The 66,734-nt window shown below is 41.9% G+C and overlaps 2 protein-coding genes and 6 long non-coding RNA genes across 11 annotated transcripts; 2 read left to right on the forward strand and 6 right to left on the reverse strand.

Moving 5' to 3' along the window:
• The first annotated feature begins 649 nt into the window (after positions 1-649).
• On the forward strand, positions 650-4,279 carry LOC143501930 (uncharacterized). Its single transcript, XR_013127022.1, has 3 exons — positions 650-2,992; positions 3,080-3,156; positions 3,314-4,279. It is a non-coding gene; the product is annotated as an uncharacterized LOC143501930 (long non-coding RNA).
• Positions 4,280-4,863: 584 nt separating this feature from the next.
• LOC143501931 (uncharacterized) lies at positions 4,864-12,044 on the reverse strand. Its single transcript, XR_013127023.1, has 4 exons — positions 11,955-12,044; positions 5,579-5,724; positions 5,238-5,487; positions 4,864-5,132 (listed from the first exon to the last, which is right to left on the reverse strand). It is a non-coding gene; the product is annotated as an uncharacterized LOC143501931 (long non-coding RNA).
• A 10,055-nt stretch (positions 12,045-22,099) lies between these two features.
• LOC143501912 (uncharacterized) lies at positions 22,100-30,552 on the forward strand. 3 transcript variants are annotated; one of them, XR_013126992.1, is made up of 4 exons: positions 22,100-22,283; positions 22,633-22,729; positions 26,318-28,283; positions 28,441-30,552. It is a non-coding gene; the product is annotated as an uncharacterized LOC143501912 (long non-coding RNA). The 3 variants fall into 3 exon arrangements; XR_013126993.1 differs by lacking the exon at positions 22,633-22,729 and having other exon boundaries at positions 22,265-22,283; positions 28,441-29,269; XR_013126994.1 differs by lacking the exons at positions 22,100-22,283; positions 22,633-22,729 and having other exon boundaries at positions 24,215-28,283; positions 28,441-29,061; positions 29,563-30,546.
• A 7,070-nt stretch (positions 30,553-37,622) lies between these two features.
• LOC143501926 (uncharacterized) lies at positions 37,623-40,230 on the reverse strand. 2 transcript variants are annotated; one of them, XR_013127020.1, is made up of 5 exons: positions 40,104-40,230; positions 39,535-40,000; positions 39,317-39,455; positions 39,121-39,224; positions 37,623-38,404 (listed from the first exon to the last, which is right to left on the reverse strand). It is a non-coding gene; the product is annotated as an uncharacterized LOC143501926 (long non-coding RNA). The 2 variants fall into 2 exon arrangements; XR_013127019.1 differs by having other exon boundaries at positions 39,532-40,000.
• Positions 40,231-40,940: 710 nt separating this feature from the next.
• LOC143501922 (ubiquitin carboxyl-terminal hydrolase 37-like) lies at positions 40,941-42,161 on the reverse strand. Its single transcript, XM_076995082.1, has 5 exons — positions 42,038-42,161; positions 41,684-41,848; positions 41,311-41,442; positions 41,063-41,189; positions 40,941-40,946 (listed from the first exon to the last, which is right to left on the reverse strand). Exons 1-5 carry the CDS (start codon positions 42,043-42,045, stop codon positions 40,941-40,943), a joined length of 438 nt encoding a protein of 145 aa, XP_076851197.1. The 5' UTR covers positions 42,046-42,161.
• On the reverse strand, positions 42,162-43,096 carry LOC143501932 (uncharacterized). Its single transcript, XR_013127024.1, has 3 exons — positions 42,683-43,096; positions 42,335-42,501; positions 42,162-42,216 (listed from the first exon to the last, which is right to left on the reverse strand). It is a non-coding gene; the product is annotated as an uncharacterized LOC143501932 (long non-coding RNA).
• Positions 43,097-47,046: 3,950 nt separating this feature from the next.
• On the reverse strand, positions 47,047-50,880 carry LOC143501928 (uncharacterized). Its single transcript, XM_076995088.1, has 9 exons — positions 50,504-50,880; positions 50,254-50,321; positions 49,916-50,005; positions 49,705-49,803; positions 49,566-49,613; positions 49,399-49,479; positions 48,873-49,300; positions 47,929-48,742; positions 47,047-47,486 (listed from the first exon to the last, which is right to left on the reverse strand). The coding sequence occupies exons 1-7, from the start codon at positions 50,655-50,657 to the stop codon at positions 49,130-49,132; spliced, it is 711 nt and encodes a 236-aa protein (XP_076851203.1). The 5' UTR covers positions 50,658-50,880; the 3' UTR covers positions 47,047-47,486; positions 47,929-48,742; positions 48,873-49,129.
• Positions 50,881-52,095: 1,215 nt separating this feature from the next.
• LOC143501929 (uncharacterized) lies at positions 52,096-55,912 on the reverse strand. The gene is made up of 3 exons (XR_013127021.1): positions 55,822-55,912; positions 54,123-54,997; positions 52,096-52,434 (listed from the first exon to the last, which is right to left on the reverse strand). It is a non-coding gene; the product is annotated as an uncharacterized LOC143501929 (long non-coding RNA).
• Positions 55,913-66,734: the final 10,822 nt, after the last annotated feature.

Below are 66,734 nucleotides of genomic sequence, written 5' to 3' on the forward strand. Positions count from 1 at the left end.
TACCATCTACTTAAAGGCAAAAACACATGAAACATTTTTTCATATACAGCTACATAAATTCAGGCTTTAAGGGGTTAATTAGCTAAATAGGTCAATCAGGTTTTAGAAAAGGTAAAACACAACGTGTGATACAGAATCCCCAGGACTGGTATACGGAAACCTTGAATTAAACAAAGTCATTACTAATTTTGCTTACCCTCTTACAGATTGGACTTTCTGATTAATCTCCTGTTGTGCTGACACACACATGCTGTTCACATGTCGCAGACACTGCCCTATGCAAACGTATAGTGGCTTTGCTTTTTCAAACTGCACATTTTTCTCAGCTCAGTGTGCCAGTTGTTCCCCCTGTGCACAGCTGTACTGAAACTGAACAGTGCTGGCACAAACCTTGGACAATCGTAAGTTTATAATAATCACACTAGATGAATGATCTAATTTAATGCACTTCTTCTTCTTCTTCTTCTTCTTCTTCTTTCAGCTATTCCCTTTCAGGGGTCGCCACAGCGGATCAGACTCCTCCATCTGGCCCTGTCCTGAGTGTCCTCCACTGACACCCCAGCCACTCTGATGTCCTCTACCACTGCATCCATAAACCTCCTCTTAGGTCTACCTCTCCTCCTCTTGCCTGGAAGTTCCATCCTCAAGACCCTCCTACCAATATACCTCTCCTCCCTCCTCTGTACATGTCCAAACCATCTCAATCTCACCTCTCTAACTTTATCTCCAAAACATGCTACATGTGCTGATCCTCTAATAAACTCCTTTCTGATCCTATCCTTCCTCATCACTCCAAATGAGAATCTCAACATCTTCATCTCAGACACCTCTGTCTCCCTCATCTGTCTCTTTCTCAGTGCCACTGTCTCCAGTCCATACAACATAGCAGGTCTCACTACTGTCCTATAGATCTTTCCTTTCATTCTAGCCGACACCCTTCTATCACAGATCACCCCAAACACTTTATGCCATCCACACCACCCTGCCTGCACTCTCTTCATTACCTCTCTTTCATTTCCTCCATTACTCTGTACCCTCGACCCTAAGTAGGTAAACTCGTCAACCTTCACCAAATCAACTCCTTGTAACGGGACCTGTCCACTGTCTACCTCTCCTCTAAGCCTAGCTTCCACTACTCTTTTCCAGATAGATTTTGAGGCTGTGACTGATCAACTTTATTCCCCTCTAATTACTACAGCTCTGAACGTCACCCTTATTCTTGAAAATCGGCACCATTATGCTTCGTCTTCACTCCTCATGCATCTTCTGACCTTCCAAGATTCTGTTAAATAACCCAGTCAAGAACTCCACTGCTGTCTCTCCCAAACATTTCCATGCCTCCACTGGAATATCATCAGGTCCAACTGCCTTACCACACTTCATTCTCTGAATTGCAGCCCTTACTTCCTCCTTGCTCACCTGAGGCACTTCCTGATTCACAACCTCTACCTCTTCTAACCTTCTTTCCCTTTCATTCTCTTGATTCATCAGCTCCTCAAAATACTCCTTTCACCTTCCCAAGACACTCTCCTCACCAGACAACACATTTCCATCTTTATCCTTTATCATCCTAACCTGCTGCACATCCTGCCCATCACAGTTTCTCTGTCTGGCCAATCTGTACAGATCCTTTTCCCCTTCCTTAGTGTCCAACTTCTCATACAGCTTGCTATATGCCTTCTCTTTAGCTTCTGCCACTGCTCTCTTTGCCTTGCGACACATCTCCTTGTACCTCTGTCTACTTTCTTCATCTCGCTGAAAATCCCAATTCTTTTTAGCCAACCGCTTTCCTCTCAAACTTTCCTGAACTTCCTCATTCCACCACCACGACTCCTTGTCTATCTTCCTCTGTCCTGAGGTCAAGTACCTTCCTAGCCACATCCCTCACTGCATTTGAAGTTTCATGCCAGGTATCCAGAACACCACCACCATTACCCAGTACCTGCCTCACCTCATCCCTGAATTTTACACCACAGTCCTCATCCTTTAACTTCCACCACCTGATCTTAGGTTCCGCTCTCACTCTCTTCCTCTTCTTCACCTCCAACATCATCCTACATATCACCATCCTATGCTGTTTAGCTACGCTCTCCCCGGGTAACACCTTGCAATCACTAACCTCTTTCAGGTTTCGTCTCCTACAGAGGATATAGTCGACCTGTGTGCATCTTCCACCACTCTTATGTTACCCTGTGCTCTTCCTTTATCTTAAAGTAAGTGTTAACTACAGCCATCCTTTTAGCAAAATCTACCACCATTTGTCCTTCCATATTCCTTACATTAACACCATATCTACCCAACACCTCCTCATCATCACTGTTCCCTCCACCAACATGTCCATTTGAATCTGCTCCAATAACCACTCTCTTCATTAGGAACCTGCAAAACAACTTCATCTAACTCTCTCCAGAATTCTTCTTTCTCCTCCACATCACAACCTACCTGAGGAGCATAAGTACTGATGACATTCATCATCACCCCATCGATCTCCAACTTTACACAGATCACCCTGTCACTTACTCGCTTTACCTCCACTACACTCTTACTAAATTCATCCTTCAGGATTACCCCTACTCCATTTCTCTTCCTGTCTACACCATGATAGAAGAGTTTGAAGCCACCACCAATGCTCCTGGCCTTGCTCCCCTTCCACTTGGTCTCCTGTACACACAGTATATCTATCTTCCTTCTGTCCATCGCATCAGCTAGCTCTCTCCCTTGACCTGTCATAGAGCCCACATTCAACGTACCAACTCTAACCTCCACTTTCCTGCTCTGCCTCCTCTCCTTCAGCTTCAGAACCCTCTTCCCCCTCTCTTCCTCGTCCCAACAGTAGTCCAATTTCCGCTAATGCCCTGCCTCGACCGACCCGGTATGGAATTTCTGTTTTTGATCCGCATCATTTGATTTGGCGCAGTTTTTACACCGGATGCCCTTCCTGACGCAACCCTCCCTATTTATCCAGGCTTAGGACCGGCACTAAAATACACTGGTGTGTGCACCCTAGTGGCTAGCTTATCTAATTTAATGCAATGCACTGCCTGAATTAAATTACAGCAACTTTTGTCCATATTATTAGGGTGTAAAGCCAGGAGCAATCAACAACATGGTGATCACAAAACCTGTGCCAAATGGAACATCTCAAGGTGGAGTTAGGTATGGTGCTTAATTACTTCTAATTAGACATGCAATTGTGCAGTTTAGCTGCTCTATCACAAATGTATAGTTACAATTAACTTTAATTTAAATATTCTAATTTAATATTAAACTAAATGCTTATAGTTTGGGATATTGTCTGTACTTGAATTTGTAGGAGTGGACTCTACAGGGGCATGGTGACCACTGTAGGCATGGCATCCCACAAGCCAGCTGTGCAGTGTGCATTTGGTATGGTGCAGGAAGGCAGTGGTCTGTCATATCAGCAGCCTGTTTTACCATCACGACACATCACTCTCCACCCTGATGTGCCATCAACCCCACTTCTTCCTCTAAAAGACCACCACCTTGATGCACCCACCTGTGCTTTTGTGTGCACTGAACAGGAACTCTTTCACCTGAAGTCTTTGGAGGTGTCACTTGATATGGCTCACAGAATTGAGATGTCAACTCTGGCACAAGCCTAGAGTAACAGCGTCACGTTTTAGTGAGGTGTGCCATGTCAGAGGGCATAGCTCTGCAGAGTCCCTTGCTGAACGCATCATCAGAGGTACCAGACGGACGGCTGAAATGAAGAGAGGTCTAGAGATGGAGTCCGGAGCAGCATCTGAGTATTGCAGGATACTCAATGTAAATCACACACCATGTGGCCTCATCATCCACCCAGATGCTCCCTGGCTTGGTGCAGCCCCTGATGGTGTCGTATTTGACCCCACTGAATACCCCCAGTTTGGCTTGGTCGAGATTAAATGCCCTAATGTGAAGAATTACATTGACTGTAAGTATCTGTATATGGAGTACGGATGTTCAAAACTAAAAAAAGACATGCGTATTACTGGCAGATTCAAATGTCAGTTACTAATCAGCGGGCTTCACTGGTGTGATTGTGGTGTGGGCTAAGGAGGATTTTTTTTTTGTGGAGCGTGTTTATATGAATGCAGATGTACAGAGACAAATTCGTGAGAAGACAGACTTATTTTACTTCTACACATATATGACAAAATATCTGTCATTGAAATGTTCTATACAGAATCTTTTTTAAATCAAATGTTCCCTTATTTAACAGTATTTGAGCTTTTCTTAAACAGCACAATGTGTTTTTGATGTAAAGAACCTGGAAATATGAAAAAAGTTTATGAAAAAAATATTTACAGTTACAAATGTAAATGTTACAAATTATTCATATGTAATTAATTATTGTTTGATTAATAAAAATAAGAGCTTTATTTTAACCCATGACTTAACTAGTGCTTTGTTTTGATAGTTTGACAACAGGCATGCCACTGTAAATAACTGGTTATTGTTTACTGTGTGGGGAAAAGGAAATTATGCCATCAAACAACTTTTGTTTGGTTCTCCTTATTACACGTTCTACGCGTACACCAAGTCGGGCTATGGATTGCGTTTCAGATACCTGGTATGCAGGCATCTGACTTTGCTTTGACAAAAATGGTGGGCAGTAGACTTTGCACTTAACACAATCAGTAATTAGGAAGCCCTTGCCAATCATCACTGCCATTTCTTCTGTGAGCAACTTGGCCAATCCTGATTGTTTGAATAACTCTTTGTCACTGACTGACCCAGCGTAAAGTGAGGAGACAAATGTCACTGCACCGTGTGGGGCGATGCCAACTAGGCCCTTCATGGTGCAGTGAGACTTGTATGCGGAGTACATCTCACTTTGTAGGAGTTGTGATGATGGTGTCTGACACCTGAGCTCAGTGCAGTCCAAGATAACCCGAGTTACAGGGATGGCTGGAGCCTCGTCGGAGGAAGGTGGCCTCAGACGCGCTGGGAAGCCTGTCCGGAAGCGTCTGCCTTGATGTTGGTCATAGGCTTGGTGGGCGTGCGTGGGACGCTCCGGGAGCTAGCTCATCGCGGGAGGGAGGGGTTCCGAGGCCACCGTGGGAGTGCTGGACTGGCCAACGCTCAGGCACAGAACGTCCTGTTCCTGCTTCTTCTTCCTGGCGTTGTACCTGTAACAGAAATGCAACGCAGCCTATGAGTAATCAGCCTGTATAGCTCACAGTGTCAATGAGATCAATTTCAAACCAAAAAGACTTAAAGGTGGGTAAACTCACCACTGGGTCAGTGTCCTCTGATTCAGCTCAAAGAGCTGTATTCTGGTCCGGGCCACGAGGCCAGGGCTGCCCAGGACTACGCCCCTGTTGACGCCGTAGTCCCTCATGATGGCAGCCCACCTGTTCACCCTGACGCCGGCGATGGTCTGCCCACCAGGGTGAAGGCGACAAAGCGCCGGGGCAAATGGCCTCGACGAGGCGGCTCACCCTGGGCCACTGAGCAGGCCCGCTGCCTTGTCCGAGGAAGCAGCTGCAGACAGACACAGACCGAAATCAGTGACACGGATACAAGCCAAACTAGAAAAGCCCGAAGGATACTGGATTACTGAATGTTCGCCTACCGCTTCAGACTCTCTGTCCCAGCGACAACAGACGTCTAGGAAAGACTGCTTTTGGACAGTCGGTTTCTGTGACGTGGCGGGCAGACAGCACTGCCTTTGTCGCTCTCTGGCAGTTTGTCCCAGAGTGCAAGGATGCCGTCTACCCTCTGCTGTGTCACAAAAGCCATACATAGGAGATTACATACGTTAAACATACAGATGTTTCCTTACTAAGAGTGGAAGCGAGGTCTTCGCTTCCTGGTCTTGTCAAACTGACCTACAGAAGCTTATTTTAAACATCCTGTATCCTGCAGGCACTTAGAATATGGGAAAGAGCAGACAATCATTTTCTCCGACACTCTTGATAATAAGCAATTTGATTAATACTGTGACGGGCAGGGTGAGCGAAATAAAATGGAAGCGATCACGCCAAGTCTCAGGGAAAATGGAAGGTTTAATAGAAAAGTGCGCAAACCAAAAACCCGTGACTTTGATCCGAATTAAGGATATAATAACCAGCGGTCAACTGGTACAAAAGACAAGACATATATAGGCAAACAAACGACCCTCAGGTGAGACGGATCACGGGCTCCGCCCACCCGAGGGACACACACAACGCAACGATACAGGACAGCTGCCGCTGTAGACGGGGGCGACCAGCAGTGGGCCCGCCGTACTGTGACAAATACTACAATGTGAGCAAAATATAACGTGATTAACATAAGAAATTTGGTTAATACTTTAAGGCTAGTCAAATTCTATAAGGATTATAAAAAGCTGTTTGATTAGAATATATGAGCTTTCATTCTTGAGCATTGTGGTTAAAATATACCTTAGCATTCTTTTACAAATAAAATTCTCCAACAATACTACTAGTCATCTTGGAGAGTTATGTTAATAAAGTTGATAAATCATTTTACAGGGGGGAAAAACCCAGAAATTTGTGTTTTCACAGAAGAATAAAATAATAAAAAATCGTATGAGTTTTTAAATGACAAACATTTTTAACAACCAATTTACATTAGCTAAACAGCACTGTGCGCATGCTCACTACGCGGTCAACGTTTGTTGCTTAGTAAGCGATGCTAACTTCCGTCTTGTATCTTCAAATGTTTGATATATGATATTTTCTTTCAAAACGGCGAAATTTGATTCTTTATTAAACTAATGGTATAAATTAAAAAGTAATCTTATTGTGGTATTTATTATTTCATTTTATTATCAATATATTTTTTTTCAAAGATAAATTTATTTTTTTTTAAGTAAGAAGAGGTTTTCCCGTAGGTCAGTGGATTGCATGTTGCGCTACGAACCGATTGCCCACTCAGTGGGGGGTTCGTAATCTGACCTTGACGCTGCCGTGTACACGCCGGACCGCCAGGTAAAGTATAAGCGTAATAAGTTACTCCAGTGCCAACGTCGGCAGTTGAAAAAAGCCGTGGTCCAGACCTACTGCAAAACCATCCTTTTATTTTATACTAATTGCTTTCCTTTCAACTTCATGCTTACGCCCCTTGAACAAAGGACACTAAATCTTTCACAAATTTACATTTATGCAAAATCCACACAGAGCAGCCCAGACCGAGAATCGAACCCAGACCGCCTTGTTGTGAGGCGAAAGTGCTAACCACTACACCACCGTGCCGCCTCCTTCAGCTCACCTACTTTTAAAAGCGATGCACTCTGCCGTTACGCGCCTCCGTTACTTCTCCTTCATCGAGCCTGTGCGAGTTCGCCACGTTTACTCTGCTCGTCCGTCACAAACGTTTGCAGTTTGTCAACTTGGCTTTTTCCCCACCATACTGCACAAAGGGTGATACTATCCCGCTCCCATATTCGCACTTGGACTCAATGACAACATTTTAAACCAAACCAAACTCAATAAAGCATTTTCCTTACAACTCTGGGGGGGAGAAAAGCATGAATGAAACCAAAGACATTGCTTATGTAGCGCACGCAGTTTGTTTCAGTATAGGAAAAATACACATTAGATGGCCTGTATTTGCGATCGCTTCAGAACCTGGATCTAAAGCAAAAAAATTTATGCCTCGTCATACATACACAAATACGAAGGTAATGAAAATTTTATCTCATATTTTAGGTTGGCCCATGAAATAATCTAGTTAGTTAATGCTAGCAAGGATAACTACATTAGTGTTAGCTGTGCTGGTTTGTCCTGTTGACAAGTGGATTCGTATGTTGAAGCTGCAACTTGGCTGTTGTTCAATGATCTTAACTTCTAGGCATGCATTGCATTAAAATAACGCTTGATATCTTCACCCTGTTATAATGGTCAGAATTGCTAACACAGCTCAACAGCATGAAAATATTGCTAATGTGTCTACAGTCTACTATCTAGGGTTAGATATGTAGCTGTCTAATGTGCTATCTGTGCAGTTGTTTTAAATGTTATTTTTTATTCAGTGTCGAATAGGGACCGGTGTTCTGTCGAGTTGTGCTGCTTATTAATATTTTACATGGTGAGCATATCTCGATAGGCTGATATCATACATCAAATAATGCTTTCCTTATCAAATCATGCTTTCAGTACATACCCATATTTTTTTTCTGTGCGCACTGTATGGACAAGGGAAGTGTGGATTAAAATCTATTATAGCTTCCTTATTAATATTTTACATGGTGAGCATATCTTGATAGGCTGATATCTTACATCAAATAATGCTTTCCTTATCAAATCATGCTTTCAGTACAGACCCATATATTTTTTACATCAATACTAACTCTGTGCGCACTGTATGGACAAGGGAAGTGTGGATTAAAATCTATTATAGCTTCCTTATTAATATTTTACATGGTGAGCATATCTCGATAGGCTGATATCATACATCAAATAATGCTTTCCTTATCAAATCATGCTTTCAGTACAGACCCATATATTTTTTACATCAATACTAACTCTGTGCGCACTGTATGGACAAGGGAAGCGTGGATTAAAATCTATTATAGCTTCCTTATTAATATTTTACATAGTGAGCACATCTCGATAGGCTGATATCATACATCAAATAATGTTTTCCTTATCAAATCATGCTTTCAGTACAGACCCATATTTTTGTTACATCACTACTAACTCTGTGCGCACTGTATGGACAAGGGAAGCGTGGATTAAAATCTATTATAGCTTCCTTATTTATATTTTACATGGTGAGCATATCTCGATAGGCTGATATCATACATCAAATAATGCTTTCCTTATCAAATCATGCTTTCAGTACAGACCCATATATATTTTTTACATCACTACTAACTCTGTGCGCACTGTATGGACAAGGGAAGCATGGATTAAAATCTATTATAGCTTCCTTATTTATATTTTACATGGTGAGCATATCTCGATAGGCTGATATCATACATCAAATAATGCTTTCCTTATCAAATCATGCTTTCAGTACAGACCCATATTTTTTTTTTACATCACTACTAACTGTGCGCACTGTATGGACAAGGGAAGTGTGGATTAAAATCTATTATAGCTTCCTTATTAATATTTTACATGGTGAGCACATCTCGATAGGCTGATATCATACATCAAATAATGTTTTCCTTATCAAATCATCCTTTCAGTACAGACCCATATTTTTGTTACATCACTACTAACTCTGTGCGCACTGTATGGACAAGGGAAGTATGGATTAAAATCTATTATAGCTTCCTTATTACAGGGTTCCCACCGGTCCTTGAAATCCTTGAAAGTTTGTGAATCTGAAAAAATAAGTTCAAGGCCCTGGAAAGTTTTTGAAAACAGGCATAAAAGACAGCCGTCCTTGACGGTCCTTGAATATTTTAGAGGGTTTGAAATTTCACATGGATGAAGACCGCGGTCACAGAATAATAGGGCACAGTTGGTAAGGAAGTCAATATTTACAAAAGATTGCTATGAAAAAGATTGCCATGATGTTTTAAATTTCTCATCCTTTGTTGAAAAAATATGATCTGATATGAGTTGTTATAAAGATTTAAAGAAAGCCTGCAAAGTGATTCCTTTAAGATTTTATATTCAGAGTTGACTGTTTCGATGCCCATGTTAAAAGTGAATGACTGTTGAGTTCAATTGTAATAACAAGATTATCACTGATGGTATGAGACAAAAGATATAATAGATATTCTTTCAAGAAACATCCTAATACAAATTATAAAACCACAAAGGCTTGTCAAATGGCTCATGTCTTCTAAAGTAAAAGAGACTCATTTCAAAATAATAAATAAGATATATCCTGTAGCCATGTTTCTTGAAAGAAGAGTTAAACTTGATGTGGATTAATGGACCTTTTTTAAGTCAGAAGATGAATCCCAGGAGCATTTGTTTTTCCATCTCAATCTTTACAAAGTTTTTGCATGGACACTAGAAACTGGATTAATCTCAAACTTCTTTCTTTTGATACCATTATACTTCAGTTCGAATTTCTCTGATTCCATAAATTCACTACCATAAGTGGAGTGGTTAAAAGGCTGTTCTCTTTATGAATGAATATTATTCTTTATTAAGTAGATTTAAAAACTATGCTAGAATCATCTCACGCCAGATTTCTATAGAAATCTATAGTTCTAATCTCATTATATGGCTTTGCTCCTCTGTTTTATGTATGTACTGTATGTGTATATGCATATGTGTATTATTGTTATTATTATTATTATTTGTCTACTGTCAACGTGTCATTATTTTGCCAGCACAAGTTCATTTAAAATTACATTGATTCTACAGGGCCTATGCTGACTTTTACTTGGCAAAGTTTGGTCATTCTCCTGTAGAGAAATTTGTTTGTTTGTTCAGCACCGAAAGCAAGTGTTTCCTGTAGGTAGTTGTTGATCCTTCAACAACTATAGCCATTTTATGTGAATGTCGCCATCTCAGATGTGCATTGCTAAATTGCCAGTCATGCACAGAAAATTTCAGGATGCATGGCTTGAAATGACATTCAGTCTTTTGAATTTGCGTTGTATTAACATCGTTTTTTGATAACATATTCAGGGGTAAGAGTAGGTAAATGCTGGCAGGTGCAGTCCTTGAATTTGAGGAAGTTGGTCCTGGAAAGTCATTGAAAGGTCCTTGAATTTTATGTTAACCAAGGTGTGGGAACCCTGTTATTAATATTTTACATGGTGAGCATATCTCGATAGGCTGATATCTTACATCAAATAATGCTTTCCTTATCAAATCATGCTTTCAGTACAGACCCATATTTTTTTTTTACATCACTACTAACTGTGCGCACTGTATGGACAAGGGAAGTGTGGATTAAAATCTATTATAGCTTCCTTATTAATATTTTACATGGTGAGCACATCTCGATAGGCTGATATCATACATCAAATAATGTTTTCCTTATCAAATCATGCTTTCAGTACAGACCCATATTTTTTTTTACATCACTACTAACTCTGTGCGCACTGTATGGACAAGGGAAGCGTGGATTAAAATCTATTATAGCTTCCTTATTAATATTTTACATGGTGAGCATATCTCGATAGGCTGATATCATACATCAAATAATGCTTTCCTTATCAAATCATGCTTTCAGTACAGACCCATATATTTTTTTTACATCACTACTAACTCTGTGCGCACTGTATGGACAAGGGAAGTGTGGATTAAAATCTATTATAGCTTCCTTATTAATATTTTACATGGTGAGCATATCTCGATAGGCTGATATCTTACATCAAATAATGCTTTCCTTATCAAATCATGCTTTCAGTACATGTGTTTATGTACATGTGTTTCAGTACATGTGTTTCAGCTTTCAGCCGTGTGTTTATGTTGTCTACGTCTAGTCGTAGACAGGATCTCCGTCGGTGTGGTTGTGTCTGAGTGTGTTCATCAGTCTCACCTGTGGCTCATCTCGTGAACACTCGGCGCTTATGTGGTTTGTCTATTTAATGTGCGTTCGCGCAGTGTCCCGTGCTCGTCTTTGTTAGTCATTTATGTCAGTCTTATACGTTCATGTGTGTAAGCTATACGTGCGCTGTCTGGACTATTTTTGTATTAAATAAAATAACATTTGTGGAAGACCATTGGACTCATGCCTCGTCTGTCTCCCTGCGCCCAGCGTCACACCCATCTTTGTTTTTTTTTTACATCGCTACTAACTCTGTGTGCACTGTATGGACAAGGGAAACATGGATATGCAGTTTATTAGAACTTCTTTATTAGAACTTGTATATAAACCAAGCACAACACTAACTTTTTACAACAGTAACATTTTTTGCACACATATGTAAGACTAGTGTCTTTGTTGTATTCGGCACATTCAACATGTGCCCACCTACTGCAGAAATCACACTGCACCTACCCCCAAAAAAAGCCATTAGGTACATATTAGTACTAATACTACTCCAGTTGTCTAATAATACAAAGTATGCTTATGTTATACATTACCATTTCAATCATGCTCTTGTCTGCATCAGATTCCAGCAAGGAGCACACCACACAGTAATCATCTGCATTCCCTAGAAACAATGATTTTAGTATGGTTTTAAACTGTGCTATGTCCTATGATAGTGTTGTATTGTGTTTGCTGTCTACTCCGCTCCAGACTCCGTTCCAGACTCCGCTCCAGACTCCGCTCCAGACTCCGCTCCAGACTCCGCTCCAGACTCCATTTCACCCTGCACTATATAAGGCCCTTCCCGGTGCCTCCCAGCGAGACATTTTTGCTCCTTGGTGGTGTTGGTGTTAGTTATTAGTATTCTGCATTTGTACCTCATCTTAGAACTCTGGTTTTTGACTGCTTCGAACTTGTTTATGCTTTTTGCCTTTGCCCCTGTTGGATTGTCTGCCGGTTGTACATTTTGTAAATATTCTATGTGTTGTTGGTGTTCTGGTAAGTAGGGAGTGGCTGCCATTTTGTTTTGGGATTTGGGTTTGTTTGTATGGTTTTTTGTTAGGGAGTTAGGGTAGTACTGTATGTTTGTTTTCTGTTAGAGTAATTAGTGTTTGGTTTATTTTATAGTTCAGTTCTGTTTGTTATGTTGGCCTGGGCCACTCCTGAAGCTGAGACCAGTTACGTGTATGTATATATCTTGTAAATTACAATTTCTGTATAATACACCTTTAACCACCCACTCCTGTTGTCCCATCATCACTAACATTCGCACTGCTGTTCACATACACCACTGTTACGGTCCTCACGCCTAGACAGGCCGTAACAGAATTGGGGGCTCGTCCTCCTTTCTTTTGGCTCTTTGTTTGCTGCTTCTTTTGGTTTTGGCTGGTGGGTTTTGTTCTTTGTGGGTGGGGGTGTGTGTGTGTATGTAAAATGCCGGACTTTGACCTTACCCAGTTCACTGTTTATCCGACTCTTGAACAGTTTGATGATTGCCGCAAGGTTGACTTATTGTTGGTGGCTGATTTCTTTAGTGTGGATGTGCCTCGTTTGGCTCCCAAGAGAGAGATTAAGAGGATTTTGGAGGCACAGTTGGTTAAGGACGGGATCTTGCCAGACCGAGACAAATCGCCTGGTGTTGCACCGAGTTTGGCTTGCTCACTGGGGGCTAGGACTCGGCACTTGTAAAGCTGCTTTGTGACAACAACTGTTGTAAAAAGCGCTATATAAATAAAATTTGATTGATTGATTGGTTTATGCTTTTTGCCTTTGCCCCTGTTGGATTGTCTGCCGGTTGTACATTTTGTAAATATTCTATGTGTTGTTGGTGTTCTGGTAAGTAGGGAGTGGCTGCCATTTTGTTTTGGGATTTGGGTTTGTTTGTATGGTTTTTTGTTAGGGAGTTAGGGTAGTACTGTATGTTTGTTTTCTGTTAGAGTAATTAGTGTTTGGTTTATTTTATAGTTCAGTTCTGTTTGTTATGTTGGCCTGGGCCACTCCTGAAGCTGAGACCAGTTACGTGTATGTATATATCTTGTAAATTACAATTTCTGTATAATACACCTTTAACCACCCACTCCTGTTGTCCCATCATCACTAACATTCGCACTGCTGTTCACATACACCACTGTTACGGTCCTCACGCCTAGACAGGCCGTAACAGAATTGGGGGCTCGTCCTCCTTTCTTTTGGCTCTTTGTTTGCTGCTTCTTTTGGTTTTGGCTGGTGGGTTTTGTTCTTTGTGGGTGGGGGTGTGTGTGTGTATGTAAAATGCCGGACTTTGACCTTACCCAGTTCACTGTTTATCCGACTCTTGAACAGTTTGATGATTGCCGCAAGGTTGACTTATTGTTGGTGGCTGATTTCTTTAGTGTGGATGTGCCTCGTTTGGCTCCCAAGAGAGAGATTAAGAGGATTTTGGAGGCACAGTTGGTTAAGGACGGGATCTTGCCAGACCGAGACAAATCGCCTGGTGTTGCACCGAGTTTGGCCCAGGGGCTGGAAGCAGCGGAGGCTGTAACCGACTTCATGGCTAGGCCCAGCATGGAACCTGGTGTTTACCGTTCTCATGAGGTGGATCCTGTGCTAGCAGTGAAACTGAAGGAGCTAGAGCTGGAAATTAAGATACAGGAACGCGAGGCAGAGCTACTCAGAGTCAGGGGGTTGCAAGTGGAGGCTGACAAAGAGATTACCCTGAAGAGGTTGAGTATGGGCTTGGAGAAACCTATACCTTATCCTCGGAAGGTAACCTCACCAGCACCAGCTCCCCTTTCTCACGTGAGTTCACCAGTCCCTATGCCTCGTTCCTCACGTACATCTACAAGTCCAGCAAGCCCAACCGTGAGTACTGCTTTTGATGTCAGTAGACATATTGGCCTAGTTCCTGTGTTCAGGGAAAATGAGGTAGATGCCTATTTCCCCATTTTTGAGCGCATAGCCACCACACTTAGTTGGCCACAGAGTCTTTGGTCGCTGCTGCTACAGTGTAAACTTGTAGGAAAAGCGCAGGAAGTGTGTTCCTCTCTGTCTCTTGAACAGAGCTTGGATTATGACATTGTAAAATCCACTATATTGAAAGCATACGAGTTAGTACCTGAAGCCTATCGACAGAACTTCCGGCGTCTGGCTAAAACCCAGAGCCAGACCTTTGTTGAGTTTGCTAGAGAGAAATCTCTCCTATTTGATAAGTGGTGTGCAGCCTGCAGTGTAACAACTCTTGATCAACTCAAAGAGCTTGTGTTGCTAGAAGAGTTTAAGAATTGCCTTCCTGAGAAAATGGTGGTCTACCTTAATGAACAGAAGGTAGTTAATTTGTCTTCTGCTGCTACATTGGCAGACGAATTTGTGCTGACACACAAAACTGTATTTCATTTGACTCCCCGAAGTGTAAACCCTAGTCGACCTGTTATGTCCAGACCTGTTGCTTCTTCAGAGTCTCGGGAAAACACTTCAGCCACAGACAAACGGGAATGTTTTTATTGTCATATGCAAGGCCATCTCATTGCTGCATGTCCTACTTTGAAGCGTAAAAATGATCGTCAAAACCCTACTGTGAAGAAAGTCAATGCTTTTAGTTCCAGCACTACAGAGGAGACACTAGGATGTCGAGCCACTGTTTCAGCCACAGTAGACCCTGTGTTTAAACCATTTGTGTTTTCTGGGACTACCTCACTAACTGAGGATTGTACACATAAACAGCCCATATCCATCCTACGGGACACTGGGGCTGCTCAGTCATTTATTTTGGAGAGTGTGTTGCCATTCTCTGTAGAGTCTTATTGTGGTAGTGATGTGCTTGTCCAAGGAATAGAACTTGGAGTACTTAGGGTTCCTCTGCATCGTGTATATCTATGTACTGAGGCCCTTACTGGCTATGTTAAAGTTGCGGTCAGTTCTAAACTGCCTGTCACAGGTGTGTCGTTTATTCTGGGCAATGATCTTGCTGGTGGTACACTGTTCACTCTACCAGAAGTGGTAGATGAACCTGTGGATGTTTCACTCGATAAAGACCTTGATGCAGTGTTTCCTACATGTGTGTTGACTCGTGCACAGGCACGTAAATTCGGTGACATAGATTTGGCAGAGACATTTATGAATCCTAACCCTGTTGTGCCCCCTAGCCCTGTTCCTGATGTGACAAGGGATATTAGCAAACGTGAGTTGGGATCACAAGTAGAGGAGTCCAGTGTTCCTCCTCCTGTTACTAGAACAGCATTAATCAGAGCACAAAGGGCTGATCCAAGCCTAGTCCCTTTCTTTAATGCAGTTACGGAAAACCCTCTCTCACTAGACACTCGTGTGACATATTTTTATACAGATGGAGTCTTGATGAGAAAATGGTCTCCAGCAAATGCCAGTGGTGTGTGGGATGATGTGCACCAAATAGTAGTTCCCCAACCATTTAGAACGCATGTTTTGTCCTTAGCCCATGACCACCCCTTGTCGGGTCATTTAGGCATTCGAAAAACAGTTCAGCGCCTATTGCAGCATTTCTTTTGGCCAGCAATGAAATCTGATGTTAGTCATTGTCGGTCTTGCCATACCTGTCAACTTGTTGGGAAGCCAAATCAGGCCATTCCTTCTGCTCCTCTCTGTCCCATACCTGTGGTAGGAGATCCATTTGAACGGTTGTTGATAGACTGTGTTGGACCTTTACCGAAGTCTCGTTCAGGAAATACTTACCTTCTGACCATAATGTGTGCTGCTACAAGGTTTCCTGAGGCCATTCCATTACGCTCGTTGAAGTCAAGATCTGTAATAAAAGCCCTTGTAAAATTTTGTACTACCTTCGGTTTGCCAAAATGTGTACAATCGGACCAAGGGTCCAATTTCATGTCAAAACTCTTTGCTCAAGTTATGTCAGATCTGCATATACAGCACCAAGTGTCGAGTGCTTATCATCCTGAGTCCCAGGGAGCTCTCGAACGCTTCCATCAGACGTTTAAGACTATGTTGCGATCATATTGCTTGGAAGTAGGAAACGATTGGGATGAAGGTGTCCCATTACTGTTGTTTGCCATCCGTGATACAGTGCAAGAGTCCACTGGTTTCAGTCCCAATGCCTTGGTATTCGGACGCTCAGTCCGTGGCCCACTCAAATTGCTTTATGAGCAGTGGTTAGCTTCCCCTACAACTCGTTCCTTTGAAACTGTAGACCACTATGTCAGTAAGTTACGTGAACACCTTAAGGTAGCTCGTGAAACAGCTAAGCAGAATTTGTGTGTAGCTCAGCAAGCTATGAAGAAGAAATTTGACACACGCTGTTGCTCGTTCATTTAATGTTGGTGACAAGGTCCTGGTTCTGTTACCCATGTCAGGTTCTACCCTACAGACTCGCTTTTCGGGACCCTATGTGGTCCAGCAGAAACTGTCCTCAACAAACTATGTGTTGACAACCCCTGATCGTCGGCGTAAGTCACGTCTTTGTCATATTAACATGCTCAAGCCATATGTTGATCGCCCCACAACTGTAAGTGCTACAGCTGTTGCTCAGTTGTCAGTCCCTGTGCCAGTAGCATCTGCATCACTTGAGTATGCCCCTGAACAGGATGACCTTCACTTGGGTAGGAGCTGTGTTCCGAGTGCTAGACTTGCTAACTCTGAGGCATTAAAGCACCTATCTGAGAAGCTGTCTTATTTACCTTTGGCTGCTCAGTCTGATCTTAGATCTTTGATTGCTAGGTTTCCTTCTCTTTTTGTTGATGTCCCTACGTGTACCTCCGTACTAGAACACGACATTGATGTCCAAGGTCACCCACCTATTAAACAACATCCTTATCGTGTAAACCCTCACAAACGCTCCCTTCTGATGAAAGAGACGGATTACATGCTTAATAACAATCTTGCAATCCCTAGCAGTAGTTCATGGTGCTCACCCTGTCTTTTAGTACCAAAGCCTGATGGTACTTATCGCTTCTGTACTGACTACAGAAAAGTGAATGCAGTCACCATACCAGACTCGTTTCCTCTTCCCCGAATGGAAGATTGTGTAGACCGTGTGGGGTCTGCAAAGTTTGTTAGCAAACTAGACCTTCTAAAAGGTTATTGGCAAGTTCCCCTGACTGCTCGTGCTGCTGAGATTTCTGCCTTCGCTACGCCAGACAACTTCCTACAATATACAGTGATGGCTTTTGGGTTGCGAAATGCTCCTGCTACATTTCAACGGCTCATGAACATTGTGCTAAAAGGTGTGTCGAACTGTGAGGCCTATCTGGATGATTTGGTTGTGTACTCTGACACTTGGGAGGAACACATGAAGTCCTTAGAAACGGTGTTTTCTAGACTGCATGGTGCATCATTGGTGCTTAATCTGGAAAAGTGCGACTTTGGGAAAAGCACAATTTCTTACCTTGGCAAGTTAGTAGGACGTGGTCAGGTGCGTCCCCTTGATGCCAAAGTCCAAGCGATAAACGCCTTCCCTCCTCCCCGGTCTAAACGTGAGCTTAGGCGTTTCCTCGGACTGGCTGGTTATTACCGTTGTTTTTGTAGAAACTTTTCAGATGTTGTTCTGCCGCTTACCTCTCTCTTGCGTAACAATGTTCCGTTTTTGTGGTCTTCTGCTTGTCAGTCTGCTTTTGTGTCTGTAAAGAGTCTACTGTGTAGTTCACCTGTGCTTGCTGCACCAGATTTTGCTAAGCCATTTAAGCTAGAGGTTGATGCCAGCTGTACCGGGGCCGGCGCAGTGCTCCTACAGGAGGACTCATGTGGAATAGACCACCCAGTGTGTTACTTCTCAAAGAAGTTTGCTAGACACCAATTGGCCTATAGCACCATAGAGAAGGAAGCATTAGCTCTCCTTTTGGCCTTACATTTTGAGGTTTACTTAGGTAGTAGTTCTGAACCTATTTTTGTGTTCACGGATCACAATCCTTTGACTTTCTTGCATCGAATGTCCAATCTGAACCAACACCTTATGCGCTGGTCCCTTATTATCCAAGGTTTTAACATTTGTATTAAACACAAACGGGGCTCTGAGAATGTTGTGGCAGATACCCTCTCTAGGTGTTAATTGGAATGTGTTGGGTTATCCGTGATTTGGTGGGAGGTCTCACACTTATGGGGGGGGGTGTTATGTCCTATGATAGTGTTGTATTGTGTTTGCTGTCTACTCCGCTCCAGACTCCGCTCCAGACTCCGCTCCAGACTCCGCTCCAGACTCCGCTCCAGACTCCGCTCCAGACTCCGCTCCAGACTCCGCTCCAGACTCCGCTCCAGACTCCATTTCACCCTGCACTATATAAGGCCCTTCCCGGTGCCTCCCAGCGAGACATTTTTGCTCCTTGGTGGTGTTGGTGTTAGTTATTAGTATTCTGCATTTGTACCTCATCTTAGAACTCTGGTTTTTGACTGCTTTGAACTTGTTTATGCTTTTTGCCTTTGCCCCTGTTGGATTGTCTGCCGGTTGTACATTTTGTAAATATTCTATGTGTTGTTGGTGTTCTGGTAAGTAGGGAGTGGCTGCCATTTTGTTTTGGGATTTGGGTTTGTTTGTATGGTTTTTTGTTAGGGAGTTAGGGTAGTACTGTATGTTTGTTTTCTGTTAGAGTAATTAGTGTTTGGTTTATTTTATAGTTCAGTTCTGTTTATGTTGGCCTGGGCCACTCCTGAAGCTGAGACCAGTTACGTGTATGTATATATCTTGTAAATTACAATTTCTGTATAATACACCTTTAACCACCCACTCCTGTTGTCCCATCATCACTAACATTCGCACTGCTGTTCACATACACCACTGTTACGGTCCTCACGCCTAGACAGGCCGTAACAACTGTAGCACTCATTCTCTAGAAATAATCATGTAGTAAAGAGTCTCTGCAGTAGCTTTATGGTACAGGACACAGATTGATAGTTTCGTTACCTTTGAGTCAGATGATGGAATATGGATTTATATGGGTTTTGACTAAAGAAAACTTTATGGCACTGCTTTCATGCAGTGTTTGATACCACTGAACTTTACACTGCAGCAGTGCACAGGCTACTTCAAGTCGTGCCTTGGTAACATCTTGTGGGGATGTCTGGACAGCGCTGATGTTTCTCCTCTGGAGATAATCTTCTGCAAACTGCAAAGTGGCATTTTACATGGTAAGAGTAATATCAGTTACTTATAAATGCCCATCACATTATTTTCAAAAGGTTTACCCTCAACACTAAAATCCCACAACTGCTGGAATCCTGCTGCTTGTTGTGCAGCATTGTTTGTACTGTCCATTTAGGCTCCTGGTCTCCATGTCCTGTCATCCTTAAGAAGTTCCTAATTATTGTTTTAAAAAAATGATAGAAGAACACAGTTTAACATCACACCAGTTCTTTTCAGAAAAAAGCTCCAAAATTAGCACTGTAAAATAGCAATGTTAAAATGTTATTACCGCCAGTTACGTAGCAGCTTGCGCTCGAGTGCACTTTCATTTGCCAGGGGATCGATCAACACAAGGACCTTGTCAGACATGTTGACAATATAAAAGAAATGAGTTCATTCATGTTATTCTCTCGTCATATTATAACATTCTGCTGCATCATAGCACAATTAGAATATCTCTGTACGATTCATGCAAATAATGACTGATGTACACTACCAGTCAAATGTTTGAACACAAAAAAAGGCATTTTAATCTAAAGGATTATGCCTTAATTTGTTTATAAGACAATTTGGGAAGGTTGTTGTATATATTAATTAATTCTCAACATACTTCATTTTAAATGCACCCTTTATTTCAGAACTTTAGTTCTCTACAAGGTCTCTGCATGTGAGAATGTGTTCAGGACTGATGTTAAAGCATCATAGGTGCTGCTTCATGAACAGGACAGTTACTTCAAAGAATCTAATATTTGTTTATTAGAGCATAAATAGAGCACAGCATTCGTTCATTGCTTTAGCATCTTTCCAGTTTTTTTATGTCAAAAATAATAAAAATAAACAAAGTAGGTGTGACCAAACATTTGACTTGTAGTGTAAACAAACCTGCTCTGAAAAATAAGGAAAGGTAAACAAACCACTAAAACCCAGTGAGCCCCAGTGTTTACAGGGCACATCCAGATTTCCTCCAGTGGAAACGTCATCTAAAGAATGTGTTGAATACAAAGTTGTCATTATTGTTACTGATAATCATTACTGCTAGACTGTAAATGTGATGAAAGTACCTTTCTGAGCCTCTGGAATTGTCCAGAAAACAACGATGTTGCAATAACGGCACAGAGCTGGTGAACAGCTTTCTGTTAAGAACAACTGAAATTTTAATTATGTTGCAAGAAATACCTAACACAGCTACATAAATATAATTGCCACTTACCTGCTGTTTTTCAATGAGTGTGTGCAAGTACGCATCAATAACCTGCATTGTAAAATAAACAACCATTAAAGATTGTTATACTTCCTCTTGTAATACATTTTGACAGTGATTTGGTCTCTTACATCATCAGCCAGCCACTCGGTCCCATGCAGTGTACGGAAAGACGAATCAAACAGTTTATATGGTCCAACAACTGCCTCCACCCGACCACAGTCTTCTGCAGCCCACAACATTCCAACTGAAAGCACAGCATGAATGTCAAAGCATAGATATTTGTTTTTTCTAATCCCTGTACTATTACAGTTACATGGCCAAAAGCATGTGAATACATGAACACCATTCTCATTTGCCCTAGTTTAACGCCAGGGCCTTTCAAACCCAGGGCCATCTATACACAATTCCCTATGCCATTGCATGATGTAGAATTAAGATTTCCCTCCCATACAATGACCATGCCTGGCCAGATCAGTTCATTAGAAGAGGTATGCACATACTTTTGGCAACATAGTGCATCTGACAAACGTCCAACAGGTCAGAATGGCCAACGGGCCAACATGTATAGTTTGAACAGGCCAAATCCCTTTCATGCAAACTATAAACAAGGGTAGGCTGAACAAATGACCAACAGGTCAAACTTGAACACAGAACTCATTAACAACCTCTTTCTTGTATGCTTTCCTGTATGGCTGATGAACCTGGGGGATGCTTCAACAGTCAACAGTGGTAATTGTCACATACACTGTTGACTGGTATACAGAAAACTGTGAAAGGCAAACTCATCATACTCTAATGATTGTGTAATTGAAAAAATGTCTGTATAAAGACTCATTGAATAATAAGGAATGGATCAAATAAACACTAAACAAGAAACAATATATTCAAGACCTATGTAGGCCTCAATTTACCTCTGTTGTTGCATCACAGACTTGAGTGTGTTTTTTAGGGGCAAAGTGGATAACTGATGGTCTCTGTGGCAGGTAAAGGTCTTCAGTTAGTCTTTCCAAATCTCCTCCCATGGTCAAAGAGTTGGGGCCATCAGAACATGTGCTGGTCTCATTCTCTTTGAGGATCTTGTGAGATTCTTGAGTGGTTTGAGTGGTATGGCTTGATGTGGTTGACACCCAGGTCTACTGACGCACCCATGCGTCAAAGATGGCCACCGTGCGAGTATATACATTAATGTTATTAATATCTCAGCGATACAACATCGCAGACACATGGTTCGAATGTTTTTGAAAACTGGAAACTTGTTTTCAAAAAAATGTTAATTCATGCTTGAGCAGACTGGCCACAAGATGGCAATACATGACCGAGTTGAAGCACGCCCGTATATGGCTAGTCCTTTTATGGCTTGCACAAGGGGGGAGGGGGGGGGGGGGGGGGGGTTATTGCTCCTGCCTGTGACTGCTGTGACTGGCGGATTCAAGTGTCAGTCATTACATGACCGCTGACATCACTCACATCGCCCTTTACGGATGTAGGAGGGTTTTAGGACGGCATTAGATCCGTTTCACCTCGGACAAACACGGAAATACAGACTTTGACGGCCGCTAGTTAGCGAGCTAGCGTCTACTTATCTACATGGTGATGGTGAAGGTATGTTGATGATCGATGACTAAATGAATGTTATTTTGCAATATTGATCACTATAATAGCGGGCGATCACAGATAGGGTCGCGAATTTCGCGATGGTCCCGTGTAGTTAGTTCGCTAGCTAGCAGCTAGCTAGCATCTGGCTAGCTAGCGTCTACTGATGAACCTGTGTTGATTTCCTGAGGGGTTTATGAAAAATATAAACGATCGATGACTAAATGCAATATCGATCACTATAATAGCGGGCGATCACAGATAGGGTCGTGAATTTCGCGATGGTGTACTGTAGTCCTGTTTGTAGTTCTATGTAGCATCTAGCTAGCTAGCGTCTACTGATGACCCCATATTGTAGGCCTGAGGAGAGACTCGTGACCGATGACCCGATGACCTACGACCTCAGGAAACATATCGCCCTTTGCGGAAGTTTTGGCCGCTTTTTGCCGCCTGAGGTAAACAAACCGGTTTTGCTCAGTAGTTTACTACTACTACTACTAGCCCTTACTACTACTACATAGCGGTTATGAACCTATGTTGATTTCCTGAAGGGTTTTATGAAAAGTATAACAGATCGAAGGCTAAATGAATGTTATTTTGCAATATTGCTCACTATAATAGCGGACGATCGCAGATCGGCTCGCGATGTGTTACTAGCTGTCTAGCTAGCCTCCTGGCTAGCTGGCTGGCTAGCTAGAAACTGCTTCTGTGCAAAATTCGTAATTTATTCTTTATAAAATTATTTTTACTTATTTTTTTTATTATTTCGTATTTGTCTTTTGCCTATATGCTTGCTTTGTAGATGTGAAAGTATAGTATATAATAATCTAGATGAGTGGATATGGTTTTGGCTAAGCTGATTTAGCTTGTAGTTCAGGAGTTTGATGGGAGTTTCGTAGTTTGGTGTACACATTTTTGTACACTAATTTATACTTGTATACTACTATATATATTACATGTTTCACTATTTTTGTGAAGCAACCCCTTGAGCAAACATATTTCAAGCAACAATATTATTGATCTTTTAGTAAATGTGTAATTTCATATAAAATATGAAAGAATTTTTGAAAATATGCCTCATATTTCCAGGTTTAGGACCATATTATTTATTTATGCAATACTCTAAGTCAATGTAACCTCATTAGGAAGAGAGCTGAGATTGTTCTGAACATTTTGATATGAGACATGTGGGTAAAATGCTATAATTAAGTATGTTTAGAGACACATTTATGTAACCATGCTTAAACAGCAAAAATGCCCATAGTGTGTGTCTGTGTCTCTCTCTGTTCAATAAAACAAGTTGCTGTGCACAATTCGCTGCCACTTCTCACCGGTGTGTGATTGGTTGTCTGAGAGGTAGCTGTCTTAACAATTGTAAAGCGCCTTGGGTATCCTGAAAATGCACTATATAAATTGAAACATTCTTTCATTCATTCATTCATTCATTTATAACAAAAATTAGACATACTTCATTCACAAATTCTCTTCCCTGATCAGAGAGTATTCTATTTGGACAACCATGTCTATATATAATTGAGCAAATATTTCGTCCCACTTCAGCTGCTGATTTTGTCTTTAATGGGAAAGCTTCAACCCATTTGGAAAAGTAATCTGTGGCTGTCAGGATATACTGGAAGCCAGTTTTTGGAAGCGGTCCTGTCAAATCAATGCCAATGAGCTCCCAGACAGCAGATACCTATAAATTTAAAACATATATGTTTTATTTTACATTTCAACATTTTTCTTAAAAGCTGTTGTATATTATAGAGATACCACTGGACATTTACTTTTATACACTCCAATGGCTGGGCACCAGTCAAAGGTTTTCCAGTTCGCTGGCACTGATCACATTCCAAGACCTTTAAGAAAGTCACTGTTAATATTTATGCAGATTTATCAACAGCTCAAAACACACAAGAACGCACTTCAACACGTACCCAGTTGTCAAGATCAATGGTCATGCCAAGCCAGTAAAATCTGGAGCACACTGCAGCTCGAGTTTTCAGGATGCCTGAATGTCCTCCAATCGGAGAGGCGTGAAATTCCTGAAAGCTTTCTTGCCTCTTCTTTGGATTTTATGGCTTTTCTACTTTTAAAGAAAAGCTGTCCTTCTGCATTGAATATTCATTAACATTCATTAAAGTCGTATAATAATTAAAGAGCTACCTTACCAAGACACTGGCTACATTTAAACAAATAAATGCTCACCCTTTTCAGTAAATTTGGAAGCATACCTCCTCAAATGTAATTTTTGGGAGTTATTATACCCAGATGGGTATGATCCCTGAGAGAGGAAGTTGAATACCTCATCCCACCTGTTCTCCATAGCTATATATGGATAGGGAGAGAGAAGAGATGGGATAACTTTTATAATTTTATTTGGATGTAAAATGGTACATTTCATAGTACATCTCTATTATATATAGAGTACTGAGTATAATGTGCTATATATCTTATCTTTTGTTTGTTTTTAAGGCATGGATTACAGTGAAGTAGAGAGCATGGAAAGAAATCTCTTAAATTTTGCGCTGACCATTCTGAACATTCTAGAAAAGTGGAGGCACCACCACGAATTTGCCTCATGAAATCCTGCCTCATGTCATCTTTGCAAAGCCAGTATGTAAAACATTTACATGTTTATAGGTCAAAATGACAATAGAAACAAATGACAAGCCTGTGGGTCTGCGCATGTGCAAAACCGCAAACGAGCACAACTCGATGCTAAGCACAACTCGACAGAACACCGGCTGTCAGGGGAGGTCAGTGTGAGAGCCTGTGCTACAGGTCCATGAAGAAGGAGTCACCACACAGTTTACGAGTAGGGAGGAGGAAGTGTAGGGCTAAAGCAGGGGTTTCATATTTCAGTCCTGTGTCCACAACACTGCACAGTTTAGCATTAAATTATTTTTAATTTTATACAACTGTATTGTTCTAAAATTGGAATAACATTGAGCTGTTGGTATCCTGGAGCTGAGCTTGAAACTCTATGGCAGTGTTTCTCAGTCCTGTTCCTAACTGCTCCACACAGTTTTAAATATTCCACGATTCAACACACTAAGTATTGAATGTACATGATCTAGCTCCAACTGCTTATCAAACAAACGGTTTATTAAGTCATTAGTGAAGTGGATTATGTGTGTTGAGCTATGTGAATTACCACAAGTAGGATTAAGAGACACTGCTCTAGGAATGAATATATTGGCAAAACAGAGTCCCCAGAGTCAGTCCTGTCAACACTATACTTTGCAGTTTTTTTGTGTTCCTCCAATATGACAGTTTTTTACTTAGTTAATGAACTGAATCTGGTATTATAAATGAGGAAAAGCACTAAAATATGCATGACATGGGGTCTCAGTGACTGGGTTGGAGTCTCTGCTTGTCGTTAAGTTCAGATGTTCACTGTTTTTGACTAACAAAAGTTAAGGGGTTTGTTGACAGGTTAGACAGATACATGTCTCAGGATTATGTATAACTTGAGCATTATTTTAATGTCAGTGATAGCCTATCCATGTTCTGTATGCAAAATCTATTGTCATAAAATAAGCAAACGGGTCCAGGTTCCATTCTTGGGGTTCTTATGCCATGCACATTTTTTTTCTCCATTTTAAAACACTTTTTTTACTCAGCCCCACCCACATTGATCTTAATTAGCTAAATAGGTCAATCAGGTTTTAGAAAAGGTAAAACACAACGTGTGATATAGGATCCCCAGGACTGGTATACGGAACCCCTGAATTAAACAAAGTCATTACTAATTTTGCTTACCCTCTTACAGATTGGACTTTCTGATTCAACTCCTGTTGTGCTGAGACACGCATGCTGTTCACATGTCGCAGACACTGCCCTATGCAAACGTATAGTTGCTTTGCTTTTTCAAACTGCACATTTTTCTCAGCTCAGTGTGCCAGTTGTTCCCCCTGTGCACAGCTGTACTGAAACTGAACAGTGCTGGCACAAACCTTGGACAATCGTAAGTTTATAATAATCACACTAGATGAATGATCTAATTTAATGCACTTCTTCTTTCGGCTATTCTCTTTCAGGGGTCACCACAGCGGATCAAACTCCTCCATCTGGCCCTGTCCTGAGTGTCCTCCACTGACACCCCAGCCACTCTGATATCCTCTACCACTGCATCCATAAACCTCCTCTTAGGTCAAGAACTCCACTGCTGTCTCTCCCAAACATTTCCATGCCTCCACTGGAATATCATCAGGTCCAACTGCCTTACCACACTTCATTCTCTGAATTGCAGCCCTTACTTCCTCCTTGCTCACCTGAGGCACTTCCTGATTCACAACCTCTACCTCTTCTAACCTTCTTTCCCTTTCATTCTCTTGATTCATCAGCTCCTCAAAATACTCCTTTCACCTTCCCAAGACACTCTCCTCACCAGACAACACATTTCCATCTTTATCCTTTATCATCCTAACCTGCTGCACATCCTGCCCATCACAGTTTCTCTGTCTGGCCAATCTGTACAGATCCTTTTCCCCTTCCTTAGTGTCCAACTTCTCATACAGCTTGCTATATGCCTTCTCTTTAGCTTCTGCCACTGCTCTCTTTGCCTTGCGACACATCTCCTTGTACCTCTGTCTACTTTCTTCATCTCGCTGAAAATCCCAATTCTTTTTAGCCAACCGCTTTCCTCTCAAACTTTCCTGAACTTCCTCATTCCACCACCACGACTCCTTGTCTATCTTCCTCTGTCCTGAGGTCAAGTACCTTCCTAGCCACATCCCTCACTGCATTTGAAGTTTCATCCCAGGTATCCAGAACACCACCACCATTACCCAGTACCTGCCTCACCTCATCCCTGAATTTTACACCACAGTCCTCATCCTTTAACTTCCACCACCTGATCTTAGGTTCCGCTCTCACTCTCTTCCTCTTCTTCACCTCCAACATCATCCTACATATCACCATCCTATGCTGTTTAGCTACGCTCTCCCCGGGTAACACCTTGCAATCACTAACCTCTTTCAGGTTTCGTCTCCTACAGAGGATATAGTCGACCTGTGTGCATCTTCCACCACTCTTATGTTACCCTGTGCTCTTCCTTTATCTTAAAGTAAGTGTTAACTACAGCCATCCTTTTAGCAAAATCTACCACCATTTGTCCTTCCATATTCCTTACATTAACACCATATCTACCCAACACCTCCTCATCATCACTGTTCCCTCCACCAACATGTCCATTTGAATCTGCTCCAATAACCACTCTCTTCATTAGGAACCTGCAAAACAACTTCATCTAACTCTCTCCAGAATTCTTCTTTCTCCTCCACATCACAACCTACCTGAGGAGCATAAGTACTGATGACCTTCATCACCACCCCATCGATCTCCAACTTTACACAGATCACCCCGTCACTTACTCGCTTTACCTCCACTACACTCTTACTAAATTCATCCTTCAGGATTACCCCTACTCCATTTCTCTTCCTGTCTACACCATGATAGAAGAGTTTGAAGCCACCACCAATGCTCCTGGCCTTGCTCCCCTTCCACTTGGTCTCCTGTACACACAGTATATCTATCTTCCTTCTGTCCATCGCATCAGCTAGCTCTCTCCCTTTACCTGTCATAGAGCCCACATTCAACGTACCAACTCTAACCTCCACTTTCCTGCTCTGCCTCCTCTCCTTCAGCTTCAGAACCCTCTTCCCCCTCTCCTCCTCGTCCCAACAGTAGTCCAATTTCCGCTAATGCCCTGCCTCGACCGACCCGGTATGGAATTTCTGTTTTTGATCCGCATCATTTGATTTGGCGCAGTTTTTACACCGGATGCCCTTCCTGACGCAACCCTCCCTATTTATCCAGGCTTAGGACCGGCACTAAAATACACTGGTGTGTGCACCCTAGTGGCTAGGTTATCTAATTTAATGCACTGCCTGAATTAAATTACAGCAACTTTTGTCCATATTATTAGGGTGTAAAGCCAGGAGCAATCAACAACATGGTGATCACAAAACCTGTGCCAAATGGAACATCTCAAGGTGGAGTTAGGTATGGTGCTTAATTACTTCTAATTAGACATGCAATTGTGCAGTTTAGCTGCTCTATCACAAATGTATAGTTACAATTAACTTTAATTTAAATATTCTAATTTAATATTAAACTAAATGCTTATAGTTTGGGATATTGTCTGTACTTGAATTTGTAGGAGTGGACTCTACAGGGGCATGGTGACCACTATAGGCATGGCATCCCACAAGCCAGCTGTGCAGTGTGCATTTGGTATGGTGCAGGAAGGCATTGGTCTGTCATATCAGCAGCCTGTTTTACCATCACGACACATCACTCTCCACCCTGATGTGCCATCAACCCCACTTCTTCCTCTAAAAGACCACCACCTTGATGCACCCACCTGTGCTTTTGTGTGCACTGAACAGGAACTCTTTCACCTGAAGTCTTTGGAGGTGTCACTTGATATGGCTCACAGAATTGAGATGTCAACTCTGGCACAAGCCTAGAGTAACAGCGTCACGTTTTTGTGAGGTGTGCCATGTCAGAGGGCATAGCTCTGCAGAGTCCCTTGCTGAACGCATCATCAGAGGTACCAGACGGACGGCTGAAATGAAGAGAGGTCTAGAGATGGAGTCCGGAGCAGCATCTGAGTATTGCAGGATACTCAATGTAAATCACACACCATGTGGCCTCATCATCCACCCAGATGCTCCCTGGCTTGGTGCAGCCCCTGATGGTGTCATATTTGACCCCACTGAATACCCCCAGTTTGGCTTGGTCGAGATTAAATGCCCTAATGTGAAGAATTACATTGACTGTAAGTATCTGTATATGGAGTACGGATGTTCAAAACTAAAAAAAGACATGCGTATTACTGGCAGATTCAAATGTCAGTTACTAATCAGCGGGCTTCACTGGTGTGATTGTGGTGTGGGCTAAGGAGGATTTTTTTTTTGTGGAGCGTGTTTATATGAATGCAGATGTACAGAGACAAATTCGTGAGAAGACAGATTTATTTTACTTCTACACATATATGACAAAATATCTGTCATTGAAATGTTATCATGTTCTATACAGAATCTTTTTTAAATCAAATGTTCCCTTATTTAACAGTATTTGAGCTTTTCTTAAACAGCACAATGTGTTTTTGATGTAAAGAACCTGGAAATATGAAAAAAGTTTATGAAAAAAATATTTACAGTTACAAATGAAACTGAACAGTGCTGGCACAAACCTTGGACAATCGTAAGTTTATAATAATCACACTAGATGAATGATCTAATTTAATGCACTTCTTCTTTCGGCTATTCTCTTTCAGGGGTCACCACAGCGGATCAAACTCCTCCATCTGGCCCTGTCCTGAGTGTCCTCCACTGACACCCCAGCCACTCTGATATCCTCTACCACTGCATCCATAAACCTCCTCTTAGGTCAAGAACTCCACTGCTGTCTCTCCCAAACATTTCCATGCCTCCACTGGAATATCATCAGGTCCAACTGCCTTACCACACTTCATTCTCTGAATTGCAGCCCTTACTTCCTCCTTGCTCACCTGAGGCACTTCCTGATTCACAACCTCTACCTCTTCTAACCTTCTTTCCCTTTCATTCTCTTGATTCATCAGCTCCTCAAAATACTCCTTTCACCTTCCCAAGACACTCTCCTCACCAGACAACACATTTCCATCTTTATCCTTTATCATCCTAACCTGCTGCACATCCTGCCCATCACAGTTTCTCTGTCTGGCCAATCTGTACAGATCCTTTTCCCCTTCCTTAGTGTCCAACTTCTCATACAGCTTGCTATATGCCTTCTCTTTAGCTTCTGCCACTGCTCTCTTTGCCTTGCGACACATCTCCTTGTACCTCTGTCTACTTTCTTCATCTCGCTGAAAATCCCAATTCTTTTTAGCCAACCGCTTTCCTCTCAAACTTTCCTGAACTTCCTCATTCCACCACCACGACTCCTTGTCTATCTTCCTCTGTCCTGAGGTCAAGTACCTTCCTAGCCACATCCCTCACTGCATTTGAAGTTTCATCCCAGGTATCCAGAACACCACCACCATTACCCAGTACCTGCCTCACCTCATCCCTGAATTTTACACCACAGTCCTCATCCTTTAACTTCCACCACCTGATCTTAGGTTCCGCTCTCACTCTCTTCCTCTTCTTCACCTCCAACATCATCCTACATATCACCATCCTATGCTGTTTAGCTACGCTCTCCCCGGGTAACACCTTGCAATCACTAACCTCTTTCAGGTTTCGTCTCCTACGGAGGATATAGTCGACCTGTGTGCATCTTCCACCACTCTTATGTTACCCTGTGCATGTAACCCATGTAGCCTATCTGTTGACCTGGTGTGCTAAATCTTAAGCACATTCTCTGCCTTACACTCATTTAGAAATTCTAAAACACACTTTTTGCAAAACATTAAACACAGTTGTTCACATAAGACATTCAAACATTCAAAACTGAAAATCACGTGTTTCTTTTGGAAAACTCTGCCACGCAACTGCTACACTCACCTACCAAAATCCATACCCAGTCCTCCTCACACGTTACAACACTTGAGCTATGTATGTTTAAATCAATAGTGGTTTAAATTGATGTCCACACACTCAGTCTGTATTGTCTATCTTTTTGCAGGCTTCTACCCAAGATGATTGCATGCAAGCACCTACAAGCACCTGGGAGATGGTCTGACTTGCCAGTGGATGTACTGATGCCGGGGTTGGATGTGCCATTGCCACAAGAGGACGTGCTGATGCTAGCTCCTACCTGAGGCCCAACATCTACACCGAAGGGACTGTGGGAACTAGAACCATAAATGTAGAACCACCTTTTGTCCACAAATACGGACTTGTGCTAATGGGCTGCCCAATGGAGGATGGGTTCCCTTTTCAGTCTTGGTCCTCCCGAGGTTTTCTTCCTAATTTTTTATTTAATTATTTAAACTTTATTTTACCAGGGAAAAATCCCATTAAGAACCTCTTTTTCAAGGGAGCCCTGGCCAAGATGCAACAACAGCAATACAGTTACAGCCAACAAATAAAATTACAAAGTTAATTAAAACAGGTGCATGTGAGGGAGGCTGTCTCTCCCTCACTTCCTAATCCCCACCATCATCGTGGGTTTTTCCTCGCCACTGTTGCCTTTGGCTTGCTCATTATGGATCTGGAGCCATACGATTGTAAAGCTGCTTTGTGACAACATGTGTTGTAAAAAGTTCTATATAAATAAATTTGACTTTGACTTTATGATCACAGTGTACCCTTCTTCTGATGGCTACTTCCAGCAGGATAACTCGCCCTGTTATAATTCATGAATCATCTCAGACAGATTTATTGAACACAACAATGAGTTCCCTGTACTCCAGTGGCCTACATAGTCAGACCTCAATCCAATAGAGCACCTTTGGGATGTGGTGGAACGGGAGATTCGCATCATTGATGTGCAACCGACAAATCTGCAGCAACTGCGTAGCAATCACATGATGCTATCATGTCAACATGGACCAGACTCTCTGAGGAATGTTTCCAGTACCTTGTTGAATCTATGCCACAAAGGATTAAGGCAGTTCTGAATGCAAAATGGGGTCCAACCTGGTACTAGCTGCAACGGTGGTGAACCCGAGGGTAGAGAAGGATCCATTAGCAGGTGTAAAGATGTTGAATTTTAATATAGAAAAACAATGAACTGAAGTCCCAAAAGGGGACGAACCCAAAGGGTAGACAGGCAGCAGCACAAAAGGGCAAGACAAAAACGGGAGAGTCAAAAACCAGAGAAGACTAAGAGCAGCAGACAAAGGTAACAAAAGGGCCAAACAGGCAGGAGGATCAAAAACACAGAGCAAGGATCAGAAACCAGAACATCAATCAGAGAAATACACAGGATCACAGCTTGGTAAAGACACTCAGAGAGGCAATACTTCGCACTGGCGACTTGTGAACAGAGTCCTTAAGTAGGGTGTGGTGAATAGTAAATTAGAGTCAGGTGTTCTGGTCAATATTCTGGCGTGATTGCCATTCCTGACACTAGCAAGGTGTGCCTAATAACGTGGCCGCTGAGTGTATATACTATATTATACTATATTATATAGTGTATATGATTGTGATGGAAATTGTGTTATACTGATTACAAGAGAATTGTGAAGTGTGATTCAGTATGAAATCATGTGCTCATGTGTATGTGTGTATTATGACCTATGTTAAAGGAATGTGTAGAGGTAGAAAACACTCTTATCTGCCTTGACGCGCGGACCCATCAGCTGTTTCTATAAGCTACTGCTTATGCTAAAACATGAAAACTACTGTCAGGAGAGAATGCACATGTAAGGCAAAAACTGTCTACTGTGCATTCTGCCTTGTTTCTCAGTGTGCCCAAATGTAGTGTAAACATGTGATAAGAACCCCGCCTACTAAACGGTATAAAGGAGGGGGACGGTTCTCTCTCCTCTCAGCTTCTGTTCTAGACTGAACTCTCATGCTTATTTTGTCTATTAATAAATTTCTCTTTTAACCACGCCTGAGTCCTCGTATATTTCAGAAATTTCCACGACAATGATAATGAATTACATGAATGGTTTATACCTATTATTTTTACATTTTAATTATGACCAAAACTGCTATATTTATTTAAAATATCATGGGTATACATTCAACATAATACTAATGCTACTCCCACCACTAATAATAAAACTACTGTAAATGTTTTGTTAATTTTCCTTAGCTCAAGGACAGTAACGTTTCACTGGGGGCCATCCCGTTATTTACCACTAGGTGGAGTATGGATGCCATGCAGGGCTAAATGATCACTTAATTCTACATATTTTAAATCTATTATAATTATCTAACAATAAAAATGAATTATTGTAATAATTTAACCATCAAGCTAAAAAAAAAGTCTAGATCTGGTACCATGGAAATGTCTTCAGAAGGTACAAGGTGTGTGGAGCACAATGCTAATAAATCTTTTTTTCTTTTAAACTTTAGATAATTCTCCAGTGGTCTGTTTCTGTATTCATACAAGTGCTAGAGCCATCATAAGCTCTTTTTTGAGGTTCTAATTTCTGTAATCCATGTTAAATTAACTTATTCCGACAGATGCACATGAAGTCAGAATCACATGCCCACTCAACAGGCAAACAGACCATCTTTAGTACAATTAACAGCCTTTAAAATAACTTGGATGCTGGCTGCAGTCTGCTTCTAGGAATCCTCATGAATTATCATTTGTGTAAGTCAGATCATATGGTGGTCTGAATGCCACCCTCACCACACAGTCCATAAACCACATACAGTGAATTAAGTGTAAATGGAGTTTGTCACCATACTGGACCAGTAAGATAACACAATGCAACATAATGTAAGCATATTTTATTCATTCTGCTTTAACTGGAGACTGGAGTGACTCTGGAGTGTAACTGGAATCTTGGAGGTTAAGCAACAGCTGAGCTGGAAGACAAGAGACAAAAAGGTCATTCACTCACTCAAACACTAGCTTTCACCTTCAGTGCTGTAAACCACCTAATAGGTTTACCTGGTAGGTTCTGCAGATGCATCCTGGTATCCAGGATGTCCTGGAGTCTGTTCATCAGCACAAAGTAACGTAGGAGAAGCTCCTTGGGCCACAGCACCTTCTCATCCTCCATCTGGAGCTGCATCACCTGCATGTTCGCATACTGGGAGAAAAACTTGATGTTTTTCATCCACTCCCACAATCAGAATTAGAGAAAATAATTTCTTCCTTAAATTGTGCTACCTGCACACTAGACTCGGTTCCATCAAAGTTATTAAAAGAGGTATTACCAGCGGTAACTGAACCTCATCTAACTATAGTTAACTCATCCATTACAATAGGTCACATGCCCAAATCATGTAAATTAGCAGTTATTAAACCTCTGATTTAGAAACCAAATCTTGATCCTACTGTACTATCTAATTATAGACCCATTTCAAACACATCATTTATATCTAAGATCATAGAAAAAGCTGTTGCCCAGCAATTATGCCTATATCTGCATAGGCATCACATATTTGAAAAGTTCCAATCTGGTTTTAGGCCCCATCACAGTACTGAAACAGCATTAGTTAAAGTAACAAATGACCTCCTCCTTGCTTCAGATCAAGGTTCTGTATCGCTGTTAGTGTTTCTTGATCTTAGTGCAGCTTTCGACACAATTGATCATAGGATCTTGCTAGAAAGGTTAGAATGCTGGGTTGGAGTCTCTGGCACAGCCCTTTCATGGTTTCATTCTTACTTAACAAATCGCTATCAGTTTGTAGAGCTCAATAATATTCCATCCAAACGTACAAAAGTTAAATATGGGGTCCCGCAAGGCTCCATTCTAGGACCACTATTATTTACATTATATATGCTACCATTGGGCACAGTTATAAACAAACATGGTGTCAATTTTCACTGCTATGCAGATGACACTCAACTTTACATATCAGCCAAACCTGATGACAAACTCAGTTTAAGAAAAATTGAGGCCTGTGTAAGAGATATTAAATGCTGGATGTCTCTAAACTTCCTCCAACTTAATGAGGACAAAACAGAAGTTCTCCTTCTGGGCCCTAAGGCCTCAAAACAGAAAATTCCAGATCTAATGCTTAATCTCGCAGGCTACCCCATTACACCTGGCACAGTAGCCAAAAACCTAGGCGTCATACTCGACTCTGACCGATCATTTGATAAATACATAGATAATACTACTAGGATAGCTTTTCTACATCTCCGTAACATTGCTAAATTAAGAAATGCATTATCACAGGATGATGCGGAAAAATTGGTGCACGCCTTTGTTAGCTCTAGATTAGACTACTGCAATGCACTACTGTCAGGATGTTCAAATAGGAATCTAAATAAACTTCAAATAGTTCAAAATGCCGCAGCCAGGGTTCTGACCAGAACTAGAAAATTTCAGCATATCAGTCCAGTCCTATCAGCCCTGCATTGGCTCCCAGTTAAATTCCGTATTGACTTTAAAATTCTTTTATTAACTTATAAAGCATTTCACGGGCTTGCTCCTGAGTACCTTCAGGAACTTATTTCCTATTACGAACCCCCACGCCCACTAAGATCACAGGGTGCTGGTCTTTTATTAGTTCCAAAAATTAATAAGGTAACAGCAGGGGGAAGAGCCTTTTCTTGTAAGGCCCCCCAGCTTTGGAATAATCTTCCTAAATGCGTCCGGGACTCCGACACAGTCACAATCTTTAAGTCTAGGTTGAAAACCCACTTATTAAGTTTAGCGTTTGATAATTAATATCCCCCCTTAGATAAAGGTACAGATCCAGGGGTTCACAGGCGAAGGGTTTTATGGTAGACTGGGGCGCTGGTGCTGTCGTCCTGTCACTGCTCGTGGTCACTCAAGTTTGTTGACAGTGCAGTGGACGGATGCCATTGTCTCAGAATGCCCCCAAGCCTATGTTACCTTCTGGTTCTGCCTTTTTAGCTAGGCTGTAATAATTTAACTAAATGCCGGAGATGCTGCCACACTCCGGAAATGTTTATAATTTCACCTGTCCTGTATATGTCCTCATACAGAGCTAATTTTCCCTGTTTCATTTCTCCACATGGCTGCCCGCCTGCTTGAGGAATAATGAGATGAGGAGACCAGCGATCCATCCTGGGCCAGCCACCTCCTGCCTAACCGGATGCATACATCATGATGGACATTATTACATATTTTTCCTTTTCTTTCTCTTCTTTCTGTCTAAATTGTTGTTGTTGTTGTCATGGTGACCGGTGTCGGCCAGAGGAGGATGGGTTCCCCCCCTGAGTCTTGGATCCTCTCAAGGTTTCTTCCTCATGCAAAAAACTAGGGAGTTTTTCCTTGCCACTGTCGCCTTTGGCTTGCTCACTGGGGGCTAGGACTCGGCACTTGTAAAGCTGCTTTGTGACAACAACTGTTGTAAAAAGCGCTATATAAATAAAATTTGATTGATTGATTGATGTTCTCCTCCACATACGTCTCCCAGTCTAAAATATCTTCTTCATATACAGTGGAGCCTCCTGGGTGGAAATAGACTCCTCATCCTCCTCAAGTGTAGTAGGAAGTCTGGACAAAGAGCAAAATGCAGTAACCAAAAAATACCTATATAGTAACCAAAAAGTTGTACATTGTATTTTGGACTAGGGCTTGTCATGGTATGCCAGCCCTGTAGCCCAAGGGAGACGCCCACACACATCTGCACACACCCTTCACTTATTCTACACAAGTGACTGTAAGGAAGGAGTGAAGCTACACAAGCCTCCCGCTCTTCTGAAGTCACAGCGCCAGGGTCTCAACTTCTCGAAACATGCATGTTCAATCTCCTGAATACTAATGACCTCCACCTGTCCCTGTGTGTCCCCACCCTCCTCCACCTTTCTTACACTACTCACTCACCACTTTACATTGTGAAGTTTTGCCTCTGACGTTGCATAGTGAGCGTTCCTTGCTCATTTTTGCCTACCGTTGTTGTGACCTTTGCTTCTCCCTTACACCTCATTCTCAGCCCGACCCCTGGATTTGTAATGGACTCTGGACTGTATGGACCATGCTGCCCTGACCCTGCTGCCCTGTGTTCGCTTCTTTTTGTACTGTGTGTTTTGTGTGTGTCTTGTGCTGCTAGCTACAGTAGATTGTGTCTGGAGGATAAAGAAGCACTACGCTGCATTTAGATCCTTTTGTGGTTTTTCCAGCACATATTACAGTCACAAATGTTACAGGTTTTGCTTCCTATCTACGTGGGACCATTACTTACCCACTAACTAGAGACTGGCTTAATCTGCTAAAATCAGAACAAAAAACAAACAAAACTTGGCTATTAATTTGTCTATTTGCATGCATAAAGATTGTCTGAGCAAATTAAGTAAAAAAACTACAGCATGAAAGAACTACTCACCTGCATTTCAATTCGTTGTTGCACTTGAGAGTTCGCTCCTTACAGAACCGAATGTATTTTCATGTGTGGGTATGCAACATGGATTTGGCTTATTAATATTGTTCATTAAATGACAATGAATGAATTCTTCTGCCCTTGCACTACTTTACCATCTGCATATTTCATTCAGCACAACTAATGACTTGTAGTGTAACCTACCAAAAATGCCAATTACAATGTTCAGGAATATGAAGGAGCGAATACAAATCCACAGAACGATGTAAATGCTGCAGGTGATGCTGTCCAGCTCTGGAACCCTTTGTACTTCTGACAGCAGGACACACGGCCTTTCCCGACAAAGGGCAAAATTTTATATTTCCCTTAGCCCAATCCCAACCACTACACCTTGGGGAGTCGCAAGTTGACAAATGCAGAGAGAAGATGGGAATTTGCACAATATATTTATTCAACAAAAGAATTTTATATATAAAAAAAAATAATCCATCAACTCCAAGTGCACCCAGTCCCAGTCCAGAACCTCGGCAGCCAGTTCAAGGAGGGACACGCAACAGTCCACTTAGTGTTCTGGATAGCAATGCTGCAGACAAAGGACAGAACAAAAACAAAACGCAGTCACCACTCAAAATAACTGAAATTGTAACAAAGAAACACACAAACCCACAAAGACGCAACACAAAAATGGAGCCCAAAGAATATAGAATATTTTAGCCAAACAAAATGTTCCCTAATAGGCTAGCACTGGAAAAAAAAACTACTTAACACCACAGCAAACCCTCCAAATTATAAACCCCAAAATAAATCAAACCAAACAAATCCAAATCCCTTACACACAACCAAAAATCAAATAATGAAATAAACCTATAGCAGTACCCAGCCTAATAGAAAGCAACTTAGCTATTTATAGCAACGGACTCCAACAAACTAAAACGAAAATGAAAAATTAAAATGTACTGCCCTAAAACTACGACTGGTAGATGGCAGAAGGTTAAAATTCTTCTAAAAAGGTAGGGGCTTGCACTTAGCTTTTTATCAGCGCGCTTCTCGTGCACAGACAGCACCAGCAGCAGAGTCTCTCACGTTCTCGCTTTCACCAGCAGCTCAGCTGTATTTACTCCGGCACGTCCCAACTTCTCAGATCAGTCGGACAAAACAGACACCGCTTGGTTCACTCGGTTCACCCTTCAAACAACGGAAGTCTTTCCGCTTTGTTGCGTACTTGCCAGAGTCGGGAGCAGTGTCCGCCTGTGTCACGCCTTTTCTGGCCTTTAACACATGAATGGTGGAGAAAATCAAGCGTTGACAGGTCATCTAGGCTACATGCTGTCTAAAGTGACGTCATTCATGAATAGTCATTTTTTTATTAGAAAGCCTTTTATCTACTAAGATTTGGAAGAAAAGCAAGGGGCTATTTACACAATTCCCATAGAAACGCAACCCATTAACAGATATAACGGATATAGCATTGAAGTGATGATCACCTTTACAGCTTGTTATTTAGCAGTTGCCTGTAGTCTGCTGGTCTGAATCATGTTTAACTAATTAATTGTAATGAAAATACCATCTAAGCATTAATCATTTTAAAATGGTAGTCTGTAGCCTTATCACACAAGGGGGGAGGAGTGTTAATGTTGAACAAATAATAACTCACTTGAAACTTACCAGTAATATAAAAAGATGTAATATACCACACATACCAGTGTGAGCGGTAATTTAGGAAGGAAGTTTCTAATTGTGTCTAGCCTTATAATTTTGATTGTAAGGGCAGGGTAAAGGTTAGGTTTCTGCCAACATGTAAAATCTTATGGAATTTGTATCTGTCCCCATGGGCCGAGGTATTTATGTTCCCAAATCTGAAAGGCAGAAGCCGTTCTTAATGAATTATCTCCTACGATTGGACGACAGGAACAGACAGAAATAGACCTGAACTGAACTGAGCAGATGTGTAGCCTGTCTTGTTAAGTGTGGATGTAGGTGCTTACATGTGTATCCTGACTTAGTCATGGCATGGAGTTGGGTTTAGGGGGATACTGCTGCTTCTCCCTGGTCCACCATCCACGGGACCACGTTCTTCTCTCCAGCCCCACTGGAGACAACAGCAAAACAGGAGCAGCTGGAATTCAGCCAGTTCTCTATGTGTTTCAGCAGATGTACCTGAGTTAGAAGGTGAGCTACTACCTTTGCATGTAGAAAAGCAGGTAGGCTGTTTTTGCCCTGCTCTTAAGGACGGCTGGCTCTGTCTTTTTTGAAACCTTTGAATCGTTGAATTTTAACCAGCACTCTCCTTTCTCCTCAGCTACGTCGCTGATGTAGTGCCCTGTCAGGGTAGCAAGATGTCATTAGTCACTTTATAGTTTCTACTGCATGTTTGTGGATATTATCAGACTGCTCACCACTGTCCATGCTGCCACCCAAATGAGACACCACAGCGTGGAGTCTGTAGATGTCTGTGTGAACAGTTTCCTGCAAACAACAAGTACATCTGTTTTTTCATATGATTAAGTAAGAATGCATCTTAGATCGTTGATATGGGTCTCTCTCATATCTATCTATCTCTCTCAGCCTGTCTTTCTCAATCTCTCTCAGCATCTTTCAATCTTCTTTTTCATCTCTCTCTCTATTTCCTCACCAGTGGGCTGACGTGCTGTACTTTCTCTCCCTGTCCTTCTCTGCTCTCATTTACTACTAATGGGTTGAGAGAACTACATCATTATGGCAGGTATGTATAAACGTAGACAGGTTGTAAATCCAAAATTTAATTGATCACTGTAGGAAAATGGCTGATGTTTACCTTGTTCTGGCACAGAGCTTTTCTCCAGATTATCCTCCTCATGTCCTTTGTCCTGGGTGTATGCTGGTCCACTGTGGACACATCACAAAGCCATTCAGTTAGCGTCTCATTGCTAATTGTGAAAGGGTGGACAGAGGTGAGAGAGCGTATGCTCAGGCCGTTGTACAAGCTGACCTTAACGGTTGCCCGAGTGAAGCCACTCCAGGGAGGACAGAGAGGTCCAGCTCTGAGGGGATGTCCATTAGTTTTGTTAGTTTCTTGCCCAGCATGTCAAACCTCTTAATGTGGAGGATCAGAACTCTGTTCCAAAAGGAAAAATGATGTAAGAATTGGAAGAGTGTGAGATGACTGCTTTAAAACTCATTGTTTGTGGTAATTCACATAATGCGAGACTCACCGTGGGAGTGTGAAGAACTCCACCACTTCACATGCCTCGGTGCCTTGACCACATTCACATTTGAACTCCAAAACCGTTGACTGAAAAAAAGTTTTGATTGAGAGTGACAATGGTTAGGATGGCTCCCTAACTTAACAAACTGGCAAAAAAAGTGTTGTCCAGTAGGGGTGTGTGAGGTGACAGACCTTGAAGTAATTGTGTAGGCTGTCAGTCAAGGTAGAGCTCAGGTTAACAGAGAGGTGGTTGAAGTCCTCCACTCTGGAGCTCTGCAGTCCACAGCTTTCAAACAACAGAAATCAACAGAGAGGTTACAACATTCACACAGAAATAACCCACATTATCCCATACCAAGTGTGTGCATACTTTGTGACAATGCACACTCTGAAGAAACACATGTTAAGAACAGTTGATTTACAAGAAGGAGATGTGGTGATATAGCACAGAATTACCTGCTGCAGGTGCGCACAGATTTGAGGTGAAACTCAAAATTTGCCACAGGGCAGATGTAAGAGAAGGAGGAAACCCTGAGTCTCTCTCCCTCCTCCTTCAGCTGAAGCAAACACATCATCAGGAACTCATGAGCATCCTGTGGAAGACAGTACATCAGAACGGCATTACTCCTGGACTTCAGCAGCAACAGAGTTGAGAAAACAAAGAAGGTTGTGTGCAGTTCCTGCAGACTACTGCATGTGGTTCTGATGTGTTCTGAATGGCTCAGAGGGTTGTTTAGCCGAACCTGTTCGTAGTCCTCTCCAAACGCAGGGCATCTGACTGAAATACAGGCATTCAGGGCTCTCAGGAGCTTCTTCTTCTTTGAAGAGCTACGACTAGTGAGCCTGCCTTGCTGTAGATCTGCAAAACATCTACGCACAGTAACAGGGAGACCAATGTGGTTTATAACTCTCAGCATCACAACACCTCTCTAAGCACTCATAATTGAACAGTTCATTTAGACATGTGAATCCTCTGTTCCTGATTGGCTACCTGAGCATCTGGCAGCTGGATGGATCCGTCCAGCTGGAGCACTGAGCTCTGATGGGGCTCCAGAAGCAGGAGAGACTCAGAAGACACTGCAGAGTGGCGTTCATATAACATGTATTCCCAATGTTGGGAAACCTAACAGGACATTAATGTTTAGAATAGATTTAATACATAATCAGTAAAACTTCCAGGCCACTAGGTGTCAATGTCACATAATTTCAGAATTTGAAGAAGAACTGCAAAAATACTTATTGCTCCTTTAATTGCTACGTGCCTTTATTTTGGTTCAGAGATAAAGACTGTGTACATTACATCTGTGTACACTGCAAAATCACGTAATGGTTGTGTGCTAAAACACAACGTGTTCTGTCTTTACCCGAGCTGTCGGATCTCTGTGTCTCTGCCAGCAGAAACAGTGGGGGCGTGTCCTTGGCCCTCACCCTGGCCACTCTCAGTCACCCTTTCACTACTGACGATGTGCGGTAACAGGTGCTGCAAATTCTGCACACGAAAGTCTCCCTCTACCACAACAGCCGGAAATCTGAAAGAGAGAGTAGAAGTGACAGATGAATATGGAGTTTGTGTAGTGCACAAAATGTTCACATACATACAAATGTTGTTTTTAATATTTTTCAGTTTCTCTTGATTTATGCCACAATGTCAATATATAACCATTATAGATTGTCCATACTTTACTGTGCCATGAAGATGACTTTAATAATGTACCCACCTATCCATGGGCACGGAGCACACATCTTTATCAGCAGCCCCTATGGAGAGAACAAAACCTTGGAGTAAGTGTCTTTGACTAAAACATACTATAGGGACAAAATCATAAAAGATTCTGAGCTCTGACCAGGAACAATCCCTTCCGTGTTCTTGGGTTCAGTAGGGAGTTTGTTGTTGGACCTGGGGGCAAATAATTCCAGGGAAAAATCATAGACAGAATAAATAATAACCAAATGTGCATGTGACTACACATGTGCATGTGACTACACAATTCATAAGGCTGGGACGGTTTTCATACCTGGTTAAGTGTCCCTCAGAGGAAGAGGAGCAAGAGATGGAGGAGGAGCTGACATTCAAGGACTGAGTGTCAGTTACTTGTGTCAGGGAGGATGACTCTATATGTCTCCACCATCTTTGCTTTTTCTTCTTTTTAACTTCACTATTCACACCCTCTTTGTTCTTTTTCTGTAGGAAAGCATTGGTTTGTCAAATCATGGGTATGGGAAACCTCAGTACACCCTAAAAAGCATCACATCTTAAATCGAAAAAATATCGGAGAAAATATCGGAGAATCGGAGAATTACCGGTATAAAAATGCCGGTTACTCCTTTTTAGACCACAACGTATAAAAACGTTAGATAGCTACCTTCATACACGAGTAAATGCAACCCATTTGTCCGATATACGCTCCTTCCTAACAGAATTAATGTAAACGTCGTCGCGTCGGGTTTGCAGGTACTTTAAATGTGATGTTCGCGATATATTGACCTGGTTCTATTGTGCAGCGCTGTCACGGCCTCGTTGTTAACGTCAGTAGCTATATGACGTAATAGTGCTGCGTTCTGTTATCGTTAAGTGTGAAGCTGTAAGCTCCAGACTATTTAGCACAACTTCTATACCCTATATCCAAAACCAAACACTTAGGTCCTCAGACACAGGTCTTCTGGTGGTTCCAAAATACAAGCTTGTTACTGCTGGTGGGCGCTCATTCTGTGTAATGGCCCCAAAACTGTGGAATGGCCTCCCGCAACATCTCCGCCTCTGTTCATCCTTTTCCTCCTTCAAAACTCAGCTTAAAACTCACCTTTTCTCTCAGTATTTTCTCCCTTCCACATAGTCATAGTATGGTTTAATTAATTATATTTATTTATTTAATTTTTATTTGTTTTTTTTCCCCATAGGATTTTTGTAAAGTGTCCTTGGGTACTAGAAAGGCGCTATATAAGTTTAACTTATATTAAATACGTTGTTTAAATATCTAAGTGACGCACTACCGCTACTAGTGGTGAGAAAGTGTACTGCATTTTATTCAAAATCAATGCGGTCCGGCGGCCCTCTGCGGCCCAAAGTTTAAAACTGTTGTTCTTTTGAGGCCCTCAAGGTGGCGTTCGCGGCCCACAGTTGGGTTAAGAATCTCATCTAGATGAGGTTTTGGGGCTAAATCATCTCTTGACTGTCATGATGATGCCCGATGTTGTGAGGGTTTTGTGTGTTTTTTTGTTTTTGTTTGCCCAATCTTTCCTTTGCAACCTTTCAGTGACTCTGCAATATACTCCGCAGGGGACGACCAAGTTCATGATCATGGTTCATGGATCATGAAATCCCTTCACCCTTTAGTGCTAAGGTTTAGTGATTCATCTTATACATTATTATACTAGAAAAATCCACATACTAGAATGTAAGATACTGATTAGTGAAAGAAATCTGCACAATTACACACACAGCTTTGGCACCTTGCAGGGCTTTGAGCTTTTATGAAAAGTGCGGTTCAATTATACTTCACATGTACAGTATCAGCTACTCTTTTTGCATTTTAAAGTCCCCTCTAATATATAACTGTCCAACAATATTTCAGGTTGTCCTAAAATATTTCCTGATTGCTTATAAATTGTTTCTTCACAGCTGATTGCCTGACTGAATCTATAGATTGCCTTTCCTGCATTTACACTGAATGTAGTTTGACAACATTATAAAGGATATATGTTTCCAAAACATGCATAGAAATTCAAGTCATGGAGTACAAATTTAATTTGATCAAATTACAACTTGACAGAAAAAGTAAAACTGCATTTTCATTAAATAAATATACAAAATTCAGATTCAAATTGTAGCTGTAGAGAGAGCAATAAAATCCATCCAATTGTCATTAACAAAAAACAAGCAAAAACAAAACACACACACACACACACACACACACACACACACACACACACACACACAAAACAGATTTGCCAGATTTCTATACGATGAAGATTTTTTAATCAGGTGTCAACAGCACGACATCTAACTTGGATAAAGCCACTTCTGTTACGTAAGGAAGTGTCTGATGGAAGTGTCTGATGGGAGGGTCTGATGGGAGTGGATCAGAACTCTGTTCCAAAAGGAAAAATTATGTAAGAACTGGAAGAGTGTGAGATGACTGCTTTAAAACTCATTGTTTGTGGTAATTCACATAATGCGAGACTCACCGTGGGAGTGTGAAGAACTCCACCACTTCACATGCCTTGGTACCTTGACCTTGACATTCACATTTGAACTCCAAAACCGTTGACTGAAAAAAAGTTTTCATTGAGAGTGACAATGGTTAGGATGGCTCCCTAACTTAACAAACTGGCAAAAAAGTGTTGTCCAGTAGGGGTGTGTGAGGTGACAGACCTTGAAGTAATTGTGTAGGCTGTCAGTCAAGGTAGAGCTCAGGTTAACAGAGAGGTGGTTGAAGTCCTCCACTCTGGAGCTCTGCAGTCCACAGCTTTCAAACAACAGAAATCAACAGAGAGGTTACAACATTCACACAGAAATAACCCATATTATCCCATACCAAGTGTGTGCATACTTTGTGACAATGCACACTCTGAAGAAACACATGTTAAGAACAGTTGATTTACAAGAAGGAGATGTGGTGATATAGCAAAGAATTACCTGCTGCAGGTGCGCACAGATTTGAGGTGAAACTCAAAATTTGCCACAGGGCAGATGTAAGAGAAGGAGGAAACCCTGAGTGTCTCTCCCTCCTCCTTCAGCTGAAGCAAACACATCATCAGGAACTCATGAGCATCCTGTGGAAGACAGTACATCAGAAGGGCAATGCTCCTGGACTTCAGCAGCAACAGAGTGAGAAAACAAAGAAGGTTGTGTGCAGTTCCTGCAGGCTACTGCATGTGGTTCTGATGTGTTCTGAATGGCTCAGAGGGTTGTTTAGCTGATCCTGGCCGTAGTCCTCTCCAAACGCTGGGCATCTGACTGAAATACAGGCATTCAGGGCTCTCAGGAGCTTCTTCTTCTGTGAAGAGCTACGACTAGTGAGCCTGCCTTGCTGCAAATCTGCAAAACATCTACGCAAGGTAACAGGGAGACCAAAGTGGTTTATTTCGCTCAGCATCACAACACCTCCCTAAGCCATCATATTTGAACAGTTCATTTAGACAAGTGAATCCTCTGTTCCTGATTGGCTACCTGAGCATCTGGCAGCTGGATGGATCCGTCCAGCTGGAGCACTGAGCTCTGATGGGGCTCCAGAAGCAGGAGAGACTCAGTAGACACTGCAGAGTGGCGTTCTGGAGGCGGGAAGGGAAACTGCAGGTGTTCTCAATACACACCTTGACTAGCTAGCCAGGTATTTTAAAATGAAATGAAATGTGCAATGTGAAATGAGCACACATTTCATTTCATTTTACCTGGCTAGCAGAGGAGTCAATTCCAGGTTCAGAAAGTAAAAGTCCTCACCAGGATTTTGCTCAGGCTTCCTGGATTGTGTTGATTCCACTAATTTTACCTGGATTGCACTAATTAGAAAATCTAGCAAGCTTGAGCAAAATCCTGGTGAGGACTTTTACTTTCGGAACCTGGAATTGACACCTCTGCTGGCTAGCGAGTCAACATGTGTATGAACACCTGCAATTCTCCTTCCCTTAATAGTTTTAGTAAACAATTCAGTAATGTGTAGTGTCTCCACCAAATTTCTCATGGATTTTCGTGACTGGATATGGTGACGGATTAAATCTGGTGGCTTGAAGAATCCCGTTCACCACTGTTAACGACACACTACTATAATTTACCCAGCTACAGTTTATGTATTATGCATTGATGTGCATTTACAGCACACTTGTAATATAGTAATATAATTTTCCCAGCTACATTTTATTGTCACGTAGGGCTACTCCCCCCTCTCCTAGCTGTTACTCCGGTGTCCTGCTCTTCGTGTCTTTGTTGTTCCTTGCTTGTTAATCCCGCCTTGCTTGTCTGTTACCATAGTTTCCCTCTGTCTGCCATGCCCATGTTGTCATTGTCTTCACCTGTGTCTAGTCTAGTTCTGTGTATTTATATCCCTGTGTCTCCCTAGCCCGTTTTCGGTTGTTCTGTTCATTTGCTCCGTCGGTATTTGCCAATGTGCTCCGCGATCCTTGTTATTTGATTTCGTGAGTATTGTTCCTGTTCCATTGTTCATTCCTTTTAGTGTTCTCCCCATTGCCCTGTTCGTTCTCTTTGTGTGTCTGATTATGCCGATCAACTTGTCAAACCTGGATGGCTCACCTGTTACGACCCCTGCCTGTTGTTACGACTATGATTATGGAATTCCTTCTAATAAATCTCGCTCTCCTCAGCGTTTGTCTGCCTCCTAGCTGAGGAGGTGCCTGCGTTACATTTGTACTTATATTTTATTTTATGTTGTGCATTTGTAGCACACTTGTACTATTTAAAAGCTAGTCATTTAAAATGTTTATTTTTAAAAATGAAAATTTCCACCAGGGAAATTTTAGTAAGCACCAATGCAAACTGTCTATAAGAAACTATTTCTACTTTCTTTTGTTTCCCCTCTCTTGAAGCTACATTTTATTTATTTGTAATAATTTAGGCTGTGTGTTTCCAGTGTAATATTCCTCTCTCACTATAGTTTACTAAATTCAGGTATCGCATGGTTAGTGTTGCTAGCTGGGAAAATAGTGAATCACTCAAATATCATAACTGGATACATTCAACCTAAAACATAATTAGCCTATAACTCACTAATGATTAAGTCAAGTCAAGTTTATTTGTATAGTGCTTTTCACAATCTTTACAAGATTAACAATCTTATGGGTCCAAATCCCTAATGAGCAAGCCAATGGCGACAGTGGCGAGGAAAAACTCCCTATGATGGAGGGGAATAGGAAGAAACCTCGGGAGGACCAAGACTCAAAAGGGAACCCATCCTCCATTGGGCGGCCCGTTAGCACAAGTCCGTGGTGCGCAGGGTGGTTCTACAGTTCTACAGTAGTAGTCACAGTTCTCGTTCCCCGGCCAAGTAGTCACAGTCCCTTCAGTGTAGATGGTGAGCCTCTGATAGGAACTAGCATCCGCACGACCTCTTGTGGCAATGGCACGTCCAACCCTGGCATCAGTACATCCACCGGCAGGTGCTTGTATACGGATAGGTGCGTGTATCCAGCAGGGACCAGTCCCCTTCGGGTGGCCTGGTTAAATACACAAATCACACAAAAACACAAAATCAAATTATACAGACTAATACACAAGTCACACACAAACCACACAATCAGACTAAGCATACTGATGATTACATGAGTAACACCAAAGGTAAAATACAAGACAGTATGACTCCTTTGCAATTAAAACACAATCACATTACTGATAAATATTTATAAAACAATAATAACTATTTCACTAACAATTTACAAAATCATTTACGGCATTTAGCAGACGCTCTTATCCAGAGCGACTTACAAAGTGCTTTGCATTCAATCACAGAATTCATCCTAGGAAATAGTACGAATAGGCCAGAATTCAAGATACCATTGAGTCAGACTACTACTAAACTACAGGAGTCAATGTCATTACCTAGTGTTTTTGCAAGTTAGACATTTGCCAAGAAGCACAAATAACCACAGACAGACATACCATTTAAAGAACCACGGCAAGTGGTATCAGCTGAGTTAGTGCTCTGGTAAGAACTCAACAAACAGGTGGGTCTTCAGTCTACGCTTGAAGATAGCAATAGACTCTGCAGTCCTAGCAGCTAATGGAAGATCGTTCCACCATCTTGGAGCCAGGACGGAGAATAGTTTGGAGCTTTGTCTTCCATGAGACTTTAAGCATGGAGTTTCGAGTCGAGCCAAGCTTGAGTTTCTGAGTGTTCGCTGTACGGATTGGCTTTTGACCATGGACATCATGTAGGGAGGGGCCAGTCCATTTTTGGCTTTGTAAGCAAGCATCAATGTTTTATATCTGATGCGTGCCGCTACTGGAAGCCAGTGAAGAGAGCGTAGCAGAGGAGTCACATGTGAGAACTTAGGGAGATTGAAGACCAGTCGTGCTGCAGCATTCTGAGTTAGTTGTAGAGGTCTGATGAGGATGACAGGAGCACTGATAATCTGCTGTTGATAACCAAAAATCCCAAAATGGTCGAATCTGTAATCCTGATGGTTGTCCACGGTGATGATGAATAGTCCACGAATGGTGATTCTTTCGGGCTTTCCTCACAGTTCCTTGCACACTGACGATGGTGATTGTTCTAATAATCCCGACGATCGGTTCTTGATGCCGTTCAGTCCTCTGGTCTTGTCTCTGTTCTCTGGCGTGGATCATAAAGTCTCTCATCATCCTGATGCACATCTTGTCAAGGCTTATTATTCTGTCCTGGTCCACAAACTGCAGTAGTCCTCTTGTCCTGGGAGCCTGCGTGAAATTCAGGTTGCACAGCTGTCGGTAGTCTCTAATCCAGGAAGAAGCACAGGAGACCCACATGATGGACAGAACGAAAGAGACAGAAAAGCAGAATAAAGACTAAACACAGCTTTATGTTTTCATGAGAAATCTGGAAGATGAGTTAGGGTTACACAAACCTCAAAAGATGAAACAGAGTGTTGGGGGAAAGAGAAGGGGCAGATGTAAAACGCTCCAGGTGGGTGATCAGTCCATGTGATGTTCTACCTCTGTGTCCCAAAAGACCAACATCTAGTCCTCATGTGGTTATGGGAAAACCTTCAGCATCTGAAAAACACACATGCAAGCAAAAATATTAAATTACGTAGAAAAATAAAACGCATGCCACACAGTGAAATTATGAATTTATATAAGAATTCAATTCATGTGTAGGTGTTTAAAAGCCTGGAGGTGGTCGTTGAGGGGGTGCTCTCGGTGGGGATGGACTGCTGGAAAAAACAGCTGGGTTCGGTGTCTCCAGGGTCTGGGTGTGACTAGATTCGGATGACCTGAAAATGTCATCCGAACCAATGGAGACACCCTTAAACCAAGTGGACACCACCGTTTGCTACAAAACACACACAATAAAAATGCCTTTAGATATCATTTTCTAAAAACCTCACCACAAATAATTCTAAATGCAATCAGAAAGGAGGAAGCACTAACCAGAAAAATATTCTGCACCGACGTTGTTGTTGAACAGGTGCGCAGGTAGATGGTGGCGTCTGTGATGCTGGATCCCCTCCGCTGAATTAACAGAGGACATGCTGATGAGTGTAATTCAGAATGGGACAAGCTAGTGAAAGATGCTTATAGTCAAGACTCTTTGTTACCTTGATGCAGGCCACGGCACTAGCGCTGGCAAAGTGGTGGAGGGTAAGCTACAAATACAAGGAAAAGATTAGGTTGAAGGGACATTTACAGTAGCATGTCCATTCTTACTGAAATTGTGAACCTGTTCCCATGACTCACCTCTGCACCTATCCAGTAGAATTCATTGTTGAGCACCCACCAGTGCTCACTCTCCAGCCCACTGTAGATGGACTTGTGCTGGAGCTTCACCTCCACCACCTGCAGTCAAGCAGAAAAATAACTTTACCACTGAAATGGACAAACCCCTTATAAACCCTCAGGTAACAAAATATTTTTGTGCCTGTGATACACATTAAAAACTTAAGGGAACCTGTGTAGCTGAAGAACCCATTCGTGAGAAGGTGAAGGCAAACATCCTATGTGCTCTGTCCAATCCTTGGCGAGTCTGTATAAGCCTCAACTATGGAGAAAACCAAATACGTGTTACTTTGCGACTAGACAAGTATGTGCAAGACCTGCATTTTACAATTATTGTGACCAGCATGCAAATAAACAATGCATGCTACAGTTCTGCACAGAAACTTCCCTAAATCCTGTACATGTTGTGACAACGTGTTGTGAAAAGCGCTATACAAATATATTTGATTTGATTTGATTTAATCAGAATGAAGCTGGCTAAGAAGGATTTCACCAATAATAGCCAACTACCTCTCGGATCGGGGTATGGAGCGTCTCAAAGATGCCTTCGTCCAATGCAAAAGGCTCCCGATCATGTCCTAAGGAAGATGTTTAAAAAAACACTGAAATATTAAAAACTTTGATGCAACCTAGTTTAAATTTGCCGTTAAAGGGTAGCCAATTTAGTTAGGCTAAGTAACATAGTGATAAGTAGCTAGTTTAATGTAGCAAACCAGCTTGCGAATATAAGGGTGTGTTCGTCGCTAGCTCCCTAATTTACCGTCGCAGGTGTCGGTATGAGCTGCAGCTTCGACTTCCGTCTGTTGATCTCGGACCCGCCGCCTGTAAACGAGAAAAGACCAAACAACGGCCGAAACTCCAGTGGCACAAAGGAGCACTGGTCGCAGCCCAGTGAAAGGCAGGGAAAACAACATTTTAAACAGGTTAAACAAATTAATTCGAGATATTAACTCGTTGAATATGTTAATTCGAGATATTAATTCGGTAAATATATTAATTCAATATATTAATACGTTGAAGATATTAAATTGAGATATTAATTGTTTGAAGATATTAATTTGTAGATATTTGGAGATATTTGTTGATTTTTTTCCACAGCAAATGCAAAAGTGTCTTGTCTCTTTGGGGGGTCGGTAAACGACTGAGGGATTTTAGATATTTTGTTTGGAGTTTCACCTTGGCGATTTACCTTCATATCAAAACATGTTTTTCTCCATGACTCCGATATGCAGAAACACTTAGCAACGTAAAAGGGGGAAAGCAAACGCTAGCAAAATAATTACCTTTTGCGGAGTATTGGACTAAATGACCCATAATACCTTGTCGTTTTATTTAACTGCTGTCAAATAAATATTCTGCCACATGAATTAAATTAGCAGTAATGTATGCTTGTCAGAGTTAACCACAAAACGTGACATCTCTACTCATTGGACGGATAATTGTCTACAAACGAATGTTATTTACTTGTCAGTCTTAAAGTTCGTTTTATTTGAAGATTAGCGTATTGCCTGCAGTTCTTATTTCTGCCGTTAGGTGGCAACCGTAATGCACCAGTTTATAGCTCGCACATATGGAGTACATAGAGGCAGCGGCACGATGTGGCTGTTTTTCTAATTAATTGTGTGTCCATTGATCGTGAGTAACATTATTTGTTAGTGATGGGCACAGCAGTTCTTTTAGATGAACGGAATCATTAGAATCAGTTCACTAAAAATATTCGTTCAAAAGATTCGTTCACCGAATCGTTCAGTGCTTGGCATGACTCCAACCCACATGGGTCCACTATAATGATTCAAATTGGACTTTGACATTTTCAAATTTTTTGCTTAAATGTATCATTTCTCTGTGTACATCACAGCATTAAGGATATTTTTATCAATCACAAAATCATATTTTCTCATCTCAAGCATTAGCTCTTTATAATTATTGGTCATTTTTTCAAGATCTGGGCAATGTTTTTCTTCAACCCCATTACGTACACAGTGGCAGCTCTCTGAATATGATCATAAAATGCATTTCTGAAGAAATCAATATTTTCATATTAATCAGATGTCCTCAACATTAATACAATAATTGTGAATACAAATACTTTTTGCAATACTAAGGTCTGAAATGTCCCTTTTCATGAAAGTGCTGCTATCTACATTATTACTGCCGTTTGGCCTGAGTCTTGGTGTTTCTTTTTACCATGGATAATGAAGCTTTCAGTTTGCAGCCTCTGCCTCCTGCCACCTCTGTACATGCGTCACACCATGAAGGAATTCTCCACACAGGTGTACACACATCTGGAAGTGCCATTCTGATGGTGTATGTCTCCAAAATAATAAGGTGGTCTGCATGTAGAGACTACAACATAATGAACATAATCATACATTTTGATAAATGTCATATTATTCCGTTTTTATGTCATGTCAGACAAAATGTTTTCATAATGTAACATAGACTTGATATGCAGACCAGGAAGTGATGGCAGTACTTCACATGTACTGGGAGACACTGGAAGTGTTATATAGTGTGGTGATGAGGCTGTTGGAACACAGGTGAATGAGAGGAGTATCCATGGAGACCAACAGTATTCAGGGGATGAAGCTCACTAGTGGCCAGAATGGTGCATGCGGCCGCTTCCCACACAGCATCCCTGAAGCAAGCAGAGCCAGTACAGTTTGTTTGCTGTGCACAAGGAACGCAGGACTGCAGGTGGAGAAGGTAGACATTAACATTACCTTCTTTCCTTATTATCATTTATTAAAAACTGCTTTAATTACCTAAGCTTACCAAAGTCTTTAAAAATGTATCACTCTATATTTGCCAACTGCTGACTAATAGGTGTTTGAGGGAATGCATGAGATGGGCATGGGCGAGGATCTGTACTATGATTAGATCAAAGGAGTTGGGACGAGATCTCCACAGTGGCATGGGTCCTCCACAGGATCATCATAGCTATAGCATAACTACTGACATTTAGTTAATTAACGGTGTTCAGTGTGAGGTTGAAGCGTGTACAGACTAAACTCCTAAGAGTTCAAGAGGTATAAGTGTATATTCTAAACTTTGCAGCAGTACACGGGCATTAAAGAATGTTAAAGGGAACCCCGGCTGGTAACACTTGTAAGCCTTAATATGATGTCTTAATAATTTAGATTAATTACATGTAAAAAAAAAATCACAAAAGCAGCAAATTTATTTACAAATCAACACTTTTATTCGAATTATTTGACATATGGGCGCAGCCATGTTTTCTGACGCGCAATGCCTGCTGGGTAGATGACGTCAAATGGTTGCAGCGCGCTAAACTTGACTGCGGTTGGAAGGAGTTAATGTTAGTTAGCTGAGCTACCTTAAAAAAAACCATGCCACACTGTGTTGCCGTTGGATGTTATTTCCAGTCGAAAGGCAGTGGGAAGACTGATATTAGTCTTCACAGTTTTCCCAAAGATAAAAAGAGGAGAAAAATTTGGGAAGCAGCGTGTGGACGAACACAGCTACCAAAAGACCCGCGGCTCTGCTCTCTTCAGTCCCGATGCGTTTGAGTCATTCAGTAGAGCCCGACTGGTGAGAGTTGACGGGTGCTGTTGGTTTTAAACATAGACTAAAACACAATGCAGTGCCCACAGTTTTCCCACACAGAAAGTCCAAAAGCCCCAGAATGTGGAGCGAGAACCGCACGAAGAAACGTGAACATAAACATGCGCTGGATTCTCTCTGTCACTCACTTGGTGGGTGTTGTAGCCGCTGATGTCAGAAATGTTGCGTTCTGGCTCAAGCTGAAAAGGCTGAACAGTAGCCAGGTCTAGCTAGCTGTGCTCAAGCGCGACGGCCAGTCACTGCAACCATTTGACGTCACTACCTGCTGCGCCCGTCAGCAGTTATAAAAATGGCGACCTACGTGCAGCGGGATTTTACAGAAAATCTAATGAATCTGCTACTTTTTGTGAAATTTTACAACGTGTCTTAATAATTTAGAGTAATTACACGATATTAAGGCTTACATATGTTATCAGCCGGCGTTCCCTTTAAGACCTGGAAATACCTAGAACAAGCAAGCATCATATAAATAAAAGTTAAGATGATTCATGTGTGCGTTGCTCATGGGATAATGAGACATACAGCAATTTTTCCAGCTCTATTCACTCCTACAGAACAATGTTTACAGAGTCCCTTGGCCACACTGATTGGGAAGTTTGGTCTCTCAAATGGATCCCTTGACTAAGTTGTGGTATTGTTTTTATTTAATTTATTTTTTACTAAATAAACAACTAACCCTGACATACTAAATAAATGAACCATACTATAAAACAAATGTAAATTAATTATCTAGCCTGTTCTTGAGGTCATTGATGATCTGGGTTGTTATTAATATGCAGCATCTTGTCACTCACCCGGTTAACGTTTTCTAGGGTTCCTGTCCAAAAGGCCCCTGTATTTTTTTCCAGCAGGAAAGGTTTGGCTGGGTAGCTGATATCATGACCCTCAAAGGAGAAAGACACGTACAAACAGCTGATCCTGCCTTTCAGGCTCAAATGCAGTGGTGGACTCGTCCGATACCACATCACATGTAACGGATGTTGACGTGCAGCTTGTAACTGAAAGTGGACTGAGAGTGATGGTTGTGGGCTCAGCAGCAACCTGTCTTTCCTCCTCATTCTGCTTCTTAACAGCACCCACAGAACCTCCATCAGGACCATCACCAGATGCAAACATCTTGGTCCGTTCTCTCTTCCAGGCTTTAAGCGAACTGCCTCGGAAAATCTGGGTAAAGAACTGCCGTTTCTTGCTCCTGGTCTTTTTCTTCTCCAGTAGACACACAGTCCCATTGAAGATGTCAAACTCCCCACCACAGATTGGTGTGGACAGCGCACTACCCTTATTCCCAGGTTGGGAAATACATTTTGTCAACTGTCTCTGAATTATTGGATCTCAACTGACAGGATGTGGAATTGTCACCTAAGGAAAAAAAATATTGATTAGTGTAGTGTTATCTAAATTTGATAAGAACAAGCTCTTTAGGCCTGAACCAACATTCAACAATCATTCCTTTGGTTTTCATTACATTACATTACATGTGCATTTAGGGACTAATTAGGTTAATTAGGCTGTGAGCGTGAATACAACTAACAACTTCAGCAAAGGACTGCTGAAGTTGCTCGCCTTAAGTAGGCTGCAAACGCCTGCAGCCTATTGTGCCTGATTGCCCCCAGGTCTAGCTCGCGGGCTCCTCCTTGTGGCGACCGGAGGAACGGTCCTGGGTCCAACCCTGACAGTATGGACAAGGGAAGCGTGGATTAAAATCTATTATAGCTTCCTTATTAATATTTTACATGGTGAGCATATCTCGATAGGCTGATATCATACATCAAATAATGCTTTCCTTATCAAATCATGCTTTCAGTACATGTGTTTATGTACATGTGTTTCAGTACATGTGTTTCAGCTTTCAGCCGTGTGTTTATGTTGTCTACGTCTAGTCGTAGACAGGATCTCCGTCGGTGTGGTTGTGTCTGAGTGTGTTCATCAGTCTCACCTGTGGCTCATCTCGTGAACACTCGGCGCTTATGTGGTTTGTCTATTTAATGTGCGTTCGCGCATTGTCCCGTGCTCGTCTTTGTTAGTCATTTATGTCAGTCTTATACGTTCATGTGTGTAAGCTATACGTGCGCTGTCTGGACTATTTTTGTATTAAATAAAATAACATTTGTGGAAGACCATTGGACTCGTGCCTCGTCCGTCTCCCTGCGCCCAGCGTCACACCCATCTTTGTTTTTTTTTTTTTTTTTTTACATCGCTACTAACTCTGTGTGCACTGTATGGACAAGGGAAACATGGATATGCAGTTTATTAGAACTTCTTTATTAGAACTTGTATATAAACCAAGCACAACACTAACTTTTTACAACAGTAACATTTTTTGCACACATTTGTAAGACTAGTGTCTTTGTTGTATTCGGCACATTCAACATGTGCCCACCTACTGCAGAAATCACACTACACCTACCCCCAAAAAAAGCCATTAGGTACATATTAGTACTAATACTACTCCAGTTGTCTAATAATACAAAGTATGCTTATGTTATACATTACCATTTCAATCATGCTCTTGTCTGCATCAGATTCCAGCAAGGAGCACACCACACAGTAATCATCTGCATTCCCTAGAAACAATGATTTTAGTATGGTTTTAAACTGTAGCACTCATTCTCTAGAAATAATCATGTAGTAAAGAGTCTCTGCAGTAGCTTTATGGTACAGGACACAGATTGATAGTTTCGTTACCTTTGAGTCAGATGATAGAATATGGATTTATATGGGTTTTGACTAAAGAAAACTTTATGGCACTGCTTTCATGCAGTGTTTGATACCACTGAACTTTACACTGCAGCAGTGCACAGGCTACTTCAAGTCGTGCCTTGGTAACATCTTGTGGGGATGTCTGGACAGCGCTGATGTTTCTCCTCTGGAAATAATCTTCTGCAAACTGCAAAGTGGCATTTTACATGGTAAGAGTAATATCAGTTACTTATAAATGCCCATCACATTATTTTCAAAAGGTTTACCCTCAACACTAAAATCCCACAACTGCTGGAATCCTGCTGCTTGTTGTGCAGCATTGTTTGTACTGTCCATTTAGGCTCCTGGTCTCCATGGCCTGTCATCCTTAAGAAGTTCCTAATTATTGTTTTAAAAAAATGATAGAAGAACACAGTTTAACATCACACCAGTTCTTTTCAGAAAAAAGCTCCAAAATTAGCACTGTAAAATAGCAATGTTAAAATGTTATTACCGCCAGTTACGTAGCAGCTTGCGCTCGAGTGCACTTTCATTTGCCAGGGGATCGATCAACACAAGGACCTTGTCAGACATGTTGACAATCTAAAAGAAATGAGTTCATTCATGTTATTCTCTCGTCATATTATAACATTCTGCTGCATCATAGCACAATTAGAATATCTCTGTACGATTCATGCAAATAATGACTGATGTACACTACCAGTCAAATGTTTGAACACAAAAAAAGGCATTTTAATCTAAAGGATTATGCCTTAATTTGTTTATAAGACAATTTGGGAAGGTTGTTGTATATATTAATTAATTCTCAACATACTTCATTTTAAATGCACCCTTTATTTCAGAACTTTAGTTCTCTACAAGGTCTCTGCATGTGAGAATGTCTTCAGGACTGATGTTAAAGCATCATAGGTGCTGCTTCATGAACAGGACAGTTACTTCAAAGAATCTAATATTTGTTTATTAGAGCATAAATAGAGCACAGCATTCGTTCATTGCTTTAGCATCTTTCCGTTTTTTTATGTCAAAAATAATAAAAATAAACAAAGTAGGTGTGACCAAACATTTGACTTGTAGTGTAAACAAACCTGCTCTGAAAAATAAGGAAAGGTAAACAAACCACTAAAACCCAGTGAGCCCCAGTGTTTACAGGGCACATTCAGATTTTCTCCAGTGGAAATGTCATCTAAAGAATGTGTTGAATACAAAGTTGTCATTATTGTTACTGATAATCATTACTGCTAGACTGTAAAAGTGATGAAAGTACCTTTCTGAGCCTCTGGAATTGTCCAGAAAACAACGATGTTGCAATAACGCCACAGAGCTGGTGAACAGCTTTCTGTTAAGAACAACTGAAATTTTAATTATGTTGCAAGAAATACCTAACACAGCTACATAAATATAATTGCCACTTACCTGCTGTTTTTCAATGAGTGTGTGCAAGTACGCATCAATAACCTGCATTGTAAAATAAACAACCATTCAAGATTGTTGTACTTCCTCTTGTAATACATTTTGACAGTGATTTAGTCTCTTACATCATCAGCCAGCCACTCGGTCCCATGCAGTGTACGGAAAGACGAATCAAACAGTTTATATGGTCCAACAACTGCCTCCACCCGACCACAGTCTTCTGCAGCCCACAACATTCGAACTGAAAGCACAGCATGAATGTCAAAGCATAGATATTTGTTTTTTCTAATCCCTGTACTATTACAGTTACATGGCCAAAAGCATGTGAATACATGAACACCATTCTCATTTGCCCTAGTTTAACGCCAGGGCCTTTCAAACCCAGGGCCATCTATACACAATTCCCTATGCCATTGCATGATGTAGAATTAAGATTTCCCTCCCATACAATGACCATGCCTGGCCAGATCAGTTCATTAGAAGAGGTATGCACATACTTTTGGCAACATAGTGCATCTGACAAACGTCCAACAGGTCAAAATGGCCAACGGGCCAACATGTATAGTTTGAACAGGCCAAATCCCTTTCATGCAAACTATAAACGAGGGTAGGCTGAACAAATGACCAACAGGTCAAACTTGAACACAGAACTCTCTAACAACCTCTTTCTTGTATGCTTTCCTGTATGGCTGATGAACCTGGGGGATGCTTCAACAGTCAACAGTGGTAATTGTCACATACACTGTTGACTGGTATACAGAAAACTGTGAAAGGCAAACTCATCATACTCTAATGATTGTATAATTGAAAAAATGTCTGTATAAAGACTCATTGAATAATAAGGAATGGATCAAATAAACACTAAACAAGAAACAATATATTCAAGACGTATGTAGGCCTCAATTTACCTCTGTTGTTGCATCACAGACTTGAGTGTGTTTTTTAGGGGCAAAGTGGATAACTGATGGTCTCTGTGGCAGGTAAAAGTCTTCAGTTAGTCTTTCCAAATCTACTCCCATGGTCAAAGAGTTGGGGCCATCAGAACATGTGCTGGTCTCATTCTCTTTGAGGATCTTGTGGGATTCTTGAGTGGTGACTTGCCTGTCATCATTTTGGCTTCTTCTGTATGGCTTGATGTGGTTGACACCCAGGTCTACTGACGCACCCGTGCGTCAAAGATGGCCACCGTGCGAGTATATACATTAATGTTATTAATATCTCAGCGATACAACATCGCAGACACACGGTTCGAATGTTTTTGAAAACTGGAAACTGTTTTCAAAAAAATGTTAATTCATGCTTGAGCAGACTGGCCACAAGATGGCAATACATGACCGAGTTGAAGCACGCCCGTATATGGCTAATCCTTTTATGGCTTGCACAAGGGGGGGGGGGGGGGGGGGGGGGGGGGGGGTGTACACATTTTTGTACACTAATTTATACTTGTATACTACTATATATATTACATGTTTCACTATTTTTGTGAAGCAAACCCTTGAGCAAACATATTTCAAGCAACAATATTATTGATCTTTTAGTAAATGTGTAATTTCATATAAAATATGAAAGAATTTTTGAAAATATGCCTCATATTTCCAGGTTTAGGACCATATTATTTATTTATGCAATTGTTATGACCCTGTCTTTTTATGTGTTCGCGTGAAGCATTTTGTTACAGGTTTGTCCAGTCCGTGTTCCACTCCAGGAATCCCTGATGTCCCTGGGAACATGAAGTCTCCGCCCTCGGCTTCCTGATATATAAGGAGGAAATGAGAGGATCCTCGTTGCGATTCAGCCTTGCCGACCTCGTAGAGATTGAGAACTTTGAGATATTGCTATACTGTGTATGACCTTTTGATTTGGATTTGGATTTGGATTTGGATTTGCGTGCTCCTTTACTATAACTATATAGAGTTGTGTATAGATATATGTATATTGGTGGTTTGTGTGTGCACACGGTGAGTAGGAAGTGGCTGCCATTTTGTTTGGGTTGTGGGTTTGTATCTGTTTTGGACATAGGGAGTCAGAGTAGTGTTGTCTTTTGTTTCACCCTGTTAGTGTAGTTATGTCTGTTTCTTTCTAGTATGGTTTTTGTTAGTTGTTTTGGCCTGGGTCACTTCTGACGTTTGTACCTGTGTGCACTTTGTCCTGTATATATATTCTGTTTGTGAATACTTGTAAATACACCAATACTTTACATTTTCTTGAATCACTGTCATCCATATTCCACCCCTTCACACCCCTGTTACGGCCTAGAGCCTAGATAGGTCGTAACAGAATTGGGGGCTCGTCCTTCCCTGTTTCTTTCTGTCTCTTCCCCTCTTTTTTGCTTTGTGTATTTTTTTTTTCTGCTGGCATTGCCTTTGGTTCTGGCTTAGGCATTTTTGTGGGTGGGCGTGTTGTGCTGTGTGCACATTGTTGCATTGTTGAGGGTTCCATAATGGCTTCATTTGACCTGTCTGTGTTTGTTCTTAGCCCATCATATGAGCTGTTAGATCGTTGCCGTAAGGTTGATCTGTTGTCTATAGCTGATTTTTTTGATGTGGTTATACCTCGCTCTGCTACCAAGAGGGACATTAGGAAGCTGCTAGAGTCATCTCTAGTAGAACGTGGTGTGCTGCCTGTGGATGAGGAAGTTCCAGGTATTGCACTTGGTTTGGCCCAGAGCACAGACCCAGCTGGAGCTGAATCAGAAGCTGTGGTTAGTCCTAGGATGGGACCTAGGAGTTCTCCCATGTTTGATCCACGTATGGAGATAAAATTGAAAGAGTTGGAGTTGGAGATCAAGATACAGGAACGCGAGGCAGAGTCGTTACGACTGCGGGCTTTGCAAATAGATGCGGAAAAGGAGGTGACACTTAAAAGGCTGAGTATGGGTCTGGAGAGACCCCTACCACAACCTCGAAAGGCCGCCTCCCCAACGCCGACTAGCCCTGCTCCTCTGGCTACACCTGTACCTAAGCCCCGTTCCATTCATCTTTCCGGTAACCCAACTGTTCCTGTGTCTGTTACTGAACGTTTTGACATCAGTAGACAGATTAGCATGGTCCCTACCTTCAGAGAAAATGAGGTTGATGCATATTTTGCAATATTTGAGCGCATTGCTACCACACTAAGTTGGCCAAGAGCAGTATGGCCTCTACTCCTGCAATGTAAGCTAGTGGGAAAAGCCCAAGATGTGTGTTCATCTCTTTCACTTGAGCAGAGTGTAGACTATGACACTGTGAAAGCTGCTGTACTAAGAGCATATGAACTTGTGCCAGAAGCCTACCGTCAGAACTTTAGACAATTGAAGAAAAAACCCACACAGACACATGTAGAATTTGCCAGAGAAAAGACTGTATTATTTGACAAATGGTGTTCTGCTAGTGATGTGACTTCCCTGCAACAGCTCAAGGAGCTAGTTCTGATTGAAGAATTTAAAAATTGTTTGCCAGATAGTGTTGTGATGTATTTGAATGAGCATAAAGTTAGTACGTTGTCGAATGCTGCCATCTGTGCTGATGAGTTTGTGTTAACTCATAGAACTGTCTTTACGACACCTGTTCTCCGCAGTGAGTCTACTTCTCACTCCCTTCGCTCAAGGACTTCGGTGAGTCCTGTAGCTACCGAAGCACCTGCCCCTCCGGACTCGCGTGAATGTTTCTATTGCCATGTGCAAGGACACATAATAGCGAACTGTCCAGCTCTTAAGAAGAAAAATGCACGTTCAGCTAAAAAGGTACATTGCACAAATATTAAGGTCCCTTCTTCCAGTGCTGACTCTGTATTTGAGCCCTTTTTATTTGATGGTACAGTTTCCCTATGAGTCTGATCCAGCATGCAAAACCATCACAGGTCTGCGTGATACCGGCGCTGCAGTGTCCCTTCTGTTGGATACAGTATTGCCCTTGTCAGAGGACACATACACTGGCCAAGATGTCTTAGTTCAAGGCATTGAATTAGGAGTTCGTAGGCTTCCTTTACACAACATTTACCTCCACATGGAAGGTATCGCTGGCATGATACGTGTAGCTGTTAGTCCTGCCTTACCGGTGAGTGGTGTTTCGTTCATTCTCGGGAATGATATCGCAGGTAGCAGTATATTTCCTTTACCCATAGTGGTTGATCGCCCTTCAGAGAGCATATCTAGTTCCATGGCAAGTGATTCTCCTGCAGTTTATCCTGCTTGTGTTTTGACTCGTGCCCAGGCACGTAAGGCCGGGTCCACAGTGTCATTGGTTGATACCTTTATGTGTGATCCCCCGGTCTCCCAACCTGTTGACTCAGACACTCTTGTTTTGTCTCCTCCGTCCCCTATAACAGATGTGAATAGGGATGCTTTAGTGGCTGCACAGAAGTTGGACAAAACCCTCTTGCAATACTTCAACCTTGCAGAGAAAAAGTCCGGTACCCCAAAACAGCAGCAACGTTACTCCATACGAGATGGGGTATTGATAAGAACTTGGTCTCCGTCTAATGCTACTGATGGGTGGGATGCTATACATCAAATTGTTGTTCCCACATCTTTTCGGTCACACGTGTTGCAGTTGGCCCATGAACATCCACTGTCTGGTCACTTGGGTATTCGTAAAACTGTTAAGCGTATTCTATCGCATTTCTTTTGGCCTTCTCTGAGTAGCGATGTGGCTCGTTTCTGTCACTCTTGTCACACTTGTCAATTGGTAGGAAATCCCAACCAAGTGATCCCTCCTGCCCCGCTGTGCCCAATACCGGTTGTTGGAGAACCATTCGAGAGACTGTTAGTAGACTGTGTAGGACCCCTACCTAAAACTCGTTCAGGTAATTCGTACCTTCTTACCTTAATGTGTGCCACGACTAGATTTCCTGAGGCAATACCCTTGCGTTCCTTGAAATCCAAAGTGATTGTCAAGGCCTTGATAAAATTTTGCACTACTTTTGGCATTCCGAAATGCATACAGTCAGACCAAGGCTCTAACTTCATGTCTAAGCTCTTTGAACAAGTGGTTAAGGAATTGGACATAGAACATAAAGTATCAAGCGCTTAGCATCCAGAATCTCAAGGAGCATTGGAAAGGTTTCATCAGACCTTTAAGACAATGCTGAGGACCTTTTGTCATGACTGTGACAAAGACTGGGATGAGGGTGTTCCGTTATTGCTATTTGCTATCCGTGACACTGTGCAGGACTCAACAGGTTATAGTCCTAACACCTTGCTTTTTGGTAGAACAGTCCGTGGTCCCCTTAGACTTCTGTACGAACGATGGCTGGGTGCTCCTCAGTCTACATCAACTCAGCCTGTTTGTGATTTTGTTGAAACCCTTCGTAAACGGTTAAGCACTGTTCGTGAGATTGCCAGCAGGAACTTGAAATCTGTACAAGCCGACATGAAAATTCGTTATGACCAGAAAGCAGTTGAACGTTCATTTAAGGTTGGTGATCGTGTGCTTGTACTTTTGCCCATTCCAGGATCTCCCCTTTGTACCAGATTTTCAGGTCCATATATGGTTAAGGCGAAAACCTCTCCCACTAATTACGTTTTGGCTACGCCTGATCGTCGACGAAAGTCACGTCTTTGTCATATAAACCTGTTGAAACCCTACATTGATCGCCACCAGCCAGATAGTTTGACCCAATCTGAGGCCTCTGTGATTTCTACGGTACCTGTCGCTGTGACTGCCAAGGTACCTCCTAGTGAGTATGTACCTGAGCAAGATGACTTGCGGATAGGTCGTAATTGTGTGCCCTGTGCTCGCCTCCCAAACTCCTTAGCCTTACAAACCCTGCCACAGAAAGTAGCGCACCTTCCTACAGAAGCTCAGACTGATGTGATCTCGCTGATCCACACATACCCTAGTTTGTTCTCTGATGTTCCTACTCGCACGTCTGTGCTACAACATGACATACTCATAGATTCTCCTGCCCCTATTAGGCAGCACCCATACAGAGTAAATCCACACAAACGCTCCCTGTTGAGAAAAGAGACTGACTATCTTTTAGAACATGGTTTGGCTGTCCCTAGTATTAGTCCGTGGTGTTCCCCATGTCTGTTGGTGCCCAAGCCCGATGGTACTTTTCGATTGTGCACAGACTACCGTAAGGTTAATGCTGTCACCGTCCCGGACTCTTATCCAATGCCCAGGATGGAGGACTGTATTGACCGCATAGGTTCTGCTCGTTTTGTCTCTAAGCTTGATTTATTGAAGGGGTATTGGCAAGTCCCGTTGACAACTCGTGCTTCAGACATCTCTGCCTTTGCTACGCCTGACCAATTTTTACAGTATACAGTCATGCCCTTTGGTCTTAGAAACGCCCCATCCACGTTTCAACGCTTAATGAATATGGTTTTGGGTGACGTGCAAAACTGTGAAGTATACTTGGATGATGTTGTGATTTACACTTCTTCTTGGGCCCACCACATCCAAGTTTTGGATAATGTCTTTAGGAAATTGCAGGATGCTTCCCTAGTGTTGAATATGGAGAAATGTGACTTTGGTAAAGGGGAAATCATATACTTGGGTAAGGTAGTTGGTAATGGTACCGTGCGTCCTCTGAATGCCAAGGTGGATGCTATATGCGCATTCCCTGCACCAGAAACGAGGCGCCACCTACGGCGGTTCCTAGGAATGGCTGGCTATTACCGCTGTTTCTGTCCAAACTTTTCCGATGTTGTGGCACCCATGTCAAACTTGTTGTGCAAAAATGTTCCTTTTGTCTGGTCCCCTGCCTGTCAGAGATCCTTTGAGGCTGTGAAGTCCTTACTGATAAGTGCACCTGTGCTTGCTGCACCAGATTATGACCGACCATTTAAACTGGAGGTTGATGCTAGTGGTACTGGCATTGGTGCTGTGTTGGTGCAAGAGGACATGTTTGGAGTGGATCATCCTACATGTTACTTTTCTCGTAAGTTCAACAAACACCAACTAGCCTATAGTACCATCGAGAAAGAAGCCCTAGCCCTTCTCTTAGCCCTTCAGCATTTTGAAGTTTATCTCGGTGGCAGTGCTCACCCCATCACTGTGTTTACCGACCATAATCCGTTGGTTTTTCTGCAGCGCATGGCCAATGCAAACCAAAGGCTAATGCGTTGGTCTCTTATTGTCCAAGGTTTTAACATCCACATTGTGCACAAAAGAGGCCTCGATAATGTGGTGGCTGATGCCCTGTCCAGGTGCTGCTGAGTGTGTTATTTGTGAACATTATTTGAAGTTCACACTTATGGGGGGGGGTGTTATGACCCTGTCTTTTTATGTGTTCGCGTGAAGCATTTTGTTACAGGTTTGTCCAGTCCGTGTTCCACTCCAGGAATCCCTGATGTCCCTGGGAACATGAAGTCTCCGCCCTCGGCTTCCTGATATATAAGGAGGAAATGAGAGGATCCTCGTTGCGATTCAGCCTTGCCGACCTCGTAGAGATTGAGAACTTTGAGATATTGCTATACTGTGTATGACCTTTTGATTTGGATTTGCGTGCTCCTTTACTATAACTATATAGAGTTGTGTATAGATATATGTATATTGGTGGTTTGTGTGTGCACACGGTGAGTAGGAAGTGGCTGCCATTTTGTTTGGGTTGTGGGTTTGTATCTGTTTTGGACATAGGGAGTCAGAGTAGTGTTGTCTTTTGTTTCACCCTGTTAGTGTAGTTATGTCTGTTTCTTTCTAGTATGGTTTTTGTTAGTTGTTTTGGCCTGGGTCACTTCTGACGTTTGTACCTGTGTGCACTTTGTCCTGTATATATATTCTGTTTGTGAATACTTGTAAATACACCAATACTTTACATTTTCTTGAATCACTGTCATCCATATTCCACCCCTTCACACCCCTGTTACGGCCTAGAGCCTAGATAGGTCGTAACACAATACTCTAAGTCAATGTAACCTCATTAGGAAGAGAGCTGAGATTGTTCTGAACATTTTGATATGAGACATGTGGGTAAAATGCTATAATTAAGTATGTTTAGAGACACATTTATGTAACCATGCTTAAACAGCAAAAATGCCCATAGTGTGTGTCTGTGTCTCTCTCTGTTCAATAAAAACAAGTTGCTGTGCGCAATTGGCTGCCGCTTCTCGCCGGTGTGTGATTGGTTGTCTGAGAGGTAGCTGTCTTAACAATTGTAAAGCGCCTTGGGTATCCTGAAAAGGCACTATATAAATTGAAACATTCATTCATTTATAACAGATATGCAGATTTATCAACAGCTCAAAACACACAAGAACGCACTTCAACACATACCCAGTTGTCAAGATCAATGGTCATGCCAAGCCAGTAAAATCTGGAGCACACTGCAGCTCGAGTTTTCAGGATGCCTGAATGTCCTCCAATCGGAGAGGCGTGAAATTTCTGAAAGCTTTCTTGCCTCTTCTTTGGATTTTATGGCTTTTCTACTTTTAAAGAAAAGCTGTCCTTCTGCATTGAATATTCATTAACATTCATTAAAGTCGTATAATAATTAAAGAGCTACCTTACCAAGACACTGGCTACATTTAAACAAATAAATGCTCACCCTTTTCAGTAAATTTGGAAGCATACCTCCTCAAATGTAATTTTTGGGAGTTATTATACCCAGATGGGTATGATCCCTGAGAGAGGAAGTTGAATACCTCATCCCACCTGTTCTCCATAGCTATATATGGATAGGGAGAGAGAAGAGATGGGATAACTTTTATAATTTTATTTGGATGTAAAATGGTACATTTCATAGTACATCTCTATTATATATAGAGTACTGAGTATAATGTGCTATATATCTTATCTTTTGTTTGTTTTTAAGGCATGGATTACAGTGAAGTAGAGAGCATGGAAAGAAATCTCTTAAATTTTGCGCTGACCATTCTGAACATTCTAGAAAAGTGGAGGCACCACCATGAATTTGCCTCATGAAATCCTGCCTCATGTCATCTTTGCAAAGCCAGTATGTAAAACATTTACATGTTTATAGGTCAAAATGACAATAGAAACAAATGACAAGCCTGTGGGTCTGCGCATGTGCAAAACCGCAAACGAGCACAACTCGATGCTAAGCACAACTCGACAGAACACCGGCTGTCAGGGGAGGTCAGTGTGAGAGCCTGTGCTACAGGTCCATGAAGAAGGAGTCACCACACAGTTTACGAGTAGGGAGGAGGAAGTGTAGGGCTAAAGCAGGGGTTTCATATTTCAGTCCTGTGTCCACAACACTGCACAGTTTAGCATTAAATTATTTTTAATTTTATACAACTGTATTGTTCTAAAATTGGAATACATTGAGCTGTTGGTATCCTGGAGCTGAGCTTGAAACTCTATGGCAGTGTTTCTCAGTCCTGTTCCTAACTGCTCCACACAGTTTTAAAT

This window comes from Brachyhypopomus gauderio, unplaced genomic scaffold (assembly GCF_052324685.1).
Source record: "Brachyhypopomus gauderio isolate BG-103 unplaced genomic scaffold, BGAUD_0.2 sc179, whole genome shotgun sequence".
In the NCBI taxonomy this organism is placed as follows: domain Eukaryota; kingdom Metazoa; phylum Chordata; class Actinopteri; order Gymnotiformes; family Hypopomidae; genus Brachyhypopomus; species Brachyhypopomus gauderio.

Excerpts from the sequence above, each read along its gene's own strand:
- LOC143501928 (XM_076995088.1), bottom strand. The coding sequence starts at position 50,657 with ATGTTGTTTTCCCTGCCTTTCACTGGGCTGCGACCAGTGCTCCTTTGT. Across the intron at positions 49,614-49,704 it reads TCTACTGGATAGGTGCAGAG|CTTACCCTCCACCACTTTGC; the intron begins GTGAGTCATGGG and ends TTGTATTTGTAG. Across the intron at positions 49,301-49,398 it reads CGGTGCAGAATATTTTTCTG|CAAACGGTGGTGTCCACTTG; the intron begins GTTAGTGCTTCC and ends TGTGTTTTGTAG.
- LOC143501922 (XM_076995082.1), bottom strand. Across the intron at positions 41,443-41,683 it reads ACAGAGATCCGACAGCTCGG|GTTTCCCAACATTGGGAATA; the intron begins GTAAAGACAGAA and ends ATGTCCTGTTAG. Across the intron at positions 41,190-41,310 it reads TCCAGCTGCCAGATGCTCAG|ATGTTTTGCAGATCTACAGC; the intron begins GTAGCCAATCAG and ends TACTGTGCGTAG.